The sequence below is a fragment of the Hippocampus guttulatus genome, chromosome 4 (genome assembly GCF_054856545.1).
Source record: "Hippocampus guttulatus isolate MCC_2025c chromosome 4, RoL_Hgut_1.0, whole genome shotgun sequence".
NCBI lineage: Eukaryota > Metazoa > Chordata > Actinopteri > Syngnathiformes > Syngnathidae > Hippocampus > Hippocampus guttulatus.
In genome coordinates this window covers 20,516,835-20,587,672 of record NC_141264.1, presented here as the reverse complement: position 1 = coordinate 20,587,672, position 70,838 = coordinate 20,516,835, and the positions used below count along the sequence as shown (strand labels likewise).

At 43.0% G+C, this 70,838-nt stretch overlaps 2 protein-coding genes across 2 annotated transcripts in view; both read left to right on the top strand.

Moving 5' to 3' along the window:
* The window catches only part of otogl (otogelin-like), a 31,627-nt gene extending 1,872 nt beyond the window's left edge, over positions 1-29,755 (top strand). Inside the window, exons 5-55 of the mRNA XM_086108508.1 lie at positions 238-359; positions 451-656; positions 1,047-1,171; positions 1,461-1,567; positions 1,669-1,775; positions 2,256-2,381; positions 3,074-3,182; positions 3,261-3,307; positions 3,396-3,541; positions 3,707-3,833; positions 4,853-5,030; positions 5,120-5,244; positions 5,470-5,679; positions 5,829-5,997; positions 6,860-6,934; positions 7,819-7,862; positions 8,064-8,229; positions 8,691-8,798; positions 9,261-9,399; positions 10,549-10,683; positions 10,784-10,930; positions 11,198-11,317; positions 11,396-11,512; positions 13,338-13,494; positions 13,593-13,619; positions 13,693-13,872; positions 14,250-14,528; positions 15,096-15,213; positions 15,293-15,372; positions 16,193-16,785; positions 17,517-17,694; positions 17,780-17,922; positions 18,573-18,596; positions 18,700-18,792; positions 19,140-19,329; positions 19,425-19,642; positions 19,808-19,949; positions 20,535-20,720; positions 21,503-21,715; positions 22,736-22,840; positions 22,919-23,026; positions 23,695-23,796; positions 24,289-24,393; positions 24,478-24,518; positions 24,609-24,675; positions 24,823-25,001; positions 25,785-25,889; positions 26,048-26,167; positions 26,507-26,552; positions 28,622-28,701; positions 28,825-29,755. Coding sequence (XP_085964634.1) covers positions 238-359; positions 451-656; positions 1,047-1,171; positions 1,461-1,567; positions 1,669-1,775; positions 2,256-2,381; positions 3,074-3,182; positions 3,261-3,307; positions 3,396-3,541; positions 3,707-3,833; positions 4,853-5,030; positions 5,120-5,244; positions 5,470-5,679; positions 5,829-5,997; positions 6,860-6,934; positions 7,819-7,862; positions 8,064-8,229; positions 8,691-8,798; positions 9,261-9,399; positions 10,549-10,683; positions 10,784-10,930; positions 11,198-11,317; positions 11,396-11,512; positions 13,338-13,494; positions 13,593-13,619; positions 13,693-13,872; positions 14,250-14,528; positions 15,096-15,213; positions 15,293-15,372; positions 16,193-16,785; positions 17,517-17,694; positions 17,780-17,922; positions 18,573-18,596; positions 18,700-18,792; positions 19,140-19,329; positions 19,425-19,642; positions 19,808-19,949; positions 20,535-20,720; positions 21,503-21,715; positions 22,736-22,840; positions 22,919-23,026; positions 23,695-23,796; positions 24,289-24,393; positions 24,478-24,518; positions 24,609-24,675; positions 24,823-25,001; positions 25,785-25,889; positions 26,048-26,167; positions 26,507-26,552; positions 28,622-28,701; positions 28,825-29,025 — 7,035 coding nt within the window. The 3' untranslated portion in view covers positions 29,026-29,755. The remainder of the gene's footprint in view (positions 1-237; positions 360-450; positions 657-1,046; positions 1,172-1,460; positions 1,568-1,668; positions 1,776-2,255; positions 2,382-3,073; positions 3,183-3,260; positions 3,308-3,395; positions 3,542-3,706; positions 3,834-4,852; positions 5,031-5,119; positions 5,245-5,469; positions 5,680-5,828; positions 5,998-6,859; positions 6,935-7,818; positions 7,863-8,063; positions 8,230-8,690; positions 8,799-9,260; positions 9,400-10,548; positions 10,684-10,783; positions 10,931-11,197; positions 11,318-11,395; positions 11,513-13,337; positions 13,495-13,592; positions 13,620-13,692; positions 13,873-14,249; positions 14,529-15,095; positions 15,214-15,292; positions 15,373-16,192; positions 16,786-17,516; positions 17,695-17,779; positions 17,923-18,572; positions 18,597-18,699; positions 18,793-19,139; positions 19,330-19,424; positions 19,643-19,807; positions 19,950-20,534; positions 20,721-21,502; positions 21,716-22,735; positions 22,841-22,918; positions 23,027-23,694; positions 23,797-24,288; positions 24,394-24,477; positions 24,519-24,608; positions 24,676-24,822; positions 25,002-25,784; positions 25,890-26,047; positions 26,168-26,506; positions 26,553-28,621; positions 28,702-28,824) is intronic.
* A 10,303-nt stretch (positions 29,756-40,058) lies between these two features.
* ptprq (protein tyrosine phosphatase receptor type Q) lies at positions 40,059-65,126 on the top strand. The gene is made up of 38 exons (XM_086108507.1): positions 40,059-40,176; positions 40,302-40,465; positions 40,682-41,123; positions 41,262-41,423; positions 41,953-42,132; positions 42,209-42,316; positions 43,170-43,451; positions 43,529-43,824; positions 43,956-44,176; positions 44,250-44,395; positions 44,475-44,623; positions 44,761-44,932; positions 46,818-47,138; positions 47,204-47,479; positions 48,306-48,457; positions 48,790-48,931; positions 50,549-50,812; positions 50,907-51,254; positions 51,545-51,654; positions 51,741-51,927; positions 52,723-52,961; positions 53,639-53,708; positions 54,674-54,832; positions 54,937-55,174; positions 55,253-55,326; positions 56,238-56,337; positions 56,541-56,669; positions 56,993-57,037; positions 57,887-57,913; positions 58,392-58,473; positions 58,551-58,641; positions 58,943-59,019; positions 59,147-59,281; positions 59,359-59,487; positions 60,019-60,164; positions 60,981-61,116; positions 62,057-62,180; positions 63,271-65,126. The coding sequence occupies exons 1-38, from the start codon at positions 40,059-40,061 to the stop codon at positions 63,306-63,308; spliced, it is 6,279 nt and encodes a 2,092-aa protein (XP_085964633.1). The 3' UTR covers positions 63,309-65,126.
* The last annotated feature ends 5,712 nt before the right edge of the window (positions 65,127-70,838 follow it).

The following is a 70,838-nucleotide window of genomic DNA, read 5'->3' as shown; positions in this document are numbered from 1 at the left end:
ATGTCTTTAACGTAGACATTTGATGGGTTATTTCTCACTCACACTAGAGACCCAGCTATTTAGATATCATTAGAAAGTCACATTTCTGTATTATGCTTTGAGGCACAGTGTCTCCGGCCTTTAGGGCTGATTTGTGTATATTTCGAGTCATGAGTGAAGAGGGGGCACTATCAATATAGTTAAAGATTTGGGCATTTCTGCCTTCCTCATTAACTGGTCCTTTTGGCGTGTCTCCAGGTGCACAACAGCCGAATGTGCGACGGAAGTGTGTATTCGTGTCCAAGAGCTCTCAGCCTGCTATTCCCAAATGAGGAAGAGATCCACATATCTGCATACCATGTCCACCAGGGAGGACGCAGGTATGTGATGTGCAGAGATGATCGTGTCGTTAATAGCCAATTTTGTGGAGGATTTTCAAAGCTGGAAAAGCCATTCTTTGTGTAATTGCAGGCTCAGTCTGCCTCACAGTATAGGTGGCGTTTTTATCGAGCGGCTGGCCGATTACCTGCTGGTGAAGAGTGTTTTTGGATTTTCTCTGGCATGGGATGGAGGCTCGGGGGTCTACCTGAAGATGAGCGAGGAGCACCAGGGTGCCCCCTGTGGCTTATGTGGGAATTTCAACAACATCGCGGGTGATGACCTCACCACCGCCCGCGGTAAGTGTCGCTTCCTCGTTCTCTTATCCCTTCTGTCGGCACAGATATTCTCAATGAATATTAGGGTCCGAGTATGTAAACGCTGTCTTTGAATTATTTTATCCGAAGCTTCATCCTGATGCTAAATTGCTGAGCTTTGGTTAGTTCTAACATCTAACAAATCCTCTTTTTGAGTGCCTTCAATATATGACAGCTCGAAAGGAAGCAACTGTGTGTAACCTGGAATTCACTGAAGTTGTCCGCAATCGGAAACATTGTGAAGCTCATTTTAGTTTGGCGCGGCATGGTATTAAATCTGACGAAAAGTATTCACCATGAAACTTGGAGGGCGAGTGCTTTGTCGTCATTGCCTGTCCCTATGCAACTTGTGTCACGAGTGTGTATTTTCAGGCGTACGAACCGATGAGCCTGCAGTGTTTGCTAACAGCTGGGCAATTGACCTGCCTCATGAAAGAGCCTGTCCTTCAGTGGACCTCGACTTCATTGGACCGTGTGACTCCGAATCAGACATGGACGTGAGAACCCTACTGTCACACTGCCCTGAAAGTCTTTACAGATACAGATCACAGCGTGTAATATCAAACTACTCAAGTACACCAGTACAGTCATTGCCGTTGCATTGATCCCTGTCTCTGTGTGCCCTGTGATCGCCCAAAGTTACGTCCTACATGTATGAGTGCTAGTAGTCGAACATTGTGATACTACCGCGTCTGTGAATATCAAGGAAGCGTCACGGGTTGAGTTTTGACTTCCAAATAGTTGGTGCGTCTTTCGTCTCCATTGCCGTGCCATTCCTGCCTGCAGGATGCCATTGAGAAATGCAGCGCTCTCCTGTTCTTCCCGTTTCTGTCCTGTCACGAGAATATTGATCCCAATCCATTTGTGGCCAGCTGCGTCGCTGACCTCTGTGTGTAAGTCACGTCTCCTGTTGACACCCCACTGTTCTTTTCATGTTTTTAGTATGCTAGCTCGGCTACAGTCCCACATCACTTGAAGTGTATTTCTACCATAGAGCTGATGATGAGGAGACATTTTGCAGGGCCTTGGTGGAGTACACCCGGGCCTGCTCTCATGTGGGATACCCAGTGAGGGAGTGGAGGGATAGCTTTCCCTCTTGCAGTAAGTTCTCAGTACAACTTCCCACTTTTGAACAGCGGAACGGTTAGACATAAACAGGTTATTAACATCTTCATGTCAGTCTGCATGTTTGTGCTTACGGCTCTTATAATGTGTGGTGTATTGTCAAATAAGGACCAATAGAGCGCATCACACATGCAACAAAATGATAGAGAGTCCCCTCCCTCGCTTTCTAATTGGCTATTGTTCCATTTAAGTCAAAGAGTCCGTGTCTCGCTCCAACTCAGTGTTGATTGCATTCGTAGATATTATGCAAGTTTATCATTTACGACCAGACTGTTTTACGAGTGGAGAAGAATAATCAGTCTAAACGGCCCCCCCCACACCACAGGATAGTCACTCAGGATAATGTTATAGAGACATCCATCAATCAAGTCTTTGATCTGAAGTGAGTAAAAATGCTCATGTTCGTCCTAAATTTCAGCATGTGTGTTGTCTGTGTGAAACTCTCTTTCTCTGTAGATGATGGCTGTGAGGATAGCTTCGTGTACAGAGATTGTATCAGTTGCTGCCCTCCCACCTGCACCTTTGAAAAAGAGTGCCTCGGAACCAACCTGCATTGCCTGGACGGCTGCTACTGTCCTGATGGTAGTGAAGACAAGGAACTTAGTAATTTGTGTTAACTGCTAGTTTGCTTTAAAACCAGTGATTCTGATATGTGGAGAAATTAAATGGTCGTATACTGTATACAGGGAAAAGTACAGTCATGAATTTCTATGGGCTTCTTTAGCTGCATTTCCTTTTCGGGTGGAAATGCACAAAACCACACAGACATTCATGATTACTGTAAAAGTAAAAAAGAAAAATATTGTGGAATATTTTCATACACAACCAAGTAAATCCATCTCATTTCCCAATCTGTGTTTGTAAGTGGGCCATATTTCACCAGGTTAAAAAAAAAAAAATCACCCGGATTGCCCATAACAGTCAGGCTAATATGTCTGTCGGATGCCCCCATTTGTAATTGATCGGTATAATTTGGCATCTTGGTTTTGAAGTGCTGCTGACGAAGACTTTTACAATCTTTTTGTTATTCTCCCCGCTCAACAAGTAGCTCCCCTCATCATCGTGATGGTAACAAACATCGTCCTCTGTATTCGCACCACAGTAGAAAGGGGTGCGAATAACATTGGCTCATTTGAATTAGACAGCCTTGAAAATGGTCAAATGTATTTCCTCGCAGTTTAAGTTATTTTGCCAACCAAGCATAATTTGGTGGGGCGCTGCTCTGCTCGCCACTAATTCCAAATCTGATCATGTTATGATTTTTTTCCCATGAGGGCTCATTCTTCAAAACAGCACATGCATAGCCGCTTCCCAATGCCCGTGCGTTTACCATGGTTCGTCGTACGTGCACGGACATGTGCTCAGACAAGGTTGCAGTGTTTGGTGAGTGTTGACGTGTATTCCGTTCAGAAAGATTAATTTCCCCGATGTGCTGTTTAACGACTTCAATACTTTTTTTAGTATTTGCATGGGAGGCGTATGGAACTGCACGGAAAGCAACTGCACCGGTGAGACTTTCTGACCTTTTTGCTGAGAAAGCAGTGAAGCAGTCTTTTATATATTTTTTTTTACTCGTTTGGTCCATCCCACCCTCAGCGGAGTGTTCGGTGATGGGCGACGTGTTTGTGACCACTTTCGACGGGAGGATGTTTCTCCAGCCGGGTGCGTGCCAGTACGTGCTCGCAAAAAGCCGCGGCAGCAGCAGATTTACTGTCACGCTGCAGTACACGACCTGCAATGAGGTGCCAAGGAGATGAAGTCGACACAGCCATATGAGGAGCCGTCAGGGACTTAATTCAGGATTCCTCACTTTCATAAGCAGTCATCCTGAATTATGATCCCGATGGCTCCTCGTGCAATACATTCACGTACACACTAATCTTTAACCTGTCTTGTCATGTGTACAGAAGCAGGTGTGTATTCAATCAGTGACTCTGGTGCTCGAGGAGGATGTCAGTCGTCAGATCACTCTGACCAGGGAAGGAGGAGTGATGATCGGCGTCAACTCAGCACCCATCCTTCCTTATATTGATGGTGGCTATTGACAAATTCACTTTTAACTTTCCTGTTACCTTCATGATTTTGATAAATATGGTACCTGGGTATTTATTATTTTATTTTGGGTGTTTTTGATTACACAAAAGAGTCAAGGGGAATTTTAAAAAAATTCTGCGTAATTGCTTCAGTTCAGCATCACTGGAGTGTTTATGAGTTTGAACTGCCACAGAAATTCAATCAGATTCAAGTCTGGATTTTGACTAGGCCACTCCAAAGCCTTCATTTGTTTTACAAGAACCTAATTTTTCTCAAAAAAATTTTTCAATATAAAAATCCAAATTAGTTGGCTTCATACAAATTATTCAACATGCGTCCATATGTTTTCATTCAGCATTCAATCTATCCAGAAATTGCTTCCTCCATGTTTTCATGTATTATTCAAATGACACCCATATACACTAACTGAAGACACGAAACCAGCACATGCTGTGCAAACACCCAGAGACATACAAATAAACTGAACGAGCATCATCACCGGGCAGTGATGGAAGTTAACACGAATACAGTACATAAATCATAAAAATATTAAATGTTACATAGTGTTTAGCAGGCCTAAGTTGATTCTTCCCACCCATTGATTTAAATAAGATCAAGCGCCACATTAGTCTACTGGCTGCCAGCCTCTGGAATTACTTTTGCAAATTTAATGTTTTCTCTAACGTACTATATTTGCATCATATTTAATGCCGTATGCTTTCTCTGTTGTTGAGATTTACAGCGGGTAAATTTGTGCAGAATGTGTAGTCAGCATTTGTGCACTTGCCATGATATAGATCCCATTTGCGGCACTCTCCAGGGGAAAAGAAAAATATAAATTGAATCCATTGAACTATGAAGAGTAAATCCATCTATATTCAAACAAAAAGATAAATAACTTTTTGGACTCCGTATTTAAAGTGCGTCAATTTGAGCCACAACACAACAGAAACGTTTTAAATCAAATTAGCATCTTAACAGCTGTTTACATGCTTTTTTTTTTTCATCTGGGTATGCAGATACAATGGATGTGCGCAAGCTGACATCTGTGTTCACTCAACTGAAGGCACGGTTGGGTCTGAGGCTGCATTATGACGGCAGAGGTGGCCGAGTCCATCTGCAGCTCGACAGCCGCTGGCGCGGATTGACGCTCGGCCTTTGCGGGACCTTAAATGGAAATCTTCGGGATGACTTTCTGTCAGTTTGCTCTTGTTGCTTCCAATCCAGGTTTGCCAATGAAGTCTGATTTGATAACATTTTGTATCTTTTGTTTCATTTGTGTCCAGGTCCCCTGCTGGTATGATTGAGGGTACGCCGCAGCTTCATGCAAACGCTTGGAAAGTGTCTTCAGCTTGCGTTGCGCCGCTTAACCTGCCCGTTGTTGACCCGTGCGAGATCAATTTACAGAATGGTAATTCAATTAATAAACCCTTTCATGCACCCTGTAACCTCATAATATGATAAACTGTCCACTGTAGTAAGGTTAAAGTGAGATTGCAGTGGAAACTTGGCAAACCTGACAAATTACATTAGAGAATTTTGAAGACATATTTTTTTTTGCCATGCGTGATCCTTTAACATTGTCCAACATTGTACGCGTTACAGATAATGCGTTGTGTGTGCCTATCTTTTTTAGTATTCTATGCCTCCCAGTGTGAGGTGCTCCTGGGTAGTGTGTTCACCCCGTGTCACGGCTACATTGGTCCAAACGTTTACCGGCAGCAATGTCGCTACCAGGCCTGCCGCTGCGGGAGCTCTTGTCTGTGCACCGCTCTGGCCCACTACGCCCTGCTCTGCTCCAAGATTGGAGTTGACATTAATTTCCGAGCGCACGTCTCCGAATGCGGTAAGATGTGAGAGCCGCCGGAGTGAGTTTAAGCGCTGTCAAGATTCCAAAACAATATCTTTGCATAATTGTCGAAAATAAATTATGGGAAAGGGTTGATTACAGAAAGTAGGTCATGTCTTTTCCTCTCGTTTGTTGTATGCATGTAGGAGTGGTGTGTCTCGGAGGGATGCTGTACCACTCGTGCGTGTCGTCCTGCGGGCGGTCCTGTCGTGCTCTGTCCAGCATGGAGCTCTGCAACCCCGATGACTGCGCTGAGGGGTGTGGCTGTCCTGACGGCAGTTACTATGACGACGTGCGCCAGCGATGTGTGCGACTGTAAGACTTGTCCAGTCTTCTGCGGAAATAGGATGTGAACACACCCCTGTCTAACTAGCATTTTGTCGTCTTTTTTTTCAAGGGGAAGTCAAGTCAAGTTGTTTGCGCCCCCAATAATCTAAACACGGTATTCTGATTAATATTGCGATTGTGGCAAAGGAATTAAAGCAGGAAAAAAGATGGATAGAAATAGATGGGTTTTGCTTCCTAACTCATTTCCCACAAATCGCATGTGGATTTAAGCAAATAAAGAAATTCATACACAAATAAATAAATAAATAAATAAGAGATGGTTAAACAGAGATGGATTTTGCTCCCTATCCCATATTTTGCAAATTTAATATTCATCATTCATTCCATGTTTAGACAAGTAGGGGAGCTTCGAACATATTATTGTCAAGAACATTTTTGACTTCACTTCCCTTTTACATCACAAATCATTTAGAACACGGGTTTCAAACTCAAGGCCAGGGGGCCAGATCCTGCCTGCCACATCTTTTTTTGTGGCCCACCAAGGAAAATCATGTGCATCGACTTCACGTTGTTGACTGTTGAATTGGCGTTATTTAACCATGCATCCTTGCAGGTGTCTTGTAAATGTGTCCGACTACAAGGGCATCGCTTGTGCCCAGTCCCCTTTGTGTCAACCCTGACAACCAATTTGATTTCGTCTTGGCTTTGGCTGAGCCATTCCCAAACTTTCAGTTTCTTGACCCACAAAGTCCACTGACTTTGACTGAAGTGAAAATTCCAGCTGAAAAGAAAGGTGGATCTTGGATTCCGTGTGCTTATTGAACAAGAATGTTTGCACAACCAATCATAAACAACAGTCCTGAGCGAATAACTAATGTTTTTTTGGCAGGGCGCAGTGCCACTGCTACACCCTGGCCGGTGTGTCTCAACCAGGCGAGGTCATCTTCAGCGCCACTGGACCCTGGTGAGTCATATCTTTCTTGCTCAAAAATGTAGCAAATCATTTTGGCTGCCCTCCCGCTTGCAACATCCACATCACGTTAGAGAAACAAACACTGTGAACACTCACTCTTTGGGGTGTCGGGAGGAGACATTGCACCGGGAAATTTTGCGAACTGTAAAAATACCAAATATGCATCTCCTTTTTGCAAGTTTATCATGCATTTAAGCCAATGATACATAGAGACCCTTATTATTTTAAATGCTCTATCTCGCATTGATGATGGGCTACTGCTAGCCATTACCAGCTGATCAGTCATCAACATGTACAACTGTCAAAAATGGTCCAGACTTTTCTCTACATTGTCTTATTGCCCTGCTTCTTCTGGCGTCAACTGCACTTGGAGCCTTGTCTGACCTCTGTCGCAATCATGTTGCTATTCACTGTCAAGTCACCGCTAGCTACTCGGCCGCTGTAGGGCGCATCAGAAAGAACAAGGTTGTGAAATGCAAAGAGTTGTGTTTTTCAGCATTTTTCAAAAGGTAATTTCACTAGTCGACTAATCAGTGTTTTGAACTGACAATTGTCAAAAAATACATCAGTAAATATAAAAGTTCAACTACTCAGCCTTTGAAGATGTTAGGAAGGGTTCGAATACTTTTTTGGGGCAATTTGGATGTCATTTTAGGGCATGACAGAGCACAAAAATATGCAGATAGGCATAAATAAATGCATTTTTCAGCAATTTTTAAAAAATGTTCTCATCGACAGCAACATTTATTAGCCGTTGATATCATAAATGTCAATTTAGTGACTCATCAGGGGTTCACTGTAAAATCTCAAAGGATTTGCAAATAAGACAAAATGCAGTTGGGCTAACCTTTCTTTTTGCCCTCATTTTCTACCAGCCTGTGCAGGAATGGGAAGCTGGAGTGTGTGCCAGAGGAAAAAGGTAACCCCTCCCTCCATAGCACTCCCCCTTCCTTCAGTTCTTGTTTCTTCTCACAACAAAGTGCTGTTTCAGGCTGTGTCTCCCTTGCTGAAATCAAGCTTATTATGTTCACAGTCTTGTAACTCCTTTCCCAGGACGACCTGTTTTGGTTGGTGAGGAGGGCAGAGGCATTGATTTACCTGCATCTCTCTCTGCGCTTAGAGCCAGACAGCCCAGAGATTGGGCAGTGCCCCGCGGGTCAACTGTACCACAGTTGTGCCGAGCAGAGAAGCGGAGTGGCCTGCATGCCGACTTGCCGCAACCTCATGTTGAATGTCACCTGCTCGCCCAACACGCCTTGCATCCCGGGCTGCATCTGCCCTCCTGGGTAATACGTGCCCAACCTTCCCAACATTATTATTGTTCATTTCTGTCATAGAGGTCCCGAAATTGCCTTGCAGGTATACTTACAAATAATAATAATTAAAACAACAACAAGAGACATCAGTGCAATTTCAGCTCTTTTGGCAAATCTCTGACAAAATGATCTCATTAATGAGATTAATTTTCAAATGTATGCAAGTGGATGTGAGCACAAAAGGACGAAAATCCGGAGGCTGTCCGTGAGATGGAGATGTAATTAGCGGGTAGTCATCTCCAATGATTAAAGGCACGGTGTACTTAATCAAGAGAGAGCCTGCCGCGTATGCTTTCATCTTCAAGATCTTCACACTAATATTAGGATCACGTTCCACATCGCTTGCTTTCTTCTTTATGGTTTGTGTCTGTGTCTCATCGACAATCTGATTCTGAATGTATATTTGTATGCTCGGTATATTCTATTTTAAGGCTGGTGCTGCACCGTGGGGAGTGTTACTATCCGGAGAACTGCCCTTGTGTCTGGCTTGGTCTGGAGTACCTCCCTGGAGAAACTGTGGAAACGTCCTGTTATAAATGGTATGTCAAAGTCCCTCTAGGAATGACTTGTTGTTATTCTCCTGACGAATGAGAGGGGATTTTAGGTGTCTTTAGGAATGCCAGAAAGCTCACCCATTTTTGCAAACAAATTTATCCTAGTGCAAATGTGCAAATATACTGAAGGAGTTTGAACATGACAGCCGAAAGATCACTTCGTGACTCCCACTGGAAGGTCCGAAAAATAATCATCCCTCATACCATTTATAGTGCACCAATTATCTTAACCTTGAGTGGACATGTCTACAATGAGAGGGTGCACCAATAAGTTGTGGTACTCTTGAGAGGTCGAATGCAAAACAATATGTTTGAGTTAGCATTGACGCTCATTTGGAACAAACGACAAAAAAATAAATACCGGTAAATAAAACAGTCCGGAACGTTGAACTTGCTCTCTGCTTTCTTTTTTTTTTTACATGCACCTGCTGTTCGCCATCTCCTCAGCGTGTGTCATCGTGGCTATTTCAACTGTAGTTATTCACCGTGTCCAGCTGTGTGCACTGTCTATAGCGACAGACATTACCACACCTTTGACGGCCTGGAGTACGACTACCACTCAGACTGTCAGGTCTACCTGCTTAAAGTAAGCGGAGGGATCCCGAATCTGTTTGAATGATGATGAGAAATGATCCTGATTGTGATTACTTTTTCAAGGTCCTCTTCCAAAAGAAATTGTAGCATTTGAGATTTGACAATTGCATTCTACTACATTGCGAGTTCCCTGAACAATGTCTGCGTGGCAGTCCATACTGTAAATATAACTGTAAGAGTTTTGGGGCATCTTGCTAGAAAATGGAATGGAATGTGAGGTTGGTCTGCAATTTGTGTCAGCCTGGTTACTAAGAAATATTGCGCTTTTTATCCCCCGTAATTCAAAAGACTTCCCAGTTGTTTTAAAAATGGTCTCTTACATTTTTCAAACTAAATATGCAATCAATAAAGAACTGCAGCACACTTGCTTAGTTGATCTTCACTTGGCGTACACGAAAACCGTTGCCGTGCAGAGCTCGTGCGTGCAGTGAAGCGAGGGCTACTTAGGGTTGCCAACTTAGCGACTCCTTTTTTGAAAAAAGATATGAGCAACATATCGAGTGAATTTCTGTGGTGTTATTGGCGATTTCTGGAGTCTCTCAGGGAGACTCTGCAGAAAAGGAGATGTTCACCCCGCGGCATCCAGATTGCAAATGAATGGCGCGTGTGCAAAGCACCAGTTTCTAATTGAATCGTATTGAACCTCTCCCTCCTTTCCAAATCTGGGCGAATGGCAACATTAATACAGTTGAAACTTCGCTCCGCTCAACGTTTTGAAGCAATGGTGATTTAGCCCTGGTAGAGAGCAGCCAAGCCTCTCTGACTGTTGCTTTTTTCTTCTTCCCCCCCCCCCCCCCCCCCCCCCCCAGAGTAGGTGAAGGCGTACCTATGTGTGTACTCCTTTGTTTGTGCCTTGGTAGTGCTAGGTGAAGATTTAGCATGACAAAGAGATCAGTGTTCAACCCAAACCTCAGGGCTCCTGTGCTCCCAGGGATATAGAATTAGAATGGCTGGAACAGGCGTGCCAATTGAGACCCGACAGATTTGCAGACCACCGTGCAAACCTGAAAAGAGTGGGCAAGTGGGTCCTTGCTGCGTAATCTCGCTGCTGTATTTCCTGAGTGTGTACAATCCAAATGTCAATGTTAGGCCTCTTCTCAAGGGGGGTTTTGTTAATGAATGACCTTTTTCCTGTGCGCAGAGTTCAGGAGAAACTGAAGTCTCCATTGTTGCCCAAAATAAGGACTGCTATGAGAGTGGCATTGTGTGCATGAAAACACTGGTCATACATGTGGGACTTACCGAGATCTACTTCATGGACAACTCTGGCAATCCTGTACACACTTACACAAACTCATAATAAAAACAAACAACAACAAAAAGCTGACAATCTATGCAAATAAGACGTTTGATTGTCGCTTCGCTTCCCCATGCAGAGCCCATCCACCGTGGTGGGTCGAGAGTCTGTATTCGAGCTGTGGAAAGCCGGCTTCTACACCGTGGTCCATTTCCCCGATCAGGCCTTGACCGTCCTCTGGGACCGTAAGACAACCGTGCACATCAGAGCTGGGCCTCGGTGGAAGGTGTGCAGCTGTCAATCATTTTAAATTAGGACAGATTTCATAGTCCTCTGACTAGTCTTGTATCCCATCGGAAGGCATTTTATTGGCAGTCAGTCTTTGGCTGCCGCTCTTCCTCCACAGCGATTTTGTGTGTGTGTGTATGATGGTCACCACGGTTTTGGATGAACTTGTTTGCTTTCAACTCAACTGTGTGTATACAATACATTCAATTAAAAAGCACATTTTCCATATTGTATCCCCTTGAAAGCATTTGGAATTTTCCTCCAGGGTCTTCTCAGCGGATTATGTGGAAATTTCGACGGCGTGACTGTAAACGACATGACCACGTCCAGCCGCATGGAGGTTAACAACGCACAGACCTTTGGCGATAGCTGGACGCTGGGACAGGTACAGCCTCCCACCTTCTGTATTAACCCCCCCCCCGTCATCTTGCTTAGTATCATTCTTGGTGCTTGGGTGTCGTAGTGTCAAAGTGACTATGTTGTGGAGCGACCGTGCGAAGCCGACTTGGGGAGACAGCCGTACGCCAAGAGGGAATGTGCACTTCTGTACAGCGAGGTCTTTGCATCGTGTCACAATGTGGTGAGTAGACAGTAATAGATACAAGTAAATACGATGAGTATTTTGACTAAAATGATCATGGTGATCATTACGATGTTAAAATAAATAACATTGACCACAGGTGTCAAAGTCAAGGCCCGGGGACCAGATCTGGCCCGCCACATCATTTTATGTGGCCTGCAAAAGCAATTCAAGGATTGTCAACTTCCATGATGCTTGCTGAAATCTGAAGCAATATTTCAAATTGTCACATATAATGTAATAATTACAATGTTTGAACAATCCATTATTCGAGACTTCTGATGTCAAAGCTAGTTACCCATCTATTTGTTGATGTGTATGTAATTTGTGGAGGTGGTTAAACATTGGTTTCACAAAATTCACAATCATAATGGCCCTCCAAGGGAATCCGTAACTACAATGTGGGCCGTGACAAAAATGAGTTTGACGCCCCTGACCTAGACCATTACAACAAATTTAATTTTAATTTACGGCTGGGAACTTATAGGACATTTTTTTCAATATGTTCTAGATGTTTTTTTTAAAGCTTTCTGTTATCAATCTAATGACTAAGTCCTATTTTTATGTGGAAGTTGATGAAAGTTAATGCTGAAAAAAAAACATTGGGCTTGTTGGGCTCAAACTTATTTTTAATGAAGTCATTGCCATTTGTTTTTTCGATTAACCATAGCAGGAAAAATATATTAAAATTGGAAATCAGATTTTTCTTGAAAGAGTGAAAGTGAAATGCTTTTAGCATAATATGCTACATCACAGAAAATAAAAAGACCCCCATGACACAGCTACTTAATCAAACTACTAAATGCAGTATATTATTATACAATATAAAATGGTCATACTAACCATTTAAATTGAACGTGACCCTCCCCAACAAACAGTGAAGTTATATTACATTATTTATCATCTGCTGCCAGTAGATGGAGTCCTATATTTTCATACATGAGCAGTTGGTGGACCGCAGCTCTACAACAAAGCACAAAGCCCAGAGGACTGCACTTGATGTATTAGACTCCTTAGTAGAGATGAACACATATCATTAACGATTGCCCGGATCCTGATTAGGAGATGATTAATCATGTACTGCATGGGATATAATATTTAAGTGAGCCTGTCATGTTTCTGCTGCCTCTTGATTGAAGAGAAAGTGGGTTAATAATAAATACCAACATAAAAAAATAATACTTCGAAAAAACAAGGCCATGAGCTGCATTTCTATTATTTTGGTGGCCATATTTCACAGGACATAACCTTTGGAAACAGCTGTCAGAATGTAGGGCAACATAGAAAAAGTATGTGAACCGGGATTTCCACATACGTTAGTCATAATAATAATTCGAAAGCGGTCACATACTTTTTCTTATAACTTTATATACCGCCTGTGACTCATAGTTGAGTTGATCTTTCTTTTGGACTAAGATAACTGAGCACGTATTGACTCCGTCATCTTGGTGACCCGATCCCTTCTGTACCGATCCACCATCCTTTGTCCTGATAGCTCATCACCTATCTGAATTATTGACAATGCCTCACCCTTTAAACAAGGCCTCTGTTCATTTACCCCCATGGAGACATGAACAAAGTCCATCTCGCATGATACTTTTTAAAATCTAGCATTATTATCATCCTTACTTAATCAGCCCATCCAGAAAGTATTTACAGTGCCTGGCACTTTTTTTTTCTCTCAAAATTCTGCGCACAAAACTCTAAAATGACAAGAACAAAAAAAAAACATCAAATATACACAAACTTTGTGACTTTCCACCAGTGAGAGTGTTTCTGTCGAACGCAGTGAACTTGCATATAAAATCACGCTCATACCTTGTAGGTGGACGTGGCCTGGTTCTACAGAAATTGCCTGACCGACACTTGCAACTGCGACCGGGGGGGCGACTGTGAGTGTCTGTGCACATCCATCGCTGCCTATGCCCACAAATGTTGCCAGCACGGCATCACCATACACTGGAGGTCGCCCTCGGTGTGTCGTGAGTACACTACCACACGCACACACACAGACACACACACACACAGGTACAGTCGCATGCTGATTGTCAAATTTCTCCTGAATGTTTCTTCATTTCAGCCCAGGATTGTGAATACTACAATCAAGGTATTTATAAATGCAATCCACGCCCTTACTCAGTTACTTCCTTCAACCTAAACTGCTGTTCTGTGCAACAAAGCGCTAGGCGACGGACCGTATTCCTTGGTGAGCGCTGTCCACAATCACACAATGATGGGAGTGAATCGCACTAGTGGCTCAGTGTTTCCTCTGATGAGAGACACGTCAGGCCATTCACCTACGCCGGGCCTCCTCTACAACTTCATGGTCACGGCAGGCCTGTCCAGGAACAGGACGTCACGTAAGCATCGCAGGTTCTCACCATGACGCGCCACAATACTGCAACCTGTAAAGTCGAACATGGGAAGAGGAATTCGCACCTCGGGCCATGAGGCGTTCCGATAGTTTTACGTAAATGTGAATCGCCCAGAAAAAGTGCTCACCAATCGGGCGATCGCTCACAATGCTGATGTTTGCCTTGGACATTTTTGAAGAATGGCTAAAAACCGACAAAAGCAAACGTCCTTGGATCAGTTCTTTACAAAATGCCAGGCAAAACCCACTTCTGAGAGAGAACATGCACTAAAGAAGGCAAAAAAAAAGGGTGTTCCACTTGAGAGGTTACACTGTACCCTTTTAGGATTGCAGTAATTTCATCCCCAGCGGCTATTTCCCCAGGCATCGCCATGGTGTCCCTGGAGTCTGCAGAGCGACCCAATTTCTTCCTCGTGGTGTCGGGGAAGAGATGTGTCCAGCTGGAGCGCTGGAGTCCAGAGGAGGAGTTCAGACGCCGGGCAACGTTCATCCAGCATCATGGGCTGTTTCTGCCCGGTCACACCTCGTTTGAACTCGCCGGCCAACCGGGGATCTTTCTGACCCTGACGCGCACCGCCGCTCGAGCTGTGAGATATGACACCTCTGGCGGTTTCAAAGTTAGCAGCAGCTTCATACTCGAGGGTGTGTGTAATACGTCTGGAACACTCTTTGGTGAAAATGGTTCTCTACATCAGGGGTTACCAAACTTTCTACAGGAGAGACAGTTGGTCCAAGGACCAGCTGCATTAACCAATCACCAATTAAACAAATAATGTGCCCACTGAAAAGCCATAGGAATTATTTACAATTACTATATTATTTTTAAAAGTTTTAACCAAATTATTCATTGCCTGGCCTGTTCAAAAGATGGATACTGCTGTGCTAGCCTCTAGAAAAACCATTACGTTCTTCAAAATAGTCCATCTATACAACCTACACTGAATAATAATAATAGTTTTTCTTTAAGTTGAAGTCGTAAAATATATGTATCAACACAAGGAAAAAGGTTAATGTGTCAAGTCATAATCATATCAGAGGTTTTCATCCGCTCAAAATATGCAGTTTTTTTTTAAATAACACAATAACATAATTTGATGGATGGATCCAAGTTATGGCTCACGATCGTGGTCATGGTCCCCAATTTGAGAACCACTGCTTTACATTTATATGTGCATCAGCACTAACCAATTTGCGCCTCTCGTCATGCAGAGACTCATTTTGTCATCCCCTACCGGATGATGTGTGAGTGGCGCTATCAAGCCTGCGCCAGCCCTTGCGTGCGCACATGCAGTGACCCAGATGCCACACTCTGCAACTTCCTGCCTCTGTAAGCGCACCCCGCCTCTTACGATGCACACTTATGACAGTATTTTAAAAGGATTTTAACGAGTGGCTGTATATCACAGCGTGGAGGGCTGCTTCCCACGATGTCCCAAGAACATGGTCCTCGATGAGGTCACCAGCAGATGTGTCTACATGGAGGATTGTGAGTAATACTTTCAGTGCAACCTCAAAGGTTGATCACAATCCGTTTTGGGATGTTGGGCAAGTGTGTACAGCCTGGAGAAAGTACCTGGAGAAAATTATTACATAGTGAGAAAGAAAATAACTGAAGTGACAAATAACAAAGGTATAATGCAAATTAGAATGGAGAGATGGATTTTTTTTTTTGTGATTTAAGGATTATTCAACTTCAGATGTTCCACTCTCTATAGTCTCGCTCATCAAAACTGATTTGTGATATTAAATACCCTTTTTTGCGACGCATCTCGAAATCAGTTTGCATGTTCTCCCCGGGCCTGCGTGGGTTTTCTCCGGGTGCTCCGGTTTCCTCCCACATTCCAAAAACATGCATGTCAGGCTGATTGGACGCTCTAAATTGTCCCTAGGTGTGAGTGTGGGCGTGGATGGTTGTTCGTCTCTGTGTGCCCTGCGATTGGCTGGCAACTGATTCAGGGTGTCCCCCGCCTACTGCCCGGAGATGGCTGGGATAGGCTCCAGCACCCCCCGCGACCCTAGTGAGGATCAAGCGGTTCGGAAAAATGGATGGATGGATCTCGAAATCACTGAATGGTTTGGGTCCTCATTACATGAAAGACACAATTGAATATGAACCCAGCAGGGCTCTGAGATTTGCAGACTTGTGTCAATTAGTGCAGTCAATCGTGAAGCGGCATTTCGCTATTATGTTGTACGCAAGTGGAATAAGTCAACCCCAATTGTAAATGATTTTAAATCTGGGTTAGAAATAATTTTCCCATACCTTGTGCTATATAAATAAAACTGCCTTGCCTTGCCCATTTTAGGCGTGACTCTTCCCCCGACTGCCACCCCCTTTGCATTTGTGACTCGACCTGACATGACTACGTCGCTACCGACAACGCTTTCAACTCCAAGGCCTACGACTACCCCAACTTCCACGAGCACCACTGGAGTCCTCACTCCATCTTCCATGAGACCATCCACCATCGCCACTACTTTCAGTCCATCTCCAGTGATCGCCACCACTACAACTCCCCCCACAAGTACACCCACTCAGATGCCCCCAACACCCTCGACTACTCCCACAGGGCCCTCCACATCGTCCCTCATTTCGACTGCTATTCCTTCAGTAACTTCCACCACTGGCGCTACCGCACCATCAACTTCAGTGCCACCCGTCCTTATGACGTCCACGCTACCTACTTCCATATCCCCCGCAGCTAGCGCCGTTACCACGGCTACTCCTCCTCAATCTCAGCCCGCCGACGCTTTGACGGTTGTCGTGGCAACCTCCACGCCGAGCGTCACAAGCACCGAGCCGGTGACCGCAGAAGTTATGACAAGTGAAGACGCCTTTCCGACAACAGAGGAGGCGTTGAGCACGTCTGCGTTCTTCATGCCCACGACCCCCTGTACTGTAAGTTTCTACAAGAACGGGCATGCACAGTGTGACAAATAGTTACAATCATCCCGAGAGTCAAGATGATAAAGTTGAATCGTGATTATCCTTTCCTGTCCTATGTGCTAGTCATTCCGTCCCTTGTTCACAAGGTATCGCACTGCCTGGCTCACTCACCCTAGTCCTGCTTGTGACTCGTTGTGTCCCTTCCTCACAGTGTCCAGCTCTGCCTTTCCAGTTCACATATTCGATAGATAAGATCCAACTCCTCCGTAAAGTTCAAGTTTTATACCGTTATGATGGTGTCTTTTATGGTTCTTTTCATGCTTGGTTCTCTCTTTTCTCTTGGTCTGTCCTCTCTCCAACCTCGTTCTGTCTGCATGTCAAACTCTTCTTTGCACAGAAAAACTGTTAGGGCATAAAATGGATCCACCATACTGCACAACAGGACAGGTTAAAAAAAAAAAAAAGCACAAAAATGTGCTTGTTCGTGTAAAGGGGGTCATTGGTTTGGATTCGGGTTCCACTCCAAGGACAATGTAAGCCATGTGCCGTCTCTATCACCCGCTTAGGCTAACGCAGTCATAAAATCTAATTCACTATAAACATTTGAATGAAAAACACTTTATGAACTGACCCTGTGGTTCCACTTGCCTTTTTTTTCTATCAAAATTAAACTATACTGTCTTCTATTGGAACAATTTTTCCCATTCTAAATGCACATATATCTATGCTCCACATCCCTTCAGCCTCCATATGTCTCCCGTATCGACGAGTGTGCAGAGCTCATTTGTTTCAACGGGCAGCTGCTGCTTTACAACGCATCCCTGCATTGCCGCTTCGACACCACCCAACCCCGGTGCAACCTGCTGGGCCTGCCTGTCCTCATCAACATGGACCCCTGCTGCCCACAGTGGCGGTGCCCTTGTAAGCCACCGCATTGTCGCTCACCTACATACACTGATGGTCCAGATTTAACAAGATGGATGATCAAGCGGGGTTGTTTTGTCAGGTCGTTGCACTGTGATGTCTGACCTGCGCTTGATCACATTTGATGGCAACAATGTGGCCTTGTATGATGACGGCTCCTATGTCCTGGTTAAGCTGCCGGGAGAGACTATTATTGGCACGGTAGAGAAATGTCCAACTAGCCAGGTAATATAGAACTCTGATTATATACAGCGTATGGCCTGCTCCATTCTGTAATATGTATTGCAGTAATCTTGCTATTTTGTTGTTTTAGGAAAATTGATTTTTTAAAATATTTTTTTGTGTATACCTCATTAAATAATTTATAGTTTTTAAAAAAATAATAAAATCCAAAAGTAATAGTCAGTTTAAAATATACATTTAAGATTTTTTTTATTCATTTTTAAAAATATGAAAATTTGTTTAAATGTTTTTACATCATTTGCTAGACTAATAACAGCCCATTCTCGCTCAAATGAGCATCAATTTTAATGACATTAAAAAGTAACTAATTTTAAAGGAGACATATTGCGCTTTTTTTCCCACAATTTCAAACACTTTCGAGGTGTCTTAACAGTTGTTCACAGGCCGCGCGCATATTCAACACTTAAGATTAAAGATTTGTGAAATCGCTTTTAACATTTAAATTGCTTTGAATATGTTCTTACAATTTTGAAAAATATTTTCTTCTTTTTTTCAATATGTAGATGATTTAGTTTGGTTTGTCGAAGACATGTGTGACCCATACGTTCATAATTTGAAATTATGTCATGTTTTTGGGACAACCAGTATTATTATTCTAATGGTTTTTGGGGGGTTTTTTTCTTTCAACGCAGAGCGTAAACTCAATCAGAAGACCTGTGAGTGGCACACACACAGCTTGCTCCATTACAATTGCTTTGTTTGTTATGGTTTTTTTGGGGTTTTTTTTGGAAAATGTGCTTTAATTTTCCTTCCCTACAGAGTCCAACAGGTGGAACATCTGGTCTGTGTTTGAGGAAATTAAATATCACAACCTCTTCCGATCGTATTGTTATCAATCGACTGGATCGAAAGGTGACTCAGATTATTCCATTGAAAAGTCTTCATTTACAGGCGTGGGAAAATGTCATTTATTGCATTTGCAAGAGTTGAAATCATGATATAGATTGACGACACACAGACTGAAATATTCTATGATTTGATTATTATAATTTTGATGATTATATCTGACACTAAAGCGAGAAAGCTACAACAGGGCAGTGATTACCAACCACTGTGTGCCATGCAAAATTGTGTGGCATGTGAATTCTTATTTATTTACTCCAAATGATGAATCTCTGTCATACGTGAGTTTCTCTTTTTGTGTTGAACTACGGTAGCAAATGAACTTTTCTGGAATATTTCTGTATGAATGTGTTTAGGTAACAGTGAACTACAGGCCCACTAGGCTGCCGTTTTCCCTCCGCTCTCTTCGTGTGGAAGACACCGGCGCTATGTATCTAATCAAAACAGCTGGTCACGTCAGCATGCAGTGGTATCACAGCACAGGCATCATGGTGCTGCAGTTCATCACACCAAATGAAACATCTGTCCCCACTCGCGGCCTATGCGGTGAGTGGCTGCATCACGGCAGGCCGAATGGGGTGGAATCAAATCAACACGAGCTGACATTTGCAGTTTGACCCCACGTCTACCCATCATGGCAGGTTTCTGCGACGGAAACCTGGAGAATGACCTGAGGTTGCCCAATGGCACTGTGGTGACAGAGGTGGGGAACATGATGCTCTTCCTGCAGGCTTGGCGGATCCCCATGCCCGACGAAAGCGAGCACACTCGTAGGGTCGGAGACAACTGCACTGTTGAGGACTGCTCGATTTGTCTATACATGCTCCACCAGAGAGCCTTCACACCATGCCATCGCAAGGTATGTTCTTTGGAAGCGTGGATTTGCTTCTTTGCCTCCCAATATTCCTCACCTTCTATATCACAGCACCGTGGTTGGGAACCAATCTCAATGCATCATAGCATTCTCTACCATAGCTGTCCACAATGAATAGAGAAATAGGACATTGGTTCGAGTGTTTTGCAGGTGCCCCCGGACCAGTTCTGTGACATCATGTGGGCGGGCGACCTACACTACAAGGACCACCAGTGTGACTTCCTGGCGGCCTATGTGGCTGTCTGCTACACACACCAAGTGTGCATCAACTGGAGACGACACAACTTCTGCCGTGAGAACACACATAGTACCACATACAGTGGTACCTTGACTTAAGAGTGCCCGAACTTGGGTGTCTTTTGAGTTAAGCGCTGTCATTTGGTCAATTTTTTTGCTCAATGTTGAAAGCCAAAAATTGAGGTAAAAATGGTCCAGACAATCACACGAAGACTATCCGGCCAACATACTCGTAATACCAGCGTTCGCAAATCGTAGTAAAAAGCAACGTAGGAGCTGTGAGGAATTAAGACGTTATGCCATTGTGCTTCTTAGATATCATTTCAATGAATGAGCCACGTATCGGTATTATGTAAAATAGTTTCTGTGACAATTCATCACTCTGGCTGTTAGCTAACAGGTTAGCGCATGAGCTACAAGTAGACTATGACATAGGACACAAAAGCAAAGAATGGGGAAATAAAAAGCAATTATCTATTAAATTAAGCTCAGCAAAACATTGCTTTTAACTTAGATTTGTTCCTCTTTATATTATGAGTGGCTTCCTAAAAAAGTACAGCACTGTTTTTAATCAAAAGTACTGAGTTGCAAACTTGGTGACAAAACAGATTGAACTCAAAGCTCATCACCAATCCGGCAGCTCTGCGGTGCCCAGCCGGCAAGGAGTACCATCCTTGCGTGAACACCTGCGCCAGCCTCACCTGCCTGAACAAGGACTACTATGAGGAGACCGCTTGCCCCTTCATCCGGGAGGAGTGTGTTTGCCGCGGAGGGACCCTCTTGCATCGCGCTGATTCCCCGCACTGCGTGACCGAGAATCGCTGCGGTGAGTCCCATCTAAAGACAACAATCGTTTTCTGTCATCTTGGGAAAATGAAAAGAAAACAATATTTGGGAGTTGCAAAGTGCACCAGGCTGAAGTTTGGAGATGGCTGTTTCACAAAAGCATTAGCAAACAGATGCACCATGATATCTGACATATATTACAAAGCATGCCTTCCGTAGAATTTTTCAATCTGGAGAATTTGTTCAACCTCTGTCTATCAATGCACCTTACGGGAATTTTAAAGTTTGATTTACTTCATTTCTTAAGGCTTCCTACTTTCAAACCTGACAAAGGACTGCATATTATCTGTACCATGAATTTGAACTGTTTGTCGTCCTTGGTTGCAAAAGAAATAATATTGACCTGTTTGAAAATCCACAAAATAATTCGACTCATTTGCTGTTGAAAAAAATATACGTACATACGTACAGTACATGACGAGTCTTTCCATGTTTTATCACAGTTCATTTGTGTACCCGCTCTTAGACAATTGTATGTACAATACGAACAAAATATGAACGCTCTAATTTTATGGTTGCAATTTGTTGTTGGTGTTCCAGTACAATTACACTGTTTTCAAATCAGTTCAAATATATATAAAGCATGTAGGAGGAGTTAAACCCCCCCCCCCCCCCAACTTATTTGGTCTCTCTATATCGCAGATATTGCAATGCTCATCATGGTGACGTTAAAGCTGTTTGTAGTTGAATTTTATTTTCAGAAAAAAAACATCTGCAAAAGACCACTTTGCTTATCTGTGAATTCGCATCTGGCTTCCATAGCGTGCACGGACAACGAAGGCAGGCCCCGTGCACCCGGCGAGGTTTGGAATGGCTCCGCTGTAGGCTGCTGCTTGTACAAGTGCATGGAGAATGGCTCCGTGCTCGCCGTGGAGCCAGACTGTGGCTTTATCCCGACGCCGATGTGCGAGAGACAGGGAGAATACGTGCTGGATGTGCTGGAGGAAGGCGCCTGCTGTCCCAAGAAGATCTGCGGTTAGTTCTATTGTAAAAATTTAATGTTGTGAAAATGTTTCATTGTGATTATTCATTCATTCATTCGTTTTCCGATCCGCTTATCCTCAAAAGGGTCGCAGGGGGTGCTGGAGCCTATTCCAGCTGTCTTCGGTCATAGGCGGGGGACACCCTGAACCAGTTGCAAGCCAATTGCGGTCATCATGACCAAAATAATCACGATATTAGGTTTTCTTATAAGACATCACTCAAAGCAATGTAAACAGGCAGTGGCTTCTCAAGCCCTTTATCTAGTAGTTATTTCGTTCCTGCTTGACCACGGGTGTCAAACTTAAGACCCGGGGGCCAGATCTGGCCCGCCACATCATTTTATGTGTCCCGTGAAAGCTGATCAAACATGTAAACTTCCATGATGCTTGCTATAATGTCCAACAAAAAAATAAATTCTCATATGTAATAAATAAGAGAGATATTCTGAGCATTTCATTGTTACCAAACCCCTTGTGATGGTAACTTAAACAAGAGTTGAATCAACAGTTATTCTTGACTTCTTTATATGGTTTCAGTCATAACGGCCCTCCAAGGGAAACAATAACTAAAATGTGTCTCGCGACAAAAATGAGTTTGACACCCCTGTGCTAGAGGCTCATGCCCGTAAACTCTGTCTATTCCTCAGGTGCTGAATTCAGGGTTACATGTACTTAAGAGATAATGTCTTGTCTCGAGTGTGATCATATCTCAGTGGATTCACCTTTTTTATCGTTAAGGGGCAACCCTCAACTTTTAGTCTGGACGGGGAGGGATAAATATTTACCACCAGTAACACCAGAAAAGGTTTATCGCTTATTGCTTTTCTGTTGAGAAAAAGTCACTACAGTCGACAATACCAACAATACATGGCATGAAATATTGTCCACAGAATTCTTCAATTTCGAAACAGTATTAACTGGTGAGCTGAAGCCTCTCTCATGTTGTCACATTTTATCGGGAAAACATTCCCTCTCTATTTCTACAAACATCTCAGTATGCCCTTGCATCCAGATTGCAACATGACCATCTGTGACAGTGAGGCACCGGCTTGCGTCGACGGCGATCGACTGGTGATCGGTTACAGCGCTCTCTCCTGTTGCCCGGAGTACAGATGCGGTGAGAACAAGCACCAATGGCCACAATTTATTTGACATGCTTTGCCCTGAACACTGACTTGTCATGCTCCTACTGCAGAGTGTGACCCGGCGGCGTGCCCCCCCGCCGCTTCCCCCAATTGTAGGGAAGACCAGTTTTTTGTGCAGATACGAGGGGAGAAAATATGCTGCTATTCTTCTCTCTGTGGTAGGGCAGAGATTTCTCTATACATCAAATGACACATTTTTATTCACAATTTAAATCAGTACCTAAGTGTCCGAAAATATTTGTGAAGTTCTTTTTATAAACATAAGACTTGTAAGCCACTTCACACGCCATATCACTTGTCTCACCTTCGTAAACCTGACAACTGGGGCGGGGCCTATGAAGACAATAGGAGCTTTTTAACTTGTGATGGCAGAAGTTCAAACACTATACTGTGTGTATGTGGTGCATGGACACATCAACAAAAATAAATATTATTTTCACCGTACTGTACGGTGAAAACTCGCTGGAATAGGTTAACTCAGTGTAATGCACTGAGTTAATGTCGATGTTTCAACATCGTCGCGTTTCAGACAATGTCCAATTGCTTAAAAGTGACTCTTTATCATCACACTGCCAAGCTGATGAAGTCAGGGGTGGAGAAACCCCATGCAGGGGCAGTTAATACGTTGCTCAGTCACAATTTTTTTCAAAAGATTTTACGTGGTGGGTTAATTTCACACATGAAGGGTAGGTCGGCACTCCAGGCACCCAGCAATTAAAAAGTGATTTTTTTTTCATAATCTGTCCCATTTAAGGAGCCGTGTGATGGTTTACTATGGACAGCTCCATCAACTGAAGGGCTATAATGGTGCGTTGTGTCTGCGCAGTGTGTAATTCGTGCATGGAGCCTGTTCCAACCTGCTCGCATGGAGAAATTCTGGCTGTGAATCTGAATACCACCCACAGCTGCTGTCCACAATATCTTTGTGGTGAGCTGCGCCGCCATATGGCATAAACAAATATCCGTTATTACAGCCTTTGTTTTAACCTTTTCTAAAGCTCTTGTGATTTTTATTGGTATAGGTCTATTTTCTCCACATTGGTTGATATATTAACCTCCATTTGTTCTTCTTCCGTGTGTGTGTGTGTGTGTGTGTGTGTGTGTGTGTGTGTGTGTGTGTGTGTGTGTGTGTATACACAGATATATATATATATATATATATATATATATATATATATATATAAGAATATGTTTAATCAGTTAGATTCTTCAAAGTAGGCACCTTTTTCCAAGATAACAGCTTTGCAGCGCTTGGTCCACACTCTGGGAGTAATTTTATCTGGTCGACCACTCCTGGGAATGTTTGCCACTGACTGTTCCCAGTTTCATCCAGTTATTTATATATATTTATATAAATATATATAAATATCTCTCTCTCTCTCTCTCTCTCTCATTGAAATGTGTTACCTGTGTGTTACAGTGTGTGATGTTAACAAGTGTCCCAAATCATCCATAAGCTGTGCACCAGGCCTTACTTTGATGGAAACCACTCCGCCAGGCCATTGCTGTCCGCAGCAACATTGTGGTACAGAAATGCTTTCATTTCAAGCTCGTGCTTAGTTTTTGTGGCCAAATCTTACACGTTATATTTTGCCTCTGTCCCTTCCAGAATGTCAATGTGAGGACAGTGCTCTCCAAGCGTGCCAGCTTGTAAGTAAGCTGCATTAAAACTCCAAAGCGGGGTTTGTTCACATCGGAGACAGCACAATTGCTTTAGCCAGGGCTTTTATCTTCTCTCAGGGGGAGGTTCTATTCGAGGTCCCAGACATCAGCAGCAGTGACTGTGGCTGTCCTCGACACGTGTGCCGTATGTGGAATGCAAGCATGAAGAAACGCAATGGGTTGCCAGTCCATCCAGAGATCCCTGGCACCCCAGCCACATACTATAAAAGTCTTTTTGCTCATCCCCTGTGGTATAATTGTTGATATCATGCATGTGTGTGCTTGGCTTTAGAGAAAGCAGAAGTGTGTCTTTTCCAAGGGATGACAGTGCTCGGACCGGGCCAATCCCTTGTTCAGTACTTTGAGGGACAGTTGTGCTACACTGTCCATTGCCTGCATCACAGAGATCCAAACACGGGCTTCTACGCCATGGAAATCACCTCGGTTAACTGCTCCCAACAGTGTGAACTTGTATGTATGATGCATATTTAATGCCTTTTCAACTTGACTTTCGTCTTTAAGTGGGGTACACACAATGTTTTTATAGTTTTCGATGGTTCATTATAGTTAGTTTTTGTTTCTTCCTTTTTTAAAAAAACATTTAGTCAGGTTATTCATTATTAATCATTATTTTGTCGAACAGTTTGTTAGTTTTTATATGTTTTGGGTACTTTCATGCCTCGCTTTGTTTCATTGAATTGAATTTACAAAGACAAACAACATTTTGGCTATTAGTTACTTTTACAATGGTAAAATATAGTTTCAGTTAGTTTTCCTTTTTTTTTTTAAAATCACTCTTGTTTTTATTTTATTTTGTTAATATAAGTATTTTTTCATTATACTATATTTTTGTCATTTCATTTATTATTAACTATAGTAACCTTGGTGCTCACTTCCTGATTTTTAACATAAAAGGCACCAGAGATAATGATCGTAATGACGATGTACTCTGCAAATGCATTCTTATTCCTTAAAGTCTGTTGTATAACAAAGGCTGACCCAAGAGGCAGCATTATGACATGATTGTGCATGATTTGCGATTGCTAATATTGAACTGCTTTAAAATGTACAATTGTCAGCCCAGACAGTTTTAGATCATATAGGGGAAACAAAATTAATCTGGATAATCGCTCAAAGTGATCTTTGAGAGACATTCAATAATTGGGCTTTGATCGGAAGGGTAATACTAAAATTTGGTCTGATTATCGGTATAGTTTTACCTCGCTTAAGTACTTTCCTCTTCTGTTTCAACAGAACCAGGTATACGCGTCTTCCGCTGACCCCCAGGTGTGCTGCGGCTCCTGTAAAAACGTCTCCTGCATTTTCACCAACAACAATGGAACAACAGAACTTTTTTCCGTGAGTGCTAACAAAAACTGAACATAATCACGTTTTTAAAGATGGAAAATGAATGGAAAGTTGTGTGTGTGTGTGTGTGTGTGTGTGTGTGTGTGTGTGTGTGTGTGTGTGTGTGTGTGTGTGTGTGTGTGTGTGTGTGTGTGTGTGTGTGTGTACAGGCGGGGAGCTCCTGGGTAGAGAACTGCACCCGTTACGACTGCATAGAAACGGCAGTGGGAGCCATGGTGCTGGCCTCCGGCGTCGTTTGCCCGCCTTTCGATGACAACGAGTGCATCCAGGTTGGGGATCAATGACACAAGTTTCTGACTGTCCGCAAGATGGAAAAAGAAAACTTGGGACACTCTGCTTCAGCGAGTAATAGTAAAACAAAATTTTTATCCATTGGACCTGAGAGATCTCTTCTAGTAGGCTTGTCCTGACATTTTTGTAGCCACATTTTAATGTTCCACAAGGGTGTGTAGACTTTTTATATCCATTGCCATCCACCAATTGTACCAATTGTTTAGGATCCGTATTTTTTTTCTATTGTTTTAATGTTCTGCACTGGCATACCTGTCCAAAAGCAAGATAAATAATTAGCAGATGAAACATGAGTGACAAGTATTCTCGACTTGCAGAATGGCGGTGTGGTTCAGAGCTTCGTGGACGGCTGCTGCAGGACATGTGAGTCTCTGCGTTTATTCATGCTTGAAAAGGGTGAACGCCTTGTTGCCTGACAGCAGATGGGCTTATTGGCTGAATTTTTTTTTAGGAGGGGTGGGGGTGGGGTGCGTGGCCTGTTGTAGCAATTGGCGATCAATACTGATGCTTGGCCTGTTTTCCGTTCCCCCTCCCAAACACACACACAACTTGCGGCTTTTGTCTGTTGATCGGCAGCCGGAAAAAGTGGAAGTTATAATCATCTCTGCATCAATAGTGTAATGGTACGCCTCGGGTGATTGGAAGTGGATGATTTCTTCACCGCTTGCCTGCTTTGACCTTGCAGTTGATCGACGGTGAGAATGCGAGCTGGCGCAGAGATTCTGGTGTTCTTGCGGCATTATGCGATTTGGTTTCCTTTTCTCGGTGAGGTGTGGAAGAGGGAGCAAAATCCGTGTGCATGCGAGCCGCGCTGGGCTTCGTCCTCTCTGTGCTGTTTCTGTGCCATGTTTTACTTTTTGATGTTGTTTTTCTTTTAATGATTTTCTGTATTCTCCCGGCGCTTTTTTTTTTCTTTGCTGTCCTGACGATGCTACCAGGTGCCGGAGTGGGTGTTTTACCCCTTACTGTTAATCCCGTAACCCCCACTGGTAGTACTAACTGTGACACAGGTATGTGCTGCTTGTTATAAGATGATGAGGCCTGATCCAACTGATTGACTTGCAATTATCTCACATTCAATCCCCACTGTTGCCGAGAGCAGTTGCACCCCACCAATAAAACACCTGCTGCTGGGCAACAAAGCATCCAGCTCAATATGCCTCACTGTGTCTTAAACAGAATGAGTGTGTGTGCGTGTGCGTGTGTGTGTTAATGTGTCCTTCATCATCATTTATGCCAATGATAACTCATGCTGACCGCTCGAGGTACACGGTAACTGTTTCAAATGAACTGCAATGCCATGAATACATTCCAACCCCACAGACAACAGGGCAATTTTTGTCACGTTTTTGACCAAGAAAAATAGCACTCTATGAAAACATAACATAAGCAAAAATAAACAAGCTAAAATTCACAACTCTCATGTTGTAAGTGTGCCTTAAAGGGCCCAGTCTACTGTCACTCCTTGCGTGTGTTTTCATTTACTACGTTAGACTGGGCGGCCCGGTGGCCAAGTGGTTAGCGCGTCGATCTCACAGTGCAGAGGTACCGGGTTTGGTTCAAACTCCTGTGTCCCTGTGTGGAGTTTGCATGTTCTCCCCGTGCCTGTGTGGGTTTTCTCCAGGTACTCTGGTTTCCTCCCACATTCCAAAAACATGCATGGCAGGCTGATTGTACACTCTAAATTGTCCCTCGGTGTGAGCACGGATGGCATTCGTCTATGTTTGCCCTGCGATTGGCTTGGAATCGGTTCAGGGTGTCCCCCGCCTACTGCTGGAAGACAGCTGGTATAGGCTCCAGCATGCCTCGCGACCCTCGTGAGGATAGAGGGGATCAGAAAATGGATGGATGGATCACTTAGACTTTTTGTCCTGTTCAATAAATGACTCAACAGACTCAACTTGCAATGTACTGTATGTATCCCTGTAAAAATATTTACTTTTAGGGGTCGCAAATATAACTCCACCCTGCCTAAAACTCACTCAGTAGCGCCCCCGAAAGTTAGTTAAATTTTTTATTTTATTTTTTAAAAACACCTACACAAAAAGGTTTCAAGGACTCATGCCTGAAATAGAACAGGAAGTCGGCCATTTTGGGGGAGGGGGATGCTAGGACTTGTCCATACTTTGACGAACCCTCCCTCGGGAATTCAACCAAAGAGATATCCTAGATAGAGATATCCTAGATAGATAAGCAATGCTAAATTGCTGAGCTTTTTACCGACGCCATCTAACATGGGATGACGATTTCGAGCGTTCGCCGTTGAAAAAAACAAAGGCCTGGTCACCAATCACTGTAACGTTATTTATCGCTATAGCGGAATCGTTTTTTTATTCAGCTCTTGTATTGGATTGCATTAAACAGTGCAGATTTACCCCAAAACGATGTCTGATTCAGCCTCCTTTTGTGGTCTTCTGTGAACCGAACCACAGGCAAAGATGACGGCAAGACGTGTAAGCGAGTGGCCATCCGGACCACTATACGTAAAGACGACTGCAGGAGCAACACACCCGTAAGAAAACACACATACACGACCACAGGACAGTGTTGTCCTGTCATATCGTTCATCATTGTTCAGATAATTACTGCATCGCAGTACGTGAGCCTTCATGCTCTACCCCGGCTTCGTTGACAGGTGACGGTCTTCTCCTGTGACGGCAAATGTCCGTCGGCCACCATCTTCAACTTCAACATCAACACCCACGCCAGGTTCTGCAAGTGCTGCCGCGAGAACGGACTGCAGTCCCGCACGGTGGCACTTTACTGTACACGTAACGCCACCACCGTGGAGTACCGCTTCCAAGAGCCCCTGGACTGTACCTGCCAGTGGAACTGAATGAAGGCTTCTGGCAGGGAAATAACGGAGGGCTCCGAGATTTGTGACGCGTGAATGACATAATACATGGAAGGTATCGTATTAGATTTTGAACAGCACGTAGAGGTGAAGGTAATGCAATGCTTCAAAGGGGACATATTAAGGATTTGTTTTTTTTTAATTGCTTGTATACAAATACTGTAGTTAGGACTTTGAAGGACCTGCGGATCACCTTACAGAGCTCGCGTCCTGCCCGAGCTTTCTTCCTTGCCCGCATTGCCAAGTGCTTCCTAATGTGGTTTTCTGCTCCACGGTTAATCATAATAAACACCGGCCCCTCACACGATATGGGGTGGGATGGAGGTCGGCACCTAAGAACAGACAGAAAATACAAAGTAAGTCATGCAAAGTGTACTTTGTGATCCTTGGGGTATTATAACGAAGATACCTGGAAGCTGTTGTTAAAAAATGCACACTATCTTTCCTATGAAACACATAGGACACAAAAATATACTCAAATTCACTCTGCCCATCCACTCAACCGAGAGGATCTCTCTGCTTAATTCTGGTAACTTGTCATTGTAAGCCCAAAAATATTAATCATATACAGTATCTATATTTCCAAGGGAGATTCTCAATGGATGAGTTAACCTTTTTTTTTCTATCGAAGTACAGTACAGACAATAATACTCCAGTCTCCTCCCAATTTCTTACTGATGCATCCGAATAGGGGAATAAAGCTTTAAATGTGTTTTTGTCTGAATTATTACCTTGCCGCAGTGGTTATTTCAGGGTGCATTTGCAGCGTAGGCCCAAGAGCCCAATTAGGATTTAATGCCTTTCTCAATCTGTTTCCAAGTAGATCTCAAAGGATATATCCAGTATGGCTGTGTTTGCACCGATGTCATGTCACAAACCTACCCAAATTGCAGTTAATAATTCCACAAGCGTGAACAGTGGGCAGTGACCACTCGGAAGTGAGCAATCCGAAAATAATAAAAAGAAACATTAAACGTTCGGTTGTCTTAGTGTTGTGGTGAACAACTCGCACAACAATGGCAACGTATGTTTTTAAACCATTTTAAAAAATATGCTTTTTCAATTGTGTTGGTTTACATTTGGGTTTGTTTGTTTTTTTACAATGTAGCATAATTTAAAAATATTTTTTTTTTTACATTTTGCTGCATATTTTTCGATGACTTACGACTTTGAGCAAACAACCTGATTCCACATGTGCAATTTTTATCTCTTGAGAGGATATTGTTGGAGTCACTTCTCCATATCCCAACTTCTCATGAGGCTCGCGCTGACTTTTTTCCCCCCTTTCACATTCTCGTCACCCCTGTTGGCCAAGTGGGGCCGCCACACTGGCCATCCCTGTCAAAACCACCACAACTCACATTTCAGATTATGGTCACAGTTCCAGCTCGTGTTCTGTATGCGAAAATGATGGCTCTCCAAACAAACACAAACATTGTGCTTCTTAAGTGTGGTACACACACACTGCGACAGTGGGATTGAATTTCTGCATTTTCTGTGTGTGAATTTATTTAAATTGCCATGTCTTCCCTCCTTGTTTGCCCTCGGGTCAGATTGTAGAGTGGCTCTGAGTTGTCATGGCAAGTGCTCTTATTCCAAAATGGAAGCCAGAACTCTTTCAAACACACACACACATACACACAAATGATTGTCACAGCGGTTTGAAATGTGAGATGGAGTGACTCTTTCGATTGGTACAACAGAGCATCTTTGGCTGTTTGCCAGTTTCTTCCAGGTAAGGTTGTTGTTGTTATTCACTTCAAGCACTGGCGTGACTTTGCTCTTTCTCAGGCTTGCTTGGGAGCAGCCTTCAAACCCTGTGGAGCTTGACGTCTTGTTCCCCTCTTTTCCCTCAATGAAAAGTCTAGACGGCTTTACAGTGACTCGCAAAACAGCAAGAAATCACCTGGTAAGATTTAGATTTTTTTTTTTTTTTGCTTGTTTGTTTATTCATGGAGAGCCAAAATAAAGTGCAGTCGTTGCAGCTGTATTCTGAGCCTGTTGGTGCCTTTGCAGGTAGTCTCGCCTGCAGGATCTCTTTGCCATGTACAATGCAAACTTCTCCATTGTGGGACAAATAATACATTTTCTTACCTTATCTTATGTATGAATGTACAATAAGTCCACTATAAAAAAGGGGGAAAAAACGGATAACGATCCACTCCCCACGCCATAGTTTGGATACCGCTATTTTAACGCGTTTGCAATGTGCACCAATTCAACTTGCACTGTGAATTGCTCCAAATCCCGTCCCCTTCATTTTTCTTTCTTTGCCATAATGTCATTTTTCTCCCACAGGCCGAGGGACAACTCATGGTCGGATGGCTTTAACCTTTCCATCAGGATGATATCATTACCGGCGATCGATTGGACGGACTGTTTACCCTTCAGAGGAACACCATGGGACCGGGATACTTCCTCACTACATTTTTGTGTCACACTGCCCTTACATTTCATCTGTCAGTATGAAAGTAAATACTGTACATGATCTCTCTTAAAGGGGCACTACCCAATGGTAGTGCAGGACACTACTATAGGGACGTGAATCCCAAGAAAACGCCATTAATTGATGCCCCCCCCCCCAACTTTCATGATTTTTATTTTTATTTAAATTTCCTATGTTAATAGTCTACAAATCATAAATGTTCAAACTACACCAAAACAACACCATACCTACAGTGAAGCACGGTGGTGGCTGCATCATGCTTTGGGGCTGCCCCCCCAGGTGAGACTTTGATCTTATGTTGTATTTGAGGAAGGTGAGAAGTCAGGCTTTTCCGATTTCTGGAGGAAAAGTAACACTCGAACGCCCCTTTAAACTAGGAGATATGAGTTGCGAAGATGGACGGATAGTGGACTTCCAGCGCTCAAATTGCTAAAGTGAGCTTCTTTCTTTATTGAATCAATAAGAAATGTTGAAAATCAAAGTGTTCATCGATGCTGTCACTGTGTTGTCTCATCTTCAGTCCCTGGAGCGCAGCCCGAAATTGGTGCTGACGGGCAAAGCGGCAGGCTCTGTGTTTGTTACCTGGGGACCCCCACCAGGATAGGTGGACGCTTACAAAGTGGCACATCCATCAAGCGCTACTTGATGACGTCATCTATCGAAGACAAAAAAAAAAAAAACAGTCTTTCTTCCCATTTGCGTCACATTCCGGGCTCACCTGTTAGTTACTAGGCAACCGCTCTCAGCACATGACAGATTGAGTTTCCAGTCATTTAAAGATGGATGATCCCCCGAGAACCTCGGCCAAGAGGAATGACCAAGCGCTCTTCAAAATGCTGTCCCTAACTGAGACTTTATTTTCTGGTGTCTCTTTGTGTGTATGTTGTCCAAGGTGCCAGCCAGGGTCCGGCACTTGATCCCTGGGTCCGACTACAGACCAGGAGCCACATTCAGGTCTGCAGTCACTGACCGGCCCTCACAGTCACTATGAAGTCAGTAAAGTAAAATGAAAAACTGTTTTTATTTTGCAAATTGTGTTTTTAATTTATGTGCACACGCGGATTCTAGTACAAGCGAGGTCGCGAGCAAGAGCTATGACTTGTGTTTGCAGTGTTGCCAACTTTGTGACGTTTTGTTCTCTATTTTTCCAAAAGACAATCGCACTAATAGGGCGGCACGGTGGTCTACTGGTTAGGACACCGGCCTCTCAATTCCGGCCCCGGCCTTCCTGAGTGGAGTTTGCATGTTCTCCCCGTGCCTGTGTGGGTTTTCTCCGGGTACCCGCTTTCCTCCAAAAACATGCATGGCAGGTTTAATAGAACACTCTAAATAGTCTGGTGTGATTGTCAGTGTGACTGGTTGTTGTTTGTTGATGTGTGCCCTGCAATTGGCTGGCAACCAGTTCAGGGTGTGCCTCGCCTACTGCCCGAAGACGGCTGGGATAGGCTCCAGTACACCCGCGACCCTTGTGAGGATAATTGGATTAGGAAATGGATGGATGGATGCACATTGGCAATAATGACAATAGCAGTTCTCCAAGTGGTCCAACATTATTTCCTGCACGATGGAGGGAAGAGGGATAGTGTGATTTATATATATAGAGAGAGAGATACATTCTTTTACCTGAAAACTATATTTTATATTATTGTAAGCACTGAAAGATTCTCCTAAATTTCAACAGAAACCTTGTGGTTGAATATAGGAAAATGAAATCTGCATCTTAACTGAACCGGAGCACAATTAGCATATTTTTTGGGCCCTGCAGGAGTGTGCGACCTCCATGTGGTACATGTTAACTCTACCTCCGTGTCCATGAACCGGGACATGGCCTCTGGGGACTTTGACTTCCACAGAGTCACCGTCGCAGACATTTGCCTTCCCATCGGCACACTCAGCGAAGGAAGAGAGAGTTGTCGTGGTTACAGGGCTGGCGGGGGGGCTTGCACTTACGATGTGAAGGGCGCTACTTCGGAGCGCTCTGCCTTCGTGACCATCACCACGGGGAAGCAGAGTACATGGTATTTCAGTTAAGCACCCACAATTCTCCAACGTCCAATAATGTCTTCCTTTCTTTCTCTCAAGTGCCCACTCGTGTGAGCTTTCTCTGTGCGATGGCAAGAGGCTGCAGGCTGTGTGGATCATAACCAAGTCAGCCTACAGCCAAATCAGGGGAAAGTCAGAGTGCACCCGGCTCGTGATGGATATGTTCAGGTACTTTGTAGAGTACACCTTCATTCACACTCACATGCATGAGGAATTTCGCCCCAGCCAATGCATCACACGTATTAAGGTGGTCAGACACAGAATTGTACCACACACATTCAGCCAAGCCAAGCTCCACCCCTTCCTGGTTCCTACCGGCTACCAGGTGTCCCATACCCCCACTCCCGAAAATGTAACCCTACCCTACACATACACACACACGGCTGAGTAATAGATCCCATGACTTATTGAGTTGGCTTCAGCTCACCCCTGAATGTTTCATTTGCCCAAGCAGAGAATTAAAGCATTCACTGTCTTCTGTCATTAAGGACAAACATTTGGAATACTGTCGTTCTGGCTCCTTCCTCCATGACTAACTCTGACAGGTTCAGTCATGGCACAGAGCAGCTTGTAGACCTTCTTCAGCTGCGTGGATTACCTGAATTGACTCTGGATGCCTTTCAGCACGAGAGTGAAACCTTTTACTGGGCTTCCCGTCATGGCCTTCTTTTTTCGCATCTTGCTGCTCGCACTCTGCATGGCTCCCATTCACTCACAGGTAAGGCCCAATCTTAAATTCTATCAATCCATCCATCCATCCATCCATCCATCTATCCATCTATCTATCTATCCACGCAAGAGCCACTTAAATTAATTCGACAGATTCCCAAAACAAGGAATAAAAGTAATGCCAGCTAATGTTTTTGCACTATTGAGTATACAGCAATTTCATTAACATTTCTTAGCATTCCCGCTAAAACATATAACATTGGAATAATACGAAGTACAACTGCACAATCTATTCACATCAATTATCAGTATGTGAAAAAAGTAATAGCCTCTGTTACAATATCAATAAACCAGCATCATTTGTCATGTATGTGTTCGTAATGCTGCGCAATAGCTAAGTGGCTAATATCAATTGATGACGTGACCACATGGTGATTGTGTCAATTTGTTCCCATCGTTACCAATGTGTTATTTTACGAACAGAATGAATTATTGCCATTGTTGCATTTTTGTGAGAGTGCTTTTTCATCTGAAGCACTCACTTTGCTTGGCAAGCCGTTGTTTTCCCTGACACGTTTTTTTTTGTTTTTGTTTTTTTGTTTTTGCCGCAGCCCATTATTTCTGCTTTTATGCTTTATTGTTGCTCCCATCACCTCTCATGTTCTGACAAATTACATTACCGCTTTCCCCGCATAAAGCAGAAATATCCCAGCACAAATTATGATATGCTATATTTTATATTCTGCGAAAAAGAGAGATGTTTATTTGGCAGTGATCAGTTTTGTCAGCCTCGGAAAGCATTCGGCTTTAGTCAAGATAACTCATCATTTGAGTTTACAAAAATCAATTAAAATAAAACCTCACACAGCAAAGAATCCCTCGAACCCCTTTTTGCAAGTCGAGGCCCTCAAAAAGGTGACTCATTCATCGGAAAAATGACAACAAGGAAGTGATTTCAATCGGTCGCTCGCACCAACTTAACCTGTCCCTAATTGCATTGCGCAAAGTCGATGATATCTTGTTGACGGTGATCTCTGTTGAAGCATGATGTGTTGTTGTTTGATTGACCTCAGGCTGATGTCAACAGTGTAAGTCCGTCCGCACCATACACGCTGACTTTGACTGCAACGGCTTCAACCAACATCAACCCGGGAGTCAGCCGCATGATCAACACCAATGAGAGCGGTGAGACATGCAACTGCTCCCGTTTGCGTCATGTGTACCTTTTTATCGTAAACTGTTAAGAGACTGCGAGATGTGTCTGATTGCTATCCCTCACAGTTGTAGTCAATCAATGATTGTATTTTCATGTGCAGACGCAGGAAATGTACACTGGTGTACAAATGGCGAACCTTTTAAGGGTACCTCTACTGGGAAAAGACATTATGTTCCTCAATTATGTTTTGTGTGTCATCATCTCATTAAAAAAAAAAAAGTGTCCGTATGAGTGAATGTGATATATATATATATATATATATATATATACACACATATTATATTTCTCTCTGGTAACTTAAGTTCAAACTGTTTGAACTATGTGATGAATGGCTCAGCACTGAGTATCTAAAATGTCCATTTTTTAAGCGAAGCCTCAGATCAGCGGAAATGCGAACGCAATCCCGCACGCGCCCGCTCGCGTATTCATTCAGTCGCTGTTCATAACGCTGTCCTTTGAGTTCTCAAGTGCTTCCTTTCAGTTATAAAATGGAAATTATTCACAGCTAGTGATGAAAAGGTATGGGGGAAAAAAAGGTATAGAAACTTCACGTCAACAGTGATTAAATACACCATTGCTAAATCAAATTAAAATTTTAAAAATCCAAGATACCTGTACTTCCAATTGATTGATTAATTGATTGAAACGAAACATATAAACACATGACAAGATAAAAATAGATGTCGTAGATCAATACGGCACTGATGACCTTATCAATGAACTACACTCATATAACAGATTCACATATAGCAGTTATATATATATATATATATATATATACAATTCATTTTTAGATCCGCTTTATCCTCACAAGGGTCGCTGGGGTTGCTGGAGCCTATCCCAGCCGTCTTCGGGCAGTAGGCGGGGGGCACACCCTGAACCGGTTGGCAGCCAATCACAGGGCAAAAAAAAAATTACATATACAGTGTACCTGTATATATATATATATATAAAAAAAATTTGAGCCACCCTTTGAATAAATTTGACAATATATGATAGAAATATAAAATGTATATAAAATCAGGAACCATACACTATAACCACTGGAATTTTTTTTTAAATCATGGTTTTATGTCACCCATAAATTGTTTCATCCCAAGTGACTGAATAGTAACCCGTTGCTCTCCAGTTCCTGGTCCACCCTCAAGACTAAAAGGGCATCCTGTAGGCTCCAACGGGATTCTGCTGTCCTGGACCATGCCTCCTGATACCAGTGATATTGACGGCTATGTCATCAGGTATGTCTACTCAGTGATGCATGTGGGATCAAAATATATAAGTATGCTGTGAGTTGAGAAGTCTTCATACTTCTTAGGTACAAGGAAGTGTGTCCCTACCCGGATCCCCTCTTCACACAAGTAACCAAGTACCTGGATGTCCCGGAGACTCTGCTCACTGATTTCACCTCGGGTTCCACGTATCACATTCAGGTACTTGTAACAGAGGACACGGTCCATGTTAATGCTGCAATACATAAAACTTGCTAGTTTCACTCATATATTGTCACTTTGTATGAGCATTTCTTCTCATCCATTTCAATGAATATTACTTCCACTGCCCATCAGCGAATCACATCTGTGGCCTTCGGGTCACAATATGTTATAGTAGACATTTCAACCCTTTCAGGGACAGCGGTTACTACAGTGTACAGCATACCATGTTATCGGGTACAGAATTTTGTAAATTAAACTGATGTCCGGACAGTGCAGGGTTTCATTCAGTTTTCAGTTCCTTGCGCAAAGACAACATTTGTTCCTCCAGTGAATTTACACCCTTCAGTCTCAAGTTCTTTCATCTGCTACATTTGTTTTGTAGTCCCGAGTCATATGTTTACAGTGTAAATATATAATGTTGCTGAAGTCTGTGGGGGCATGAGAAAAACATGTGGTGAGTTATTGGAGAGATCTTAGTCATCTTCATGCTTCCTTTGAGCAAGGCACTAAACCCTGAAACTGTGAAATCAAAATTCCCTTATTGATTTCTGTGCCAATCGGCTGTTAGTGTGGTGCAATACGTGGAGTAAAGTGAATCACCAGACAGTTTGGTTGTTTTTAAGTCCACCTGGAATGTGTTCAACATCCATCTCGCACTCATCCCGCAAGCGGCCTCTCGTTCAGGCTCAATGTCGGTAATTGATCCCAATTGCATTATTCATCAGGTAAACAGAGCTATGGATCAGCTGCGGCTCTTTTCACATGACCAAATGAATGTGACAGTGACAAAGTGACAATTGTTTGGAGAATTCATTAACCCACACTGACCCTTATACAAATGTCCTGTAAAAGCCTTGGTGGCACACTGTGATTATATGTGGACTGACTATTTGTGCGTGTGTCTCTGTGTGTCAGATTACAACAACAGTGCTGTTAAAGGATACCTGTTATTCTTTTTCTTTTACACAATTTAAAACTACACTGGCTGTATGTGAACACATCACCATATACAAATCCCCCACCACCACCACCATCATCGCATCAACAGCTTCATCCAGCAATAAAGTGCCACTAATGCTGTTGTCAAATTTTCATCTGGGCATCCAATAAAACTCAATGCAGCTCTGCTTACCTTTTTGTTTTGGACATGGTAGAAGGGGCGTGACCCCGATGGGAGATTGATGAGTGGTTGTTTCTTTTTGACCGTGCAGCTACATTATGGGGGACTCTGGCCTTTGCTTGAAAGTGGGTCTGGATCTTCACCAACCATCGCTACTAGGTCATACGAGAATAAACTTGGGCTGGAGGCTGGTATTAAGCTAATTTATCATTAAACTGTTATGTAAAAGTGGAACAGATGAACTTTGGTTGGAACTCCACAGACCCAACTATTTGTATACAAGCTATTAAAAAGCCGAATTCAGATCATGTGTCCCCGTGACATATTAGACCTAAGAATCATTACTAAGTCACCAAACCAAGTAAAAAGAAGCTTACGGTACACTTCATGGGATGTCATCACAATGTTAGCATTCATGTGATGCACTACCATCCAACTTTGCGCCTTTAGGTGGCAGCCTCTTCTCCTCCTGGCATGGGACCATTCAGTAAACCCGTCTACACAACCACCAATGAATCCCGTGAGTACTCACACACACATGATTCTCTGTTTAAGAAATGGCTCAATGGAAGTGTGTACAATTGTGTGTGTGTGTGTGTGTGTGTGTGTGTGTGTGTGTGTGTGTGTGTGTGTGTGTGTGTGTGTGTGTGTGTGTGTGTGTGTGTGTGTGTGTGTGTGTGTTGAATGCAGCTCCAGGCCTAGTGACCAACCTGACCGCCTTTGCCCAGAATCACACCTCAGTGTCGGTCAAGTGGTTCCTCCCCCGCCGCATCAACGGTCTCATCACAAAGTTTGCCGTAAAGGCCAAGCTCGCTCGCACGGGCCAGACGGTGCGCAACCTGCTCGTCAACGCCGAGGACATCATGACGGGGACGCTGCCTCACTGCAATGTGCGCCCTTTAAAATTGACCCCCCGCTGCCAATTTGTAGATCCGTGTTTCATAACCTTTGTTGAGCCTATTAAGGCACGTTTGAAGTATAAGATTACCATGACGCGTATTTTGAGCAATGACAAATAATGCAATATATAAATAATTGTATTTTAATATTTGGAGATCACAATAATCTTCCAATTTACAACTAGAATTAAACAAACAAACCAACACAAACAAAAGACTGAGTTCAGATATTGTGCAGTTTTGGTGTCGCAGGGCTTTCTGCGCATGCCGCCTGTCAAATCTGCCTGCTGGCAAGGCAACTGCTCGCAAACGTCTCTGAAGAAGACAAATACGAAGTACTAAAATGGCACACGGTCTGAAGAAAAGCATACTCAGCATAATTCAACCTTCTGCCATTGAATGGAAGAACATTTCCAGTAATTGCTCCGACTGTCACTATACGTCGCTGGCATAGATAGGTCAAGAAAGAGTTTCAGTGAATAAATACTAACTTTGGGACCAACTAAGTCAAAATGGATCATTTCACTTAAATCACCAGCTTAGACAATAAAATTAATAGCAGGACCATTTCTACCCGCGCGTGTGCTTATTTGTTTAGGATGCAGCAGATATTCTGTCTCAAGCGACCATCAGCCCCTTGGAAATGACGGCGGGGTCTCCACCTTACACTCTCACTGCCGTGCCCGCCGCAGCCGCCTGGAGCGTGCCCATCTCGGTAGGGGTCGATCAGCTTCTGCCCTACACTGCTTATCTTTTTGAAGTGTCTGCCTTCACGTCTGACGGGGAGGGACAGATCGCCTCCACCATGGTCCGCATGCCAGAGTCAGGTACGGGGGGCGGGGGGAGTCTTTAGACTTTACACCGCAGGTCCAAGAGCCCAATATTGATTTAATGCTCTATCTCTGTTATTTTGTTTTCTTTAATATATGAGGGGAAAATATTTTGTCTGTGTCTATGTGCATTACAGCCCCAGAAGACCCTCCACAAAACTTCTCCTTATTGAACGTGACGTCTCGATCGATATCCCTCGCCTGGAACTCTCCCACCATCATCACTGGGAAATTCACCTACGTGCTCTTCCTGTACGGGCCTACAGGTCAGTACTTATTGACTCTGCATGTAAAGCAATGAAATAATTTGAATTACTCATCTGCTCGTAGGATATTTGTACGAGAACAGCACAGCGGAGATGCGATTCTCATTAACCGGCCTGGTTCCGTACACCAAGTACACAGTGGAGCTGGGGGCCAAAGCGGCTGGAGAAGTGGGTCCGCTTGCTCAGGAGGATGTGAGGACGTCGGCTGAAGGTGACGACTGAGAATTGAGCAATAGAGACAACTGATAATAATGCATTTGCTGAATTAGCTCACAAGAGACAATAAAATCAAATAAAATGGCCCCAGTTGACAGTCTGCCTCCTTGGTGGTGTTAGCGCCCAGTGCTGTTCAAGACCTGGTGGCCATCGCAGAAGATGCCATTTCTGTCCGTGTGAACTGGAGAAGTCCGGCGCAGCCAAACGGTCCAATCACTCAGTACAGACTGCAGGTCCTGCTGAACGACACTCTGTTACAGGATATCACCTTCTTCGGCGAGCTGGTAAACTGCCTCGTTTTTGAAGGATTGTGCTGCAAAACCAACAAAACTTTAGGGATATTCAGCTTTTGCGTGTGATTTCAGAATGAGACGAATAAGCACAATATTTTTTACATCTCATCTTAATTTGAGGTTCTCAAAACACTTGAAAGGTTCTTTGAAAGGACTCTTTGTGAGTGGTGTACAATCATCTGTAAACCTTTTATTTCTTCCCCACAGAATACCAACACAAATGGTGCTTATGACGGTGAGTCACTCACCCCCGATCAGGACGTCAATCCAGAGCGGCGTAAGAGGAACGCTGAGCCTGCTCGGACCTTTGATCCCAAACAGTCAAACAGCGTCACCACCTTCAACCCGGCCTTCACTCAACTCAGAAGCGTTGAGCAAAGGACCGACGCTCAAGCAATCCAGGATTTTAACCCCTCTGTTGCCCTCAAGGTCACAGAGACACCCAGCAATACCTTCCGTTCATTTCAGCCTCCCACCACAGCTTTTTCTGCGACACCTGTGCCGCCCATTACGCCTCCGCCCTGGCTGACGATGCCAGACGACGACCTGACAACTGAATCATCCTACCTCACTCACACCTCGGGCACCTTGCGCTTTTCCACTCGTCTCACATCTAATACGGGACGTGCGGTGGCTTCTGGAAGTCCAGGTGCAGCCTCTACTACTGAACAGGACAGACAGTACCACACAGAAATACCAAATGAAATCTCTCAACTATCTGGATTCAAAACAGCCAACAAGATGTGATTGTCTTAATTGTTTTTTTATCCACCTGGACATGCTGCAGGAATAACATTCCGAGAGGAGGTGATGGACCTGTCGACGGACGAGCTCTATTACCTGGTGTCTGACCTTGAACCCTTCACTGAGTATACGTTTCGGGTCTCCGCCTCCACTGTAGTGGGCGAAGGGCCCGCCGCCGACATCACGGAGAAGACCCGAGAGCAAGGTATATTGCCGTAACTGTTTACCAGCCTAAAAGTACTGCACTCTGTGGTATCATCACACGAGTGTATTGTTTTACTGGAAGGCATACATCTTTTCCTCATGCCGGAATTTCTGTGACCAAGAATCATGGGAAGTGTAGTCCTACTCATGCAAACCAACTACAAATTGACATCTGTCTACAAATGATGACATACTAGCAAAAAATACTTCCTTGATGCTACGGTCAGACTCAACGTGAGCTGAGCATGTTAACGTGTGGGACAATATTATTGCAGACTGTGGGACAAAAAGGTAAACAACACAGCCGGCTTCCAATAGCTGTTGCCCAAAAATGGAACACGGTTGGAGAGAGGAAGTAGAATTAGAATAAACTGTTTAACATTCAATGCTTCACAAAGATAATGCGCCGTAATCTGGTGCGCCTCATTACTCGAAAAAGATAATATATTGTGGTTCACCCGTTCGGGCTCCCCACTTTATCCCAGATTATTTTTCCAGCAATCATTTTATTGGTTATGTGTGTCATGTAGTCCCCAGCTCAGTCCTGGAACTTTCCTACCAAAACATCAGCTCCACCTCCATACTTGTGAGCTGGGCGGAGCCTCTCAACCCCAACGGGCGAATCACGCATTACACCGTCTACGGCCTCGCACTGCACAGCGGTCAGAGTCTGAAGTGGGTCACAAACTCTACCAGCATAATGATAACAGGTAGGTTGCTCATCCTATGAGAACACACTGTTCTACACAGGTGTCAGACGTGTACTTTGTAATCTGTCATTCATAGATTTGGAAAAGTATACTGGTTATTTTCTACATGTGGCGGCGTCTACAGCTGCGGGTCAGAGCTTGATATCCCAGGAAGATGGCATCTTGGTTTTCACATTAGAGGACGGTATGTGTCTGGAACATGAACTAGAATTGCCCAAATAGATGTGCTGTGCACCACGATGAGTTTGTTGTCATTTGTCTTGAGAGGGAGTCTGAGAAAATTTGGTTTTGAAAGAAAGGAGAGAACATCAACAGTAGTAAATGACAATAACATAATGAGTTGGATTTTATTTGTAATCTGGGACCTGACAAAACATCATGGGGGGAAATGCGCCACTCAGTTCGATGTGAGTCATCACACAAGTTTGGTTGTATTCAAAGTTTATGGGAAGCAGGGTTAGAATAGTTTGGGATTTTTCATTAGTGGATTTTGGATTTTCATGTTTTGAATTTTGTTTTGTGAATTAGCTTTCGTATTCGGTTTTTTTTCTTTAAATACTTGGAGTATTTGTCCAGTGAAAAAAAGGTCCGTAAATATTGTGTACTAAAGTAAAATAAACTACTCTTCTCAAATAACTGTTTGACCTTCCTCCCATTGTACGGACATTCAGCAATAACGAAATAAATACATTTAAAATGAGCCCCTGAAAGCTCATGAAATTGTCCCTCAGTGTGATTGTGGGCGCGAATGGTTGTTCCCTGCGATTGCTGGCAACCAGTTCAGGGTGTACCCCACCGACTGCCCAAAGACAGCTGGGTTAGGCTCCAGCGCAGCCACGACCCTTGTGAGGATAAGCAAATTAGAAAATGGATGGATGGAAGTTTATTTTCTTAGTTTTTATGAATTATTATAACCTTGGGGGTAAGGGGTAAAACATAAAGTGATGAAAAATGTTGGTCACACTCTGGCATATTTCGTTCTATTGCAGTGTGTCTGTCACATGAGCTGAGGCGACTGTCCATTATTTTTCCCTCAGAACCGGATTCCCCTCCATTAAACCTCACCGTGTTGGACACCAGCTCGTCAACTGCCACCCTGACCTGGTCTGCGCCAGTAAAAGCAAACGGGGTGATCCAACAATACACGGTCCTCTATGAGAACCGGTCGTATTCCAATTCAGTGAACACCTCCATTAGCAGAGTCACTCTGACGCACCTGAGGCCCTTCACCTACTATAACGTCTCAGTGATGGCCTTCACACGTTTCGGCCACGGCAACCACACTTCAGGCTATTTAATCGTATTGTCTGGGGAGGATGGTGGGTTTACAGAAAATTCCAAAAATCAAATGTCTCGTCAGAATCAGGAAGTCGACAATCTTCTGTGTTGCTTCCAGTGCCGGGCAGCCCTCCATACAGCCTCTCCTATGATTCGCTCAGTCCCAACGAGGTGAACGTGACCTGGCTGCCTCCATTGGTGCCTAATGGCATCATAACGCACTACAGCTTGGAGTTGTGGAATTCCACCCACTACCTCAACCTCACCTCCCCTTCCAACTTCCTGCACCTGACCCACTTGAGAAAGTATGCGCGCTATCGCGTCACGGTGCAGGCGCATACACGGGCCGGGCCGGGGAACTTCAGCACAGAGCCGCTCAACATCACCACGCTGGAGGACGGTGAGATGGACGGACGGAATCATGGGTAGCAGTCAGGGAGCGGGGTCTCAATTCCTCTATTTCCTCTCTCCGTCTTTTCCTTCCATATGCTTCTTCCTCCATCAGGTCGGGTGACAACTAACCATTTTATTTTTTTCAATTCTAGCAGCAAAAGATCCTCAAGGTTCAATTGCCACAGGTTCTCCCTAGATTCTATTGTTGTTGTTGTTGTTACATGACGGGGCAGTTTCTCTCCCACATCGCAGCTCCAGACACGCCTCCTCAATTCCTCCACACCAGGAAGTTATCCGACTCTGAGGTCGAGTTGTCCTGGCAACCGCCGCTCGAAGCCAATTCGGACATACTCTACTACGTTGTCAGAGTATGGTGAGTTCCTATGCGGTGTCTCCATGTGCAAGCAAGAATGGTTACAATGTGTTTGGCGGCCGTCTTTTGGCAGGAACGAGACAATGGATCTGGTGCACAATGTGACTGCGACGTCATTGGTTATAAATATGGACTTTGAGGGTCTCTACAACGCGTCCGTCTCCAGCTGGACCAGGCTGGGAGACGGAGGGATGCGGGCCTACATTATCGCCGATGCAGGTGCCACATGAACGAGAGTGTCGTCAACACATTTGCTAACTTTGGATGAAACTGCCTCTGATCATCATTTGTCTCTCAGAGCCCCTTGAGCCACCCCAGAATGTGACTTTTGCAAACGTGACGATCTCCACTGTAACCTTGCTGTGGTATCCACCGGCTGAACCCAGTGGAATCGTTATTTTTCGCTATACAATTTACTATGCTGACAACGGCACTGTGGCCAAACAGGTGAGACGCACGAGCCCGCCGAGAGAGCCGAAGCTTTATGTTTCCAAGTGTCTGTCAAGAAACTTGGAGGATTTTGAACGTTTCACCTGGGGATGTGAAAAAAACATTGCCACTCATCTCATTCTGTTCTGTTTCAGGAAGTTCTGGTTTCAGATGGGTCCGTCCCTGTATCAGCTGACACGCTCCTCTCCTGGACTCTAACTGGTCTTATCGGGGGCACTAACTACACAGTGTGGATGACTTCGAGCAATGTACGTGGGGACGGAGGAGTCCGGAGCGAGCCGCTTAACTTGCTCTTACCTGACGATGGTCAGTCGGAGACACACAAACACCGAGATGTGAAACAAAAGGCAGAATTCCGCACCGGCCTTATCATTAGGTTCACCTAGACAATCTTGTGAGAGCGGATTTAAGATAATGAAAATAATGTCTTTACAAAGATTGTACCGGTTTGTTTTGAGAACAATAAATAATGTAGGGAGTGAAAAAAAAGATTTTCTGTTTTAGTTTAAAACTGTGGCCTGGCTGCCCCCACAATCAGGATATCCAGGTTCGAATCTCCTTTACAACCTCTCCGTTGTGAGTTTGCATGGATTATCTCCAAGGACGAAATAGAGTCCAAATTGCCTATCAGTGTAAATTTAAATTGTCGACAGAGAAAAATCTTCAATTTATTATTATTTTTTTCCCCCTGAACATCAAAAGAGAGCATCGTTGCAAAAGCAACATTTTTTAATTGAATTCAATTTTTGAATTTACTCTCATTAGATGGCGTAGGTGTTCCTAATAAAGTGTCTGGTGAGCGTATAAATGATCACATCCAGTCGTAGTCTCACTGGAGGCCGCCTCTGCACACCTTTTTCAACAGTCTCCTTTCACCTCCCCAAAAAAATGACATAAAAACTCTGCTGGGGCTGCTCAGTGAAAGGAGATAACTCTCCGTCTGGCAAACTGGCTCGTTTTTTTTTTTCCGCCCCGAGGACAACCAGTTTGTATTTCCTTTCACTTTGCAGGATGAAAGTTAAGTGAGATTAGAAGGGAAAAAGAACAAAGTGAGAGTGCAAAAGCACTCGATGACAGAGGAATAACAAAGGCTGACAGGTCTCGTGAGCGGGATTCGCACGCTACCCTCTTGCCGCCGAGGTTGCCTTGTTGCCATGGCTACGGGCATTCTCCCGCGTGATTTTCACTTGAACCCCACTTTGATGGCGTGAACACGTTGACGTCAAAGGCTTTGTTTTTATGTGATTTTGTGGAAAAGGGTGCAGACAGCGTCCAGTGTTTCAGCCCCAACTCGACAAGCATGCACTGGCTAAGAATGGTCATGAAATGATGACGTCTGGTAACTGACTATGTATCTCTGCCTGTGATCTAGCCGCTCCATTCTCGGCCAAGCAGCGGACCACCACGCCGCCTTGTCTCTGCCACTCAGCCAAGCCCAGCGGGGGGTTCGCTCCCCCCCCCCCCCCCCCCTAGGCACTCACTCCACACATACCTGGCCTCCCCCTTAATTGAGCTTAAATATTACATTTACCCTTCCCATGCTTCTCAGGTTAAACATGCAGGATGAGTATTGTCTTCCCAACCTTTCCTTTCCATTCCTAAAGGCAAATTTCCTTTTTTGTCTTCTATCACTGTCCCTTTGATGTATGTTTCCACATTTCCACTGTTTTCTGTTGTTGCCTGTAAAACGCAAGACTGCTGCTATCATGACGATTGTGACAAATGATGACTGACTCGTTCACATTCACATTAAAGGAGACATATTAAACGTTGCCAGGGGTCGTAATAACATTGGCAGGCTTTGCATTTGGTATCTGCGTCTTCAGTAGGGGATGTTGTGTAACAATGGGCCGGAATAATGAGCACTTTTCACAGATGGATACACGACAATTATCTGTGCCAAATTGCCAAGACACAAAAATCAATGCAGCTCTGCTTACCTTTGTGCTTTGTCATGTGACAAATGTTTCAGACAGTGTAACCTCGGGCCATGGCCATCATATAAATTAGAATAGTCATATTTCACAAAAACTCATAGCGCTCAGAGATGTAACTATTTGAATACAAGCTATGAAAAAGTCAATTTTCCATAATGTGTCCCCTTTAATACATATACTGTATATATAGATAGATAGATATAAAATGTCATTCAATAAGACTGTAATGGTATCCAACCCCGTCTTCCCTTCAGTGCCCTCCGACTCGGTCCACAACCTGACCGCTCAGATCTTCAGCTCCACCGCCATCATCGTGAGCTGGGACCCTCCCCTGGAGCCCAACGGCCGTCCCCACTACATCCTCACTTTGCAGGAGGCTGGCGTCATCCCACTTGTACCCAACCAAGCCTCTCCTCTGGTCAACAAAACCATCAAGCGTACCACCACCGACACCGTCTTCCTCTTCACCAAACTTCGGAAGTATTTTCCGTATGTGTTGACCGTTACCCCGGCGACCGGGGCAGGCCCCGCCCATAACCACACCAGCACCCTGTACCTAAGGACGGATGATGATGGTGAGTTCATACCATGGCCATTGTTCATAAATATGTGACATCTATGTACGTGTTTTCGCTCTCAGTCCCGGGTTCCGCCCCGTTGCTCGTCTCGGCCGCGAACCTGTCGTCATCCTCTATTGTCGTGGCGTGGCAGCGCCCCTTCGAGGCCAATGGGGAAATCACAGAGTACACCCTTACGCTGTTCGGCCCGGGGGGCTCCAACCATCTGCAGACCCCCGAGAGCTCCTTCACACTCACAAATCTGATGCCCTACACAGCTTACAACCTGAGCGTCACCGCAGCGACTCGTAAAGGCTCAGGGCCAGCGCTCCTCCTGATGCTGCACACTGATGAGGGGGGTAAGTGTTCATGTTGTGACCCTCTGTGTGTGTGTGTGTGTGTGTGTCTGTGATCAGTCTTGTGGAATTTCTACAGACATTCATATTGTCTTTTGGTGAAATGGCAAGGCTATGTGTGCAGTTTATGAAAGACTTCACAATCCTTAAGAACATTCAATCATTTGTTCTATTTTAATCTGACACACAAAAAAAACAAATCAGATGCCTGTTTTTCACTTTTCAATGGTAGCCTCAGATCAAAAAATACCAACGGGAAAAATGCACCACAGAACGGTTTGTTTAGCTGCCACACTCATTTCGGAGCACGACTATGATCCATCAAATGATCCATCAAGATGTGGGAGATAAATTCCAGGATTGGTGTCACAAAGTACAGTATATATTTGAAATACAAAGTTTTCCCCTTTGATGTAATCTCCCCTAACACACTTTCCCAGCTTTCCCTGCCACGTCTTCATGCACCCCTGGAAAGATTCTTCCAGGGTCTTTCGCATCTCCGTCATCACCGTCATCTTAATGTTGTCCACGTCTTCAAAACAAGTCCCCTTAATAATCCCCTTGAGATTGGCGGAGAGGAAAAATCTCATCGAGCCAGGTCAAGTGAGTAGGGAGGTTGCTCCAGCGCTGTTATTTTCCTCTAGGCCAGGAACTGTCCGATGCTCAGGGCATTGCAAGAAGGCCCGTTCTCATGGTGAGGCAGCCATGGGCCTGCCACAAATCTTGCTTGTACTGTTACTATATGTACCGTAAAGAATAATGACCATAGTACTTTGCAATATGATTGATAATACAATCCCCATTGCATTATAACATTTTTGTGTTCCAGGCCCCATGTCCCCTCCCCGCAACCTGACCATTTTCAACTACACGGCCGTGTCTGTGTGGCTGAGCTGGGAGCCCCCCCTGGAGCCCAACGGGGTGGTCCTGCAGTACGGCTTCCGGATCCGAGAACTCATCACACACACCGTCACACACCGGGTACAGTCAATTTCACACGCCGGAAGCCCAGTCCGTATTAAGGAAAACATGAAAATGCACTCGGGAGATCCGCTCGGCAAAAATACACCTGTCACACGGATTAGCGGCTCTAATTTCACACTCCAGATGCCTCTCCAAGTTAACATTGTATTCACCAGCACGTGCGCATACAATAAGATATCATCAGCAAGTAATCAGGATTGGGTGGCTAACGTTTGTGTGTGTGTGTGTGTGTGTGTGCGTGTGCGTGTGCGTGTGTGTGTGTGTGTGTGTGTGTGTGTGTGTGTGTGTGTGTGTGTGCGTCTACGTGCATGTGTGTGCAACATTACAAGAATTCGTCCAGTCCATCAACCGCCGGGTACATCTCCGGCTTCAAGCCTCATCGTTCTTACGAGATCAGTGTTTACAGTTACACGCGAGTAGGCCATGGCAACCAGTTTAGCAGCCCGGTGACCTTCACCACCAACGAGTCAGGTAAGAAAAAATAAGAAAAATATCACATATGCACTTTGCGAATAATGATGCAGCAATGTCATGCTATATCCTTTTCCCCTAATGGAATAAGATCTCCCCCCCCCCCCCCCATAAAACCACTTTTAAACAGAATGAGTGTATCTATGTATTACCAAGTTGAAAATGAGCAAAATAAAACACCTAATCGGAAATCTGTAATTGGTATTTTAGCCGTGATATACACGCTAGTGCTCTCGCGCAAACAACCTGTGTGACATGTACTTCTAAGGCTAACGTTGAGTTTGAATTCATGAGCTAGTAGCCATAAAGCTATAGCATGCTAACACCAACAGCAAAGTAACAAATTATCTCACTTTGATGGCTTTTCTTTGTTTGGAGTAAATGTTGGAGATAATTAAGTTAAGAAATTGAGTGCAAATATATATTTTTAAACTGGCTGTGTTAATACTACCTAATTATGTGAGGTTCAGTACGTGCTCAAAACTACAGTAGTCATTCTGCTGGATGCTAGTGCTAAAATAAATGTACTAAATGGAATTTCTGCATTGGTGAGCAAATTACAAGGATAATTAGACTTTCTTGTTCCTTAGCCTCTTGAGCTAAACAAGTACAAATAACTTTGAGTGCCCGCATTAAAGAACCGTTGCTTGGATTACTGAATTTTTGAATTGTGTTCTGCTTTTTGTTGTAAGATACATTTGAAGCAGGTTTAAGGTAGGCCGCAAATAAGGTACTCTAATGCATGTGGGCGAGGAGTGCCACAGTCACTGATGCACTCTGTTATTTAATCAACCAAATGAAACACACACGGCATACAAAATGAGAACAATTGTGGGAAGATGCAACACTCACGCCCAGACTTTCACTCTGAAATAACCAGCAAATCCAACTCCAGTTCCGTCACTCACTACCCAACTTCTCACACTTCAGTACGTAGAGTAGTTGCACTGTATAAAACCAGTTTGTTTCTTTACATTCTCTTTTAGAATGTTTTATTATGTTTTTATACAATAGAGGACGATTTATCATGATTAACCGTCATAATTGGGGGGATGGAACAGATTCAAAATATTTAAATCCTGCAAATATATCATTCTAATTACATTTAATTTACACAAAAATGAAGTTACAAGCTTGGTCTAAGTCAATTTGCCAGTGGTGTATTTTTTTTTAACTCTCTTGTTATTTAACTGCCTGAGCTAATATGACATATGTGAATGAGTACTAAAAAGCTTCGCTAGTCACTGTGCTGGACATGCTAAGCAAAGTTGCATATCTAACCCCTTTGTTAATGTTTCCCAAAGCTCAGAGCTAATGATATAGATAATTACAGTTTATTTTCCCGACTCTTGAGCTAAAGAATGAGTAAATGTTTAGCAACATATTTTTAAACCAGTTTAACTAATTGGAGATAAGTTAGGTTCAGTGAAATCTAAAAGCTCATTCAATGGGCATTTTCTCATCTAGATTTCTATAATCTTCTATGCCAATGCAACCGCTGACTTGTCGTAGACTGAATAAAAAAAAGTAGACGTCCTCCCTTCTGGGAGACAGTGATAAATCATTATTTGAGATAATTTTTGACGATCAATATGTCTGCTTTTTTTCTGTCTGCAGTGTCAGAAGCTGTGGGGAACCTGTCGTGTTCCGGAATCAGCTGGGATTCCATTCGGTTATCGTGGGACCCTCCGGTCAACCCGAATGGCCAGATCCTCTTTTATGAGATCGTAATGGAGGTGGACTCATACCGGGTCAACACAGCAGAATACACAGTGACTGGACTGCTGCCGGACCAGGAGTATACACTCAGTGTCACCGCGATCAACTCCGCAGGACAGGGAGAGCAAATCAATTGCACTACTTCTACTCTTTCCGAGTCAGGTACGTACACCATGAATGTAATCCTTTCAGAGAACCGAAAAACCAAAAGAGTGGATGTTCAATGTAATCCTTAATCCTGATCTTTTTTGTTTAGCCCCATCTGCCCCTCGCTCCCTCGCCATCTCTCAGGTCACAGCCAACAATGTGACACTGGAATGGGCTCCCCCACTTTCCATCCCGGGCTTGCTAAAGGAGTACCGCCTGGTCACAGAGTTGCTCTACACGAAATGCGAACCCGACGTCCTAATCCTTGATGAAGAACCGCCTTCGGGTTGCGTGGAGTCAAATGTCACCGTGTCGGTCAACGCTTTAGAAGAGGGCCCTCGTGTCACGGTCCATCCTCTGGCTAAGTACAGACACTACCGTTTCAAAGTGGCAGCGGTGACCAATGCAGGAGTTGGAGAATATACGGAGTGGAAGTATGCACGCACCCTCGCCAGCAGTAAGAATATAATATAAACGTCTTATATCCTTATGACAGTGGAGTCAGAGCCATACTCTCACTGAACATGTCATTAGGAACACCCAGCATCAAAGCCCCGTTTAAAAAAAAAAAAAAAGTAGCACCCATTAATCACCGTTAACATTTTTATGTTGATGCAACGTAACCGTAATCAGCTGTAATGCTTCTCCATAATCTTTGAAATTTGAAATGTCATGGGGGAATGGAATTCATGAGTGAAGCAGGAATGGAAAGGCGGAAAAAAAATGATGTGTGTGTCTATCCGTCAGACCCAGATGCTGCTCCACGTGATATCAGGGTGCTACCCACCTCCGGCAGCCTTCGTATAGACTGGGACCCTCCAGACATTATTTCTGGACCGACGTCTTATCTCGTGCAGGTCATTTCTCTTACTCACAAAGTGTAAATGCTGATGAAGTTGGTATTTATCATGTACTGTAATATTTGCAACTCCTGCGCCACAAGGTGGACGGTCCCGGTTTGAATTACTCGTCAATCCGAGCGCCGGGAGAGTTGACCACGGTGGTTGTAACCAACTTGACGGCCTTCTCGCTCTATTCTGTGATGGTCACCGCCTTCACCGGCCCCTTGGCGGAGGCCGCCGAGCACGGGAAGGCCATCGGGCCCTTTGTGTTTCAAACACTAGAAGAAGGTGTGTGGGGAAAGTTGTGAAGTTTTGTACCCTGCCACTCTCTTATATTCTACCTCACTGCATCGCAATTGTTTACATTTTGTGGTTTTTCTTCAATATATTCAGCACTAATACTATGTCTTGGTTTGTAAATGATAATTATATTTCATGGAGAGAAAAAGAGAACATACCACCTCAGAGGAGAAAAAAAACAACCTTTTAATAGTTGTTCAACCTACAAGAAGAATAACATCATAATCCCATTGCCCCAAATGATGTATTCCTTAGAAATATGATGAGACGATTATCATGATGTTGTTGACAACGATGAGGATAATTATAAATGTTCAAATCTAATTAATAGAAGATCAGATGAAATATAGCTGAACATCGCAACATAGCCAAGAATAACTGAGGATGGGAAAAAAAATGTAAAAAAATATTTACCGTTGACACACCAGAAACATAATCCCTAATGAACTATTCTGGAATAATTTATTTTCAAGAAAAACAGATGATGGAGAAAATATTACTTGTTCATTAAATATGTGTATGTATATACAGCAGTATGTATGTATGATATGTTCACGATATATTTGCTTTGTATATGGATGTGTATGTTATTCAGTTAATATGAAATAATAAAACAATTTGGGCATAATAATTTGGTGGAGGAGAAAATTGTTGGAATAATTAGTTTACTTATTCCAGAATAACATCTAAGTAATGGATATTGCGAAGGAGATACATAGTTACCGTACAGAGACAATAAGGGATTTTTTTTTCTTTTCCCTGTGGCTTCTTGTGTGCCTGCAGAGCCAAAAGACCCGCCAAAGAACGTGGTGGTGACCGTCATCCCGGACGATGTGAACCGTGTCAAGGTGACCTTCACGCCACCGGCAGAGCCCAATGGACAAATCACGTCCTACTTTGTGTACATCTATGAGAAAGAGCTCCTGGTGAGGAACGTCAGCTTGAATACCACCCAAAAAGACAGCTACATGCTGAGCGCCGTCATCGATGGCCTCAAAGGTGGTCGCGACTACAGTATTCAGGTAAGAGGGTGGAGGCTTTTATTCATTTTCATATTAACTGTATTTTCAAGGTCGGGAGGGTGCAGTTACTCGTTACGTGTTTTAAAAAAAAAATGGCGTTACTAACGTAATGCAAATACCATCATATTAACCCTTTCACGCACCCTTTAACCTGATCACCTGATAAGCTGTCCACTGTAGTAACCGCTGTCCTTCAAAGGGTTCAAGTCATGTAATTTAAGATTACTCTAATATTAAATATGCTAATGAAGACCAAATAAATACAAATATTGCAGCAGTATACATTTGTAAACAGTGCACACCCGCTATTTGCCGCGTATGGGATGGATGGACAGATAGATCGATAGATAGATTCTTAATGAATAAATAAAATAGATGATCTAGATCACCAGATCTGCAGTCTATGAAAAATTTGTTGATATGCATAATGGCATGCATAATGTAGCTTTTACTGCGCAACCTTGGGAGAAAATAAAGACATTTGAATAATGAAATGGAAATTCTGTGTGCTAATCATACAATCACATATTCCACAGTCACATTTGAGCAATTATTAAAACTCATCATTTTGCATTGGAACAGTTTTGACCTTGCCAATCTGTAGTTTGCCCAACCCCGTTCAACTTAAATGGTCTTCGTACGTGTTGTTCTGACTCATCCAATGTGTTTGTTTGTAGATTTCAGCAAAGAACGGCGCCGGCCGGAGTCCACCCAGTCCGCACGTCCAGATAACAACAGGAATCAAGGGTACGGTATTCCCACTTATTGCTCGCCCGAGCCTGTCTATTTCTGACACTTGTAAATTGAATTCACGTCTGTGTGCACCTTGTGGCGGAGCAGTCTTTCCGTCACGGTTCAAAGCACATCCGCGCTTGTCATGTTTGGGCAAAAATTCTCCATTTACACAGATGATGGGACTGGGTCGTGATTGACACTGCTTCAGAGTTACAGTATTTGTTTTACTTTGTGTATGTCGTTGTGGGTCACGCTGAGAAGCATTTGCCATCGTTTGACCCTCGCGGAACTATAGATGAGAAACCACAATGCAGTCATTCCTCGTATATTTGTCATCCACTATTCACAAATTTGCCTATTTTCCTTTTTGTGTGTGTGTGTGTGTGTGTGTGTGTGTGTAGGTGTGTGTGTGTGTGTGTGTAGGTGTGTGTGTCGGTGTGTGTGTGTGGAATCCCCAGCTGCCGGAAACGTGGTGTGATTACCAAATTAGATGAACAATCATTCATAATGTCAACACCATTTACTGCAGTGATTCCCAACCTGGATGCCGTGGGGTGTGAAACACTTGTGTGCCTTGAGAAATTTGGCAGGGATCTCACAGGAAAAATGATCCAATTTCATTTTCATTTGTCTGAAAATTCTTATTTATTCATTACAAATATAGCATTGTTCATCTATCTGACAGGGAGAACAATTAAATGAAGGCTCAATGGACCTGGATTTGATCATTATTTCAGAATTTATCATTTTCTTCACATTTTTGATTTGGGTTGCGCCATGAGATTTTTTTTTTTCACCCTTTCAGGCACCTTGTAACTCGATAAGCTGTCCACTATCGTAACCACTGTCCCTGAAAGGGTTAAATCTAAAATGGGTACTTTGGCCCGTTTAGCGTATGCACCCATGGGGTAGTGTGTGCGCATGTGTGCGTGTGTTTGTATGTGGCTCAGTAATGCTGATTTTTAGTTGTTGTGCAGCGCCGGCCAAGCCCGCCCAAAGACCCCAGGCAGTGCTTGGCCACAGAGGGGTTACCATGGTTACCCACAAGAGTATCACCATCCGCTTGCCGGCGTGTTTCTATAGCGATGACAACGGGCCAATCGCAAAAATCCAGGTCATCGTGGCTGAGTCAGGGGGTACGACTCGCCGCAAATGTTGCTTTGAGTCCGTCTGACTTTGACAAACGCATGGATAAAAAAATAAAAAAAACATTTCTGTTTCCCATTTGATCATGTCACAGTGAAAGATGTTGCAAACCTTACGACCTGGAGGGACGCCTTCTTCCACCGCCCCGGCCCGTACGTGACGGACCAGGGCTTCCCCAACCCGCCGTGTTCGATGGACACTCGCAAGGTGTCCCAAAGACGCAACCACACCACAGCGCAAACGTATGTGATAGGAGAGCAAGACGAGTGTATGGTGGAGAATCGAACGGACGTGCTGTGTAACGGACCTCTGAAGGCCAACACGGTTTATGTGTGAGTGGACCGTGTACGATCAAATGTTTTTTAATGAATGAAAACCGTTTTTATGAATATACTGTGTGTTTTCAACAGGTTTAAGTTCCGAGCAACAAACATCATCGGCCAATACACTGACTCGGAGTACTCCGACCATATTAAAACTGCAGGTATACTTACAGTAGGTGCTCTGAAGAAATTAGAATCTGATTGAAAAGTTCATTTATTTCAGTAGTTCAATTCAAAAAGTCAAACTCAAATCGTATGGGCCAATGGCGGGTCATGAATTTGGTCGCTGGGTCTTCAGTGGAGACCTGTGCAACTTAATCCATTACAATCGTGTTGTAATTATCGAAATCATCAATACTCTTCAAAAATGCAGTATAACTGGGGGAAGTGGTGCCATGCGCATCATCTAGAGCAGTTCAGAATCAATATTAATATTTAAATTAACCCGATAAAAATATAAAAACTTTACCGTACTCACTAGAGATGCTGATTATTAAATGTCTTCATACCGCAAATTGCAAAACATGTGTTTTGGGCTGCAACCAGTTTTGCCCTAACCAACCAATCAGAGGACGGAAAAAGGCTGACATCATCGACGGCCGGCGTACTGGACCAGAGACGATAATTGAAAATGTGATCGGTTAAAGAAATAGTCCTATTGCTATTGTAGTGAAAGTTACAACAGCTAGCATGACTGATTCTGACAGCATTTTGATCGCACTGCGCGGAGTTGCTTGACATAGCAACACAGATGCTGACATCTGATTGGTCAATATGTATAACTTCCACATATGTACACTGCAAGCAGTGCAAAATGAAGAGAAGACACCGTCGGGACGGAATAGGCACAATTTAATCAACAAATGTTACACTGCAGTTTGCCAGTTTGTAAGTTTGTGTTTTTGCACTTTTTTAGGTCAGCAAAGGAATTGCTGGCCCAGCAAAGGAATTGCTGGCTCTCACAACTGACTCACTCCACATCATCATCATTTTATTTTTGCATTGAGACACACCTGTGTATTATTATTTTTTTAATAAGTGATTATTCGACACTCCTTTTCTCTCCCTGCAGTTTATGGGCTGCTGAGCAGAGACGAGCAGATCATCTTGGGTGTACTCCTTTCTTTCTTCTTGGCAGTGCTGCTGATTGTCATCATCTGTGCATCTGTCAAGTAAGGAAACAGAAACACTCATGGCCTTTGTTTTTTTTTTTTCTTTTGAACAAATTCACGAAACACTCTCGTACCAATAATATCGTCTTGAATAAGTGTGAACTTAATCACGTTGTTCTGAGAAGGCAGATGTAAAGCAAATTCATTCTACTGTTTATATAAGAATATCGGAGCATAACGTGCGTTATTCACCCTTTTGCCAGGGTCCACCAGCGCAAGAAGGAGGGCGAAACGTATTCCCCCCGAGAAGCGGAGATCATCGAGACCCAATGTAAACTGGATCAGCTGATTGCTGTGGCAGACCTTGAGCTGAAGCAGGAAAAAGTCAACCGGTGGGGATATTAAACTATAACGACGTCGAACACGTGTTGGCAACGCTTGGTGTGACTTGGCGGCGGCCGACACGTTGCGCTCCCGTCAGCACTAAATCATCTTCTTGTCGCCGAGTTTGAGCAAAAATAGAAGCCATGTCTTCGAAACGGCGCAGCGGCATTGTGGCTTTCCATTTATTCCTTTCTTCTTCGCAGACATGCTGTCTGCGAGTCTCCAACCATCTTCCCTGACAAAATGTGCCTTACTTACACACATTTATACATCACTCACTGAAACACACCTATAAATTTGCTTTTGACACTGAGCACTTTTCTGCCAGCAGGTATTCATCCTTCTTCTTCAGACGGAAAGAGATTTACGTCATCCAGTAAGTGCTGCTACTGTTTATGTAATTTCACCACTCGCTCAAGGCATGCTTGGCCTACACTATAACACTGCAAACCACATTGTGTGTGTGTGTGTGAGTGTGTGCGTGCGTGTGTGTGTGTGTTATTTACCCTCACGCTACGGTCAACCTGCATTTGGGCGGTAGAGTATTTTTAGAGGGCAGGCAGAGGTTAGCTACCTCCGCTTCATGGGTTCAGAATGACAACGAAAATGAATGTTGCTGTTTTCTTTCTTCCTGTCTCCCCTCATTCCTTCCTGCCTTCCTCCCTTCCTTCTTTTTCATTCCTCCCTTGCTTCCTTATATAGAAACACCGATATATTCTTACCTCTCATCGCAACCCTGATGCATCACTTTCTTCCGTCCTTCCCCCTTTCCACTTCCTTTCACACAATCCCTCTTCCTTTCCATCCTTTCAAACATACCATCCTTCAATCCTCCTATTTTCCTTTCCTCTTTCCTTCCTTCCTTCCTTCCTTCCTTCCTTCCTTCCTTCCTTCCCCGATCCCATATCCCATTCCTCCTCCTTTCCCTTTTCCATCATTTCTTTCCTTCCTCCATCCTTTTCTTCCCGCCATACCATCCTTCAACTCTACCTTGCACGCTTCAGACCTTCCTACCATCCTCACTTCCTTCTTTCTTTCCTTCCTTGCTTTTTTCCATTCCTTCAGTCTTCTTTCCTTCCTTCCCGCTTTATTAAGTTAAACAGATAAACCGTCTGGTTTCTTTTTGGATTTTCTGTGCACAAATAGCACCGACTCAACTGTGATTGAGCTTGTTCTTTTTTCCATCCCCCCCTCCCCCCCGCCGCCACCATCTATTTTCATCCAGACTCCTCAGCTACAGGAAATCGCTCAAGTAAGTCATCCTGCATAAATAATGTATAAATGTGTATAAATAATATGCTGACAGTGGCTGCAGCATCCCAACACAGTTTTTTACTTGGTGCCGCTCGCCGTTTGGAAGTGTTACTACTCTCACACGCTCTGCGAATACTTGTCGCATCTCATCCACAGTTATGTTTATTGTGGAGGCCATTTAGTACTTAATTTGAAAAGTAATTCAATATTATTTTTTACTTTCAGTGATGGCAATCAAAATCTTGATTTAACCAAAAAAAGAAAACATTGACACTGAGTTATGGAGTAGAAATTACAGCTCTGTTTTCAAATACAGTGAGCAGAGGTAGAAAATCATGAGGAAAATAAATACCCAAGTAGAGTACAGACACCTGAAAAATTCTGCTTAAGTAGAATAACGAAATACAGTACATGGACTTGGTCAGTTTCCATGACTGGCTATCATGGTCCCTCATTTAATTTTTTTTTCTTTCAAGGCCTATCAGCAAGAAGTCGTTCCTCCAACATATTGAGGATCTGTGCAGCAATGACAATGCCAAATTCCAGGAAGAGTTTTCCGTAAGTGAACATCCAATCTGAGTGAATTTCATTTTATTTTAACCAAGAAATCTTTGCTCTCTTTCCCCCCCCTTCAGGAGCTCCCCAAACTACTTCAAGACCTGGCCACCACGGACGCAGATCTGCCCTGGAACAAAACCAAGAACCGTTTCCCCAATATAAAGCCGTGTAAGTACACGTGGCAGATCCGAAACCTGTTGCAGTTCCACGAGGTTTATTTGCGAGGTGCGAGGTAATTACAGCGCCGTCTAGTGTCACAGCTTGTTTTGTTTTTCTCGAAGGAAAGGCCACGCGAGAAGACCCTTTCATGGTGGTCTTTAATTATATAGGGCATGAGGGGAAAAAATGCTCATTTGCATGCTCCTCTTGACAAGATTTTCAGTGATGTAATAGCATTTGCACTCCATTTCCGGGGGAATAATCATTTGCAAGTTGAGCTATACATTGAAAACGACTGCGTTGTATCCAGATAATAACAATCGAGTGAAACTGCTGTCGGAACCGGGAGCCGCAGGCTCGGACTACATCAACGCCAGCTTTGTCTCAGTGAGTATCAACTGATGGAAAAATGAACAATGCATTCCTTTTTTTCTGTTCTAATTCTGTCCGTGTGAATTATTATATCTAGATATACTGTATATTTTCTAAAAATGTGTATATCTTGGTCCCGAAGGGCTATCTGTGTCCGAATGAATTCATCGCCACGCAGGGTCCTCTGCCCAACACGGTGGCTGACTTTTGGAAGATGATCTGGGAAACGGGCACCCGCACCATCGCCATGCTGACGCAGTGCCACGAAAACGGCAGAGTGAGTGGCAGTTAGGTTTCACTGACTTCGTCACATATCCCGCCTCCATTTTCACGCACTCGTACGTCCCGTTCTAGATTCGCTGTCACAAGTACTGGCCAGAGGACAACAACAAGCCCATGTCAGTGTTTGGTGACATTCTTATTTCAAAAGTGTCTGAAGAAATCCTTCCTGATTGGACTGTCAGAACGCTTAAAGTGGAAAAGGTAACGACCCGAAACAATTTCATGGGAGCCCCTGCTGACTTGATATGTAAAAGAAGACATTCTTGGAAAATTGACTTTTAATTGGTTGCAGTGTTGCTTCAATGGGGGAAAATACGAGTAAAGTAGTAATACGAGTTAGTGGATTTATATGAGATTTATTTAGTGTTGGCCGGTGGTGGCTTTGCACCAGGACCATTCATTTGCAGTTTGGATTTGGAGCAGTTGATTTGTTGCTGTTCATTTTTCGGAAAATGAGTCACTACAGGGGTCCGAAAAGTCCTTAATATGGCAACATTGGTTAGCCCGAGCTCCCTTCCTGGGCACTCTAGTAAAGCCAGAAATTTGCAAAAAGGACAGAAATTTCTCCCGCCAACCCAATAATGTTCACACTATTTTTATATTTCTTTATTTTTGGACTGTAATTTAGCCTTTATTCATCCAGATCACGCAATTGAAGCAAAGTACAAACAAGAACAGACAATAGTTAAACCATCATTGAGACGAAACCTTTCTTCTTGTTTCACCCTGCAGCATGGACACTACATTCTGGTCCACCACTTCAACTACACGTCGTGGCCCGAGCATGGGGTCCCGGAAAGCTGCGGCGCCCTCATCAAGTTTGTCCGGGCTGTCCGAGTGCACCCGCACCACAACACCACCATAGCAGTGCACTGCAGGTATTTGCGGGCGCATGGCGGAGTGCATTTTTATGTCTTCATGTTCTAGATCACAGGTGTCAAACTCAAGGCCCCGGGGCCAGATCTGGCCCGCCACATCATTTTATGTGGCCAACGAAAGCAAATCCAACATGATACTTGATAAAATCTCTACCAAAAATTAAAATTCTCATATGTAACAAATAACTGACATATTGTCAGCATTTTGTTGTTACCAAACCCCTCATTACAGTAACTTAAACATTCGTGGAATAAACCATAATGATTGAATTTTTATATGGTTTCAGTGATAACGGTCCTCGAAGGGAAACGGTAACTAAAATGCGGTCCACGACAAAAATGAGTTTGACACCCCTGTTCTAGACAGTGGTTGACCACCTGCCAAATTTATGGTTGCTTCATGACTCTGCACTCTTAAAACTGCTGAGTCAAAAGTAACCCAAAATGGGCGAAATACTATACTGAGCCCAGAAATGGGTCCAAAGTGGCTGAAACCAGGTTGTCGGTATAACTGTGGTAAAGAATAATACAAATTTTATTCCCAACACTTTCAAATAAGAAGACACAACTTTTGCCCGTCGGGGGTTTAGTCCATACAACCTGGCCAGTATTTGAATACTGACCTATATCCAAAAGTAGCAGCATTCCCCACTTAGCCATGCAGCCACCATCCACAGTTTCTAAGAATGCCACATTAAATATACTTCCACTTCAGTACACACCTGACCATATTGGCAACCAACTTCAACTTTTCAGTCCGCCCGAATTTAATCTTCAACCCGCTATAATCTGTTCATCGTGTGTCTGTGGACTCAGCGCCGGCGTGGGCCGAACAGGCGTGTTCATCGCTCTGGACCATCTTATTCAGCACATCAGAGATCACGACTTTGTGGACGTTTACGGCCTGGTGGCTGAGCTGCGCAGCGAGAGGATGTGCATGGTGCAGAATCTGGTAAGGGAGAAGACTCTCTTTTTTTGTCACCCTGCGATTGAAGTGAACAACCGTCAGGGAAGTGACACATAACACAAAATAATGCACTGTACAGAATAGCCTCTTCAATTGTGTTCCGTCACTTTCAAGCATCAGCAGACGCGCGTGTAGTTGTCCTACTTTACTCTTCATTCCCTCACCGCCACCCTGTGATCCCTTTTCCTGTCAGGCATTATTAGAAAATTCTCTTTATGGACTAAAATGGTCTGGCGGTGGATTAAACGTCTATTGTGAGCAGGATTCCCCCATCCTGACAAAGCACGGCACTATCCTAAAATCACCCCGGCTCGCTCATTACTTATGGATCACTTGTGTGTCTCGGTGTGGGTGTGTATCTACACCCTTCTTCTTATCACGGCTCATTATTTGTTGGCTTGCTCATTTTAAATTGTGGGATCCGCACTTTGTTGTAGACTTTAATCTCTAAAACCGTTAAATCTCCTGTTTTGTTTGTCTTAACCGTGAGTACATTTTGAAATAAAACAACTTGACAGTGGCGCCTTGTCACGTAATCACTGAGACGAGGCTTTACTTGGCTACCTGTGAATCACTTTTAAGCCTTGCAAACTTGCGGCGCAAAGCTAAACATTTTCAGTGTCAAATTTGTATCTCTGTCATACATCAATCAAAACAGAGCAGAGCTTTATCTTTTTTTTTCAAGAGCTCTTTTATTGACTCTCTATTGTGCCTGACCATCTCATGATGTGTCCGGCGAATATATGTGTTATGCATGCTACATAGTGAGAAGATAAATTGGCTACACTGTGTGTGTGTGTGTGTGTGTGTGTGTGTGTGTGTGTGTGTGTGTGTGTGTGTGTGTGTGTGTGTGTGTGTGTGTGTGTGTGTGTGTGTGTGTGTGTGTGTGTGTGTGTGTGTGCGCGCGCGCGCGTGTGTGTGTCAGGCCCAATACATCTTCTTGCACCAGAGCACGCTGGAATTGCTGAACAACAAAGGCAACAGTCAGTCCATCTGGTTTGTCAGCTACTCTGCTCTGGAGAAGACGGACTCGCTGGATGCAATGGAAGGTAACAAACAACACACATAATCGTCAAAAGTTTATGAACCTATATTGAGCCCAGGCACATATTTTACATTTGAAAATCTCATGTTACATTGTTGCTATGTGCTGATGGTATTTCCAGCACTGTAAGGCGCTTCAGAGTATAAGGCGTACCTTCAATGAATGGCCTAATTTAAAACTGTTTTCATAGATAGGGCGCACCGTATTGTAAGGCGCATGGAATAGAAGCCACAATAGTGGCTGCGGTTGCGTCATGCATCCACTAGATGAAGCTACGCTCAAGGGAATACAATACAATGCAGCTTGATTTCTATCGCGCTTTCACAACAGCTGCAGCTGTCACAAAGCACTTTACAGAACATTTAAAATACTCCGTCCAAGAAATCTGAATATCAATCCATATATAAGGCACATCGGATTATGAGGCGCACTGTCGAAAATTGAATGCTTTTAGGTGCACCTTATCGTGCGGAAAATACGGTATTTGTCACACAATTTTTCTTAAAGGCATTAAGACTTTATTGGTATGTTTTGAATCTTTATTCATTCATTCATTCACTCTGATAATAAAGGATACCAGCAAATCGGGTTAGGGTTATATCCATAAAATCTGAGAAAAGAAAACAAAAAGCTTTTGGAGGGGTGTATAACACACGGGTGCATGTTGTTTGAAAAAAAATAATTATATATATATATACTGTATATATATATATAATTATATATAATTATATATATATATATATACTGTATATATTTTTTTAAGTATAGTAATTCCAAACATTTTGGGTTGCTCACATTTTTTTCAAATTTTGCAACAGGGCTCAGTCTTGTCACCTGGGAATAGCTACAATTTACCGCATGGTGGTACCATGACTTGAGAGTTCATTCATTCTGTATCGTTCGTATCTGGGCCTGCTTAGTTGAACACAAAGCTGATATACTTGCAGGCAGCAGGAATTATTCTGTCGTTGGCCGACTTCAAGGATTAATCGCATCTTCTGCTGTCTAGTGGAAAAAAGTTAAATTGTTCCGAATTATACACACACACACACACACTTGTTCCATCATACGTCACACTGCGCATGTGTCGACAGGAGACGTTGAACTGGAATGGGAAGAGACCACAATGTAGACGGACCCCTTTGCCCAAAGGTGGCTGTGTTATTTTTGGGAGCAAAAGAAGAAAGAGAAGACAAAGGATGAAATGAACGGGAATCAGTCTTTGGAACGTTGCTCCCTTCCATGACCTTTCTCCTTTTCACGGTGAGGAAAAAAGTGGGAGCACTCAGAGCGCCCTATCACAATTTTGCACACACTGAGTCCATTGCGTATTGTCATGACTGTATTGTATTGAAAGCTGTTGTGTTTTTGTAAGATAATTTATTCGGCCATATTTCTTTTATTTTCGACATCTTTGTCGATTCTGCCGCCTGCGTTCAGGAGTTGACGGCAGTCCAATTTTTCAGGGGTTTGGATCCTTTTCTCAAGAGTGATTTGCACAAGTAAAGCCGCTTGAATTTTTATTCTTGTGTTTGATGTCTTTTACGGCCTTAATACACCCGTGGCGACTCTTAGATGGAATGAGGTCGTCGCGACGTTGTGCTGTCACATTACAAAATGAACACACTCTGAATGTGTTTAACTCTGAACACACATTCGGTTCGGGCCAGAAGAATGAAATTGTTTTTATGGTGTTGCCAATGTACACCACACCACAGTGGATTTTAAATACCTCGGTTTTCGTGATTACCGGTAATCCGTTCCAGAAGGTCTGCCTAAAAGCAGTGTTTCCCATAGGAAATCATGTAAATCTCTTTAATCCATCCCAGGCATCCAAAAATATCTGAAAAAAAAATCTCCAGAAAATGACTCGAGTTACACACAAATCAGTGCGAGATAAACAAATGAACTTCTCAAATTACAATTATCTTTGTCGAAGATTTGATGGCTAACAGTGTTGTGTCCAAGGACCGGCAACCCGAGGCCAAGGCCAAGGCCAAGGACTTGACTCCGAGGAAAAGGCCAAGGCCAAGGACTTGGAAAATTTTTCCGAGGCAAGGCCAAGGCCAAGGCCTTGAGAAATTTTCCGAGGCCAAGGCCAAGGACCAAGGACTGATTTTGAAGCTGAGGCCTTGCCGAGGACATGTATAAAACAATGCTATCATACCACTTGGCAGGTCTTCATGATTTGCAACACCCCTCCATCATAACCCCTTGCACTCCCTAACGCTTGAATGAAGTGTTTTTATTCAAAGAGTAGAACTGTCAGGGTATGTGTTATTTATACTGAGAAAAATAAAAATAAAAGCATATGATATACATTTATGAATTAATGTTTTAGTGCAGTCGTTTCTTAATATGAAGTAAATCAACACTCAACAGGCATGACGTGGCACGGAAGACAAGTTGAGAAATGACTTTGCATAGAAGTCAATCACTGAGTGCAGAAAAAGCGGTAATCTCTGCAGTGATAATTTTACAGTTTACCGGCAGCGAGTCCCAGGGACTCGCTGATCAGAAAAGTTTGAGTCCCATTGTGCATTGAGAGAGTCCCAAATTTCGAATTCTGAAATGGTCTACTTATTCGATTGCATATGATAATAACACAAACAACAACATATACATACAATTATAAACAAATGCTGCAAAATTTTAAATCATTCAGTAGCAGGCCTGAGGATTTTGGAAATTCATGGTAACCGTTTTTCGGTTCTGTCGGATTACCCAATGGGAAACCGTGGTAACTAATGTTGGGTTCTGTAAACGTTCATCTTGGGAACCCATTTTTCTATTTTGGCTGATATTCATAATCAAGAATTCTGACACTCAAAAGTATAATGTTTCAAGGGTAAATGTTTGAAAACGATGCATTAACAATGAACATTACATCAGTAGCTGTGTACTCCAGGTTTATTCCAAAAAATAAATGGATCAAAAACTGGTGTACTCATGTGGCATCATCAGAGTATTTTTTCCAATCTCACACTGCAAAGATTAATTTACTGGTAATCATTAATACAGGTAAGTATTGATGTGGCTTGACATCCTCTTCCCAAGACGATGCATGTGTAATCTACGATCAATTTGACGAAAGAATTTAACACACGTCATCAAGAGTTCTACCAACAGTTAACATTAGCATTACTACATCTTGTGACAAAGATTTTATTCATAAAGTTACCATGCCACAACCAGTAAATTATAGAATAACCAATACTGTTTCATAATATTTTTCATAACGATTAGACTACAAATCTAATGACCAACTAGCCTCGTAATCGTGCCTCTCGTCGTATCTTGCTCTCGTGTTCTGTGCATACTTTTCAGGTGAGTTTAGTGATACGCCCTTTGGACGATTCATTCGAAAAATCAGACTGGCATTCCCATTTCTTAAATGTCGTAATTAGTAGACCTTTGTGAGTTTTTTTTCGCCGCCATCTCAAACTTTCATCCGCGCAATTCCTCAGTTTGCGGACTAAAATATCCCAGTCAGCAAAATTGGTCTGGCCCAGCTCTGGGGCAGAGACGGCTCGTACACTCGGCCCACATACCTCAATGAATGACGGTCATGCAGTGGCCCACGGCTGTTTTTAGCCCAAAAAAAACGACCATGTACATAGTAAGGCGTTTTTCGACAAAAAAACCCGACCATGTATAGTAAGGTGTTTTGAGCCGAAAAAAACGACCATGAATAGTAAGGCGTTTTAACAAAAAAAAAAAAACGACCATGTATGGTCAGGTGTTTTTTGACGAAAAAAACGACCATGTATAGTAAGGCGTTTTTAGCCGAAAAATCCCCCGACCATGTATTAGTAAGGCGTTTTGAGCCGAAAAAAAAGGAGCACGTATGTTAAGGCGCTTTGAGCCGAAAAAAATGACCATGTATAGTAAGCCGTTTTTAGCCGAAAAAAAACGACCATGTATAGTAAGGGGTTTCTAGCCGAAAAAAACCCCATGTATAGTAAGGCTTTTTTGGACGAAATTTTTTGCAGAAAAAAACGACCATGTATAGTAAGGCGTTTTTAGCCGAAAAAAACGACCATGTATATATAGGAAGGCGTTTTTAGCCGGAACCCCCCCCCCCCCCCTACCATGTATAGTAAGGCGTTTTTGGACAAAATTTTTAGCTGAAAAAAAAACGACTATGTATAGTAAGCCGTTTTTGGACGAAATTTTTAGCCGAAAAAAACTAGCATGTATAGTAAGGCGTTTTTGGACGAAATTTTTAGCTGAAAAAATACGACCATGTATAGTAAGGTGTTTCAAGCCCAAAAAAAAAAACATGTATAGTAAGGCATTTTTGACCGAAATTTTTAGCCGAAAAAAACGGCCATGTATAGTAAGGCATTTTTGACCGAAATTTTTAGCCGAAAAAAACAACCATGTATAGTAAGGCGTTTCTAGCTGAAAAAAAAGACCATGTATAGTAAGGCGTTTTTGGACGAAATTTTTAGCTGAAAAAAAACGACCATGTATAGTAAGGTGTTTCAGGCCAAAAAAAAAAGACCATGTATAGTAAGGCATTTTTGACCGAAATCTTTAGCCGAAAAAAACGACCATGTATAGTAAGGCGTTTCTAGCCGAAAAAAAACGACCATGTATAGTAAGGCATTTTTGACCGAAATTTTTAGCCGAAAAAAACAACCATGTATAGTAAGGCGTTTTTGGACGAAATTTTAGGCAAAAAAATCGACCATGTATAGTAAGGCGTTTTTGGACGAAATTTTTAGCCGAAAAAAACGACCATGTATAGTAAGGCATTTTTGACCGAAATTTTTAGCCGGAAAAAAAAAACCATGTATAGTAAGGCGTTTCTAGCTGAAAAAAAAGACCATGTATAGTGAGGCGTTTTTGGACGAAATTTTTAGCTGAAAAAAGACGACCATGTATTATAGTAAGGCGTTTCAAGCCAAAAAAAAAAGACCATGTATATATACTAAGGCATTTTTGACCGAAATTTTTAGACAAAAAAAAACGACCATGTATAGTAAGGCATTTCTAGCCGAAAAAAACGACCATGTACAGTAAGGCGTTTCTAGCCGGAAAAAACGACCATGTATAGTAAGGCGTTTTTGGACGAAATTTTTAGCCGAAAAAAAACGACCATGGAAAGTAAGGCATTTTTGACCGAAATTTTTAGACGAAAATAACGACCATGTATAGTAAGGCGTTTCTAGCCGAAAAAAACGACCATGTATAGTAAGGCATTTTTGACCGAAATTTTTAGCCGAAAAAAACAACCATGTATAGTAAGGCGTTTTTGGACGAAATTTTTAGCTGAAAAAAAACGACCATGTATTATAGTAAGGCGTTTCAAGCCAAAAAAAAAAGACCATGTATATATAGTAAGGCATTTTTGACCTGAAATTTTTAGACAAAAAAAACGACCATGTATAGTAAGGCATTTCTAGCCGAAAAAAACGACCATGTACAGTAAGGCGTTTCTAGCCGGAAAAAACGACCATGTATAGTAAGGCGTTTTTGGACGAAATTTTTAGCCGAAAAAAAACGACCATGGAAAGTAAGGCATTTTTGACCGAAATTTTTAGACGAAAATAACGACCATGTATAGTAAGGCATTTTTGACCGAAATTTTTAGCCGAAAAAAACAACCATGTATATATAGTAAGGCGTTTCTAGCCGGAAAAAAAACGACCATGTATAGTAAGGTGTTTTTAGCCGAAAAAAACGACCTTGTATAGTAAGCCGTTTTTGGACGAAATTTTTAGCGGAAAAAAACTACCATGTATAGTAAGGCGTTTTTAGCCGAAAAAAACGACCATGTATCGTAAGGCGTTTTTAGCCGAAAAAAACGACCATGTATAGTAAGGCATTTTTAGCCGAAAAAAACGACCTTGTATAGTATGCCGTTTTTGGACGAAATTTTTAGCCAAAAAAAACAACCATGTATAGGAAGGCGTTTCTCGCTGAAAAAAACGACCATGTATAGTAAGGCGTTTCAAGCCGAAAAAAAACGACCATGGAAAGTAAGGCATTTTTGACCGAAATTTTTAGACGAAAAAAACGACCATGTATAGTAAGGCGTTTCTAGCCGAAAAAAACGACCATGTATAGAAAGGCGTTTTTGGACGAAATTTTAGGCGAAAAAAATCGACCATGTATAGTAAGGCGTTTTTGGACGAAATTTTTAGCCGAAAAAAACGACCATGAATAGTAAGGCGTTTTTGGACGAAATTTTTAGACGAAAAAAACGACCATGTATAGGAAGGCGTTTCTAGCCGTAAAAAACGACCATGTACAGTAAGGCGTTTTTGGACGAAATTTTAGCCGAAAAAATCGACCATGTATAGTAAGGCGTTACTAGCCAAAAAAAAACGACCATGTGTTGTAAGGCGTTTTTGGACGAAATTTTTAAACGAAATTTAAACACCAAAAACGCCTTACTATACATGGTCGTTTTTTCGGCTAAAAACGGCTTACTATACATGGTCGTTTTTTTCGGCTAATAACGCCTGACTGTACATGGTCGTTGTTTTCGGCTGAAAATTTCGTCCAAAAACGCCTTACTACATGGTCATTATTTTTTCGGCTAAAAACGCCTTAGTATACATGGTCGTTTTTTTTCGGCTAAAAACACGTTACTATACATGGTCGTTTTTTTGGGCTAAAAATTTCGTCCAAAAACGCCTTTCTATACATGGTCGTTTGTTTCGGCTAATAACGCCTTACTGTACATGTTCCTTTTTTTCGGCTAAAAACGCCTTACTAGATACATGGTCTTTTTTTTTTTTTCCGGCTAAAAACGCCTTACTATAATGGTCGTTTTTTTTTCGGTCAAAAACGCCTTAATATACATGGTCGTTTTTTTCAGCTAAAAATTTTGTCCAAAAACGCCTTACTACACATGGTCGTTTTTTTCGGTCAAAAACGCCTTACTATACATGGTCGTTTTTTTTCCGGCTAAAAACGCCTTACTATACATGGTCGTTTTTTTCGGCTAAAAATTTCGTCCAAAAACGCCTTACTATACATGGTGATTTTTTTCAGCTAAAAATGCCTTACTATACATGTCGTTTTTTTCGGCTAAAAACGCCTCACTATACATGGTCGGTTTTTTTCGGTCAAAAACGCCTTAATATACATGGTCGTTTTTTTGGGCTAAAAACGCCTTACTATTCATGGTCGTTTTTTTCGTCCAAAAACGCCTTACTATACATGGTCGTTTTTTTTTCCGGTCAAACACGCCTTACTATACATGGTCGTTTTTTTCGGCTAAAAATTTTGTCCAAAAACGCCTTACTACACATGGTCGTTTTTTTCGGTCAAAAATGCCTTACTATACATGGTCGGTTTTTTTTCGGCTAAAAACGCCTTACTATACATGGTCGTTTTTTTCGGCTAAAAATTTTGTCCAAAAACGCCTTACTATACATGGTCATTTTTTTCGGCTAAAAATGCCTTACTATACATGTCGTTTTTTTCGGCTAAAAACGCCTGACTATACATGGTCGTTTTTTTTTCGGTCAAAAACGCCTTAATATACATGGTCGTTTTTTTCGGCTAAAAAAAAGCCTTACTATACATGGTCGTTTTTTTTCGGTCAAAAACGCCTTACTATACATGGTCGTGTTTTTTTTTTGGCTAGAAACGCCTTACTATACATGGTTGTTTTTTTCGGCTAAAACTTTCGTCCAAAAACGCCTTACTATATGGTCGTTTTTTTCGGCTAAAAACGCCTTACTATTATGGGTGTTTTTTCGGCTAAAAACGCCTTACTATACATGGTCGTTTTTTTCGGCTAAAAATTTCATCCAAAAACGCCTTACTATACATGGTCATTTTTTTCGGCTAAAAATGCCTTACTATACATGTCGTTTTTTTCGGCTAAAAACGCCTGACTATACATGGTCGTTTTTTTCAGCTAAAAACGCCTTACTATACATGGTCGTATTTTTCGGCCAAAAAAGCATTACTAAACATGGTCGTTTTTTTCGGCTAAAAACTTCTTACTATACATGGTCGTTTTTTCCGGTCAAAAACGCCTTACATGGCCGTTTTTTTCGGCTAAAAACGCCTTACTGTACATGGTCGTTTTTTTCGGCTCAAAACGCCTTACTAAACGTGGTGGTTTTTTTTATGCTAAATTCGCCTTACTATACATGGTCGTTTTTTTCGGCTAAAAACGCTTGATTATACATGGTTGTTTTTTTGGGCTAAAAATTTCGTCCAAAAACGCCTTACTATACATGGTCGGGGTTTTTTCGGTCAAAAACGCCTTACTATATACATGGTCGTTTTTTTCGGCTAAAAATTTCGTCCAAAAACGCCTTTCTATACATGTTCGTTTTTTTCGGCTAAAAACGCCTTACTAGATACATGGTCGTTTTTTTCGGTCGATTTTGTTTGATTTCTTTGTGATTTTTGCCGTCCTCTGGCCCACTTTATACCTGTGGACGAAGGATTATGGGCTCTAATCTCTCGTTGTATCCGAGGACCGGCAACCCAAGACCAAGGCCAAGGACTTGACTCCGAGGCCAAGGCCAAGGACCGCCCTTCGGTCCTCGAGCCGGTCCTCGAAAACACATCACTGATGGCTAATGGGAGATGTACTTTGCTGTAAGTTTTGGAATCTTATCGTGCTTCCCCACCTTCTTTGTCAAATGGCCGACACTCATGGCCGACAACGAGATGACACTCATCT

Bases quoted from the DNA above. Each gene is read 5' to 3' on its own strand.
- ptprq (XM_086108507.1), top strand. From the start codon at position 40,059: ATGCGATTCTCATTAACCGGCCTGGTTCCGTACACCAAGTACACAGTG. The intron at 57,038-57,886 runs GTAAGTGCTGCT...ATTTTCATCCAG, and splicing joins AAAGAGATTTACGTCATCCA to ACTCCTCAGCTACAGGAAAT. The intron at 59,488-60,018 runs GTAACGACCCGA...TTCACCCTGCAG, and splicing joins GAACGCTTAAAGTGGAAAAG to CATGGACACTACATTCTGGT.